The sequence below is a fragment of the Perna viridis genome, chromosome 6 (genome assembly GCF_037379345.1).
Source record: "Perna viridis isolate PV_CMFRI_1.1 ecotype Kerala chromosome 6, ASM3737934v1, whole genome shotgun sequence".
Taxonomy (NCBI): domain Eukaryota; kingdom Metazoa; phylum Mollusca; class Bivalvia; order Mytilida; family Mytilidae; genus Perna; species Perna viridis.
Window position 1 is genome coordinate 10,566,347 of NC_142450.1, and position 72,089 is coordinate 10,638,435.

General features: G+C 31.8%; 1 protein-coding gene across 2 annotated transcripts; it reads left to right on the forward strand.

The window, feature by feature from the left end:
- Positions 1 to 16,416: 16,416 nt before the first annotated feature.
- On the forward strand, positions 16,417 to 49,741 carry LOC148613611 (synaptotagmin-9-like). 2 transcript variants are annotated; one of them, XM_088587056.1, is made up of 6 exons: positions 16,417 to 16,556; positions 31,021 to 31,076; positions 35,707 to 36,533; positions 45,212 to 45,332; positions 46,599 to 46,770; positions 47,496 to 49,741. In XM_088587056.1, exons 2-6 carry the CDS (start codon positions 31,040 to 31,042, stop codon positions 47,725 to 47,727), a joined length of 1,389 nt encoding a protein of 462 aa, XP_088443182.1. In that variant the 5' UTR covers positions 16,417 to 16,556; positions 31,021 to 31,039; the 3' UTR covers positions 47,728 to 49,741. The 2 variants fall into 2 exon arrangements, with proteins under 2 accessions (XP_088443182.1, XP_088443183.1); XM_088587057.1 differs by lacking the exon at positions 16,417 to 16,556 and adding an exon at positions 30,065 to 30,188.
- The last annotated feature ends 22,348 nt before the right edge of the window (positions 49,742 to 72,089 follow it).

Consider the following 72,089-nt stretch of genomic DNA (forward strand, 5'->3'; position numbering starts at 1 on the left):
GAAAATTTGGATATCGGAAAACATCAACGTCATTGATTTAATGCCATTATCATAACAAATGAGCATCAGGGTTTTTTGTAAGTTTATATTGCGCGATATTCACTTTTCATGATTAAAAAAAATCTTTTTTTTTCTATGATTCATCCGGAATAACTGAATTATTAATATTCGGCATACGCAATGGTAGAAATTCTAGCGATCGTTCGTCTATGATTGCTAAGGAAATAACAAATTAAGAAACGTCGCAACGTCATATTTTATAGACAGTGCGACAAACGTACATGAAAACAAAACGACTTTTTTTTATATCACCTGTTTATTTCACATCGATTATAGTGTGAAATAAATAATCTAGCCGGCAGATCTTTAGATAGAACGACCCAATCAAAGAAAAAAAAATAAATCAAGCATAATTGTACTATCTTCAATTTCGTTAACATTTTAGATATGAATATCGAAATACAAAACTAATTTTTTATAATTGATAATTTCTTTGTCAGAAAAAAATGTTGATATAATGCTCAACCAAAACAAATGTTATGGTATAGTGGTGTTAAAAATCATGCAAGGAAGCAGTGACTGAAGTAAATGGTTGCTGCATTCTATTTACCAGAGGTCACATGTTTAATCATTTACAATTTTACAATCATAAATGTTGATGGACAATGCATCATGAACATATCTGTAAAGTTGGAGGATTTAGCATGTTTTAAATTTTTATTCTCTACGAGATTCTGAAGAAATTCAGTCTCGTATTAATATATATATATTTATATTTTATATTTATATTTTCAATAAAGCCTAGTTGGCCGAGTGGTCTAGGGCGCTGGACTTTGTGAGAGCGGTGTTGCTATATATTTCACAGCGGTGCGAGTTCGAGTCCCGCGTTGGGAACGATTAAAAATTTGCTCGGACCCTTCTATAAGTTTACATTATCTTCCCTGTATCTATTAAATCCGATGGAGCATTGAAGCGAATAAAGTCGTCACATCCTGAGACGTTTGTATAATATTGATTTGGTGTGACATTGATTTTTTTACATCTATCCTACATCACTACACCTAGATGAACTGTCCCGTACTATCATACATCGTGTACTAGTGTACTAAGTTATAGCTCTGGAATAATCCTATGAGAAGGAATGACCCGGCCAGCGAAAGATATATTTTTATATAGCCTAGCTGGCAGAGTGGTCTAGGCCGTTGCACTTTGTGCAGGCGGTGTTGCCATAGATATCAAGGCGGTACGAGTTCGAGTCCCGTGGAGGGAACGACCAAATATTTGCATCACAAATTTAACATTTCTAACATCGTTGGAAATTGTCAGACCTTTCTATAAGTTTACATTTTCTTCCCTGTATCAATTTGATCCGATGGAGCAATGTAGCGAATAGAGTAGTCACATTCTGAGACGTATATATATAAATCGTAAAAATAAAAACAAATCGGCTAGTTAGTGCCCAATTCATAAGCTTATATAAAATTTATAAATGTGTATTCAATTTTTATAATATTATGTGAAATAAAATATAAAATTATAATAGATCAGTACATATCTTAGTCTGCAACAACTGCCCAATCAAAACTGTAATATAGGCCAAGGAAATGATTCCTCGAAGGAGTATTGTTTCTGAACTGGTCTTTGAAAAAATCACGATACACGTATTGACCAATTTTTTAAATAAAATATTTGTCAACATGTACATATACCTTAACTATACAATTTCTAATATCATTTTGCAAAATCAAAATGACAAACTAATTTTTGTTTATTTGTTATCATATTAATAGGAAATAAAAAAATGAAACTGACATCCCTATACAAAACCTGTTTAAACAAATGAGATTTAACAAGGAAAATCGATTACAGGCTCATTTGTTACAGCACTGGAAGTAAAGAAATTAGATATAAATCATTCATTTATCTAATCAGTAAAAATTAAGATGTAAAGTGGAACGAGAAAACAACAATGGTTTTTTGAAACACTTAAATTCGCGACCAGAATTAACACACAAGACCTCCTTTAGAGAACATAATGCAAAACACACACACATAATGCCATTACTAAACAAAACACGCACACATAATGCCATTACTAAACAAAACACGCACACATAATGCCATTACTAAACTAAACACACACACATAATGCCATTACTAAACAAAACACACATACATAATGCCATTACTAAACTTTTAAAAGACAAATTCATTGACTTCAGTTGCTCTTGAAAATGATATGGTATAAAATTATAATTTTAAATATAATGCCTTTTTAAATTTGTACTTCCTTTCAATCAGCCAAATAGTTGTTGTTATTATTCGATCCATAACCAACAAAAAGCTCATAAAATAATACGCATGACATTTCCTTCAAAAGACATGGATTTGACAAAAATAATTAAGTCTGTGATATTCAAGGAAGATGAAATCACTATTTTACAAATCTGATCTACGTTATTTCTGGCTATATATCAGAAGATCAAAATTCTGAACATCCGAATCCGAAATATATATGCAGTGTAAATATGAAGCTGTCCATCAACATAAAAAAAATTACGGTTAAAGGCAATGCAAATAGGAATCATGTATATACATTTTAAGTGAACTTTTATGCATTAAAAATTCAAAACCAATAAAGCTAGTCATTAGTTGCATCACTAAACATGTGATGAATTATATTAGAAATAACCTACGAATCCCAAACGTGAGTAATATAAACCCTTAAAGTATTTTTTATATTTGTTTGTCAAAGTTAAGATACGTCTTTGCTGTATGTTTGAAATATAAATACCAAATTTGTTTTAGTGTGGAGAAGATAATATAAATGATCCTGTTGTTTTAATCCTGTAAATAATGTTACGTGTCACATTTAAAACACGTGACATGTCTGTCTGGACGAAGATAACTTTTTCCTAGAGAAATTGGTCTCTTAAGACTAAATGTCTTATACAATTGTGTCACCAAGATCTGTTTTAATTGCATTAGAATCCGACCTTTTTCGATACGAAACGATATATTTAAACGTTGTTTAAAAAGGTTGGCACTAAAGATTGATTGGTTAAAATTACTACACAATAAAGATTGACTGCTTAGAAACCCAATATTCTAATTCATCAAGTAGAGGGAATTTGAGTACAAGAAAAGTGGTTCAGTTCTCTTATTTGCGCTCTAGTATATACATTACCTAGATTGCATGACTCTCTTTTTACGCTTTAAGGTAACACCGAAAAGATGTAAATAGTAATGTACAAGTAAAACTACAGAAAAGCTATTTGTTAACATTTTAAAATCCATCATTTATAATCTATTTGTCATATATTTTTGTATTGAGAAGACTACTGTCGTGAAATTCGAGGTAATGTCTTAAGATGATGCAGAGGGTGTGTCAGTAATCTCTTTAATTTGTACCTCTAGTGGATAAATAAACGGTAGCCATTTTCATCATATCGTCAATATATCGATATGTGAAATTAAAATATAGCTACTTTAACTTCTCGTCTTTAAAAATATTAAGTAGGAACTCCAATACATATGAATAAAAAATAACAGCCCGATATGAGAAGGGATCAGTTTGTGCCTATTGGAATACCGATAATTTGGTGAAAAAAAAATGCCTCTCAAAAATGACAAATATGTTGAGAAAAACTCTACCATACTTATCACATAATGCTCGGTGAAGCAACTTTGTCTTATAGTTCTGTTGTGGTAATATATGAAGATTCGTAGCCTTGAACCCCGAATTTGTTAGAATTACTATTGTTGTAGTAAAATGCTTTGTAGATGATGTATAAGAAAGGGTTTCAATTCATGTTAAGATAAGGTAGTATATAATGTTTAAAGTCAAAAGTTTAAACACAGTTAGTTTTAGCCGAGGAGTCAAGGAGTCAGATTTAAAGTGATCTACAGGATTTTAAGATTTTTGAGTATTTAAATATGATTAATGATAACACACTTAGTAAACAGTAAACAAGTAAACAGATATAGTATTTTTATTGTCCCTTCTTCACTGCGGACACAATCTGCTCCTTTGTTGAACAAGTAAATATACTAACCACTTTTACCCAATCTGACAGTGAATTACGTTCTGCTTCACTCCCTTCATCTACGCTCTAGCATAATCTCCAACTGCGACCATATGACTTGTCGCGGTTCTCTGAATTTAAAGTCGTGAAATAGCACTTTTTGGAGATTCTCATTTCGGATACTATTCAGATCACCAGTGATGACATGCAAGAGGGATTCTAAAAGAAGAAGATTTGAAACGATAACAAGTCAGAGGGTTATCGAGGTACGTTTCAACGATTAGGTCTTGCAATGCATGTTTAAAGCTTACATTTTCACTGGCAATGGTGTTAGTGTAACTGTAGGACACATTAGCGACAGACAGACGGTATTTCTTTCCTAACTCGTTTTGGTTGATAATGTTGCATCAATCACATTATTTGCAAATGGAAATGTGCTGAAATCTTCCAGGATCCTTTTGTTTGAAAATGTATATTTTCATTTGACAGAATATATAAGAAAAAAAACCAATTTCAAAATAATAGGCAAAACAAAAACTGAAGTACAATTTGAAATTAAAAAAGATACGGACTTTTCAATCCCATTATTATCGAAGTAATCGGATCTACGAATTCAGCTTAGATAATTCAAATGTCAGCAAGCAGTCTTACCGTGTTTCAATCTTTCATTAAACATAACACGATCAAAAGCTGAATTTCGACCAACTGAAAAATTAAATGTAATCATAAACTAAAACAAGAAATTGATATCAACAAGGACAATCGCTTTGATAGATAATAAAAGAATTTAAAAGAGAAAAATACGGAATATTTGGATATTTTTTTCAGTATTACACCAACAAATCAATGCAAAATAATTGTTGTTTAAAACTCGATATAGAAAATATTACCAGTATCATAGTGAGCCTGTAGTCGGTTTTTACGCTATTAAGTCCTTTGAAAAGACAATCAAATCTAATAGAAAAAATGTTTCTAATTCTGGTGGTAATCAAAACAATACAATTCAGTAATAAAGTCTACACAGTGAAAACTGTCTCTGCCAACAAGAAAACACGAAATAACAAAATTAATACGTATAAAAAACCAAAGTGTATTATTAAGTCAACTAAAAACTGGTAGAAAGGATCATGTACTCTAATAAAGTAAGCATCCTGGACTTTCCAAGGAACAGCCACAGAGTTGCTCATAAAGTCCGGGGAAGACGAAAGAGGAAAAGAAAAACTGTGAAAAGGTAAACACATCGGTTCTCATGGTGCAGATGAGAAAACAGTAAAGATAAGTTCATGATGACAATAAAACTGCATTAAGTCTTTTAGCAACATAACCCTATTCCAGAAGCCTAATTGTAAGGAGTCGAGGGCGGTACGAAAGTCCTCATATTTACATCAAGCTCTGACATAACGTATGAACTCCATACGCAGGTGAGGAAGGGATGTTGTCATAGATTAAAATGACGTCTTAATATCAAATGAATATAGTTTCTGTTTCAACAACAGCTAATATGATAAAAACATATAGTAAGAACATCAGAAAGTCAAAGTTATCGATACCAACAAGCATGAATACATTGACTCATGAATATCCTGAAACATGGAAAGGTGCAAATATATTATTTCGGGCATCTAATTATGGAATATCTATAAATCAATTCATCAAATGAATAACACCACTATTATGAGACAAAAGCAAACTTCAATAGCAAAGGCTGTGAACTAGACTATGATGAATGTGAATATTTGGATTCATATGTAAAACAGAAATGATTTGTGAACGAACTAATGACAAATAAAAGTGAATGGGACCTTTACATGACATATTATTTGGTTTTGCAGAAAATAAAGTATATGTCAAAACCTCTCACAGGCTTAATTCATCACTCAATATAATGAGGATATAATCAATGCAGACATCAGCAGGGCAATGATTTTCTAAATGTCCAAAGTTTAAACAATCTTTGAGGTTCCCATGAGATAGCCAGTATTACTTTTTGTTGATTTCTATTGCAGTAAAAAATGATTTTTGTCAATTTAAAAAAAGATGACACGTCGAAATGATCTCTTGAAGTATGTGATTTTTTTTAAAATTTGAGTTATATATGTTTTTGTAGCATTAATGCTAAATTTAAACATCAAACTAATATAAAGTCCGTTCTTAACCTGAAGAATATTCAACATTCCCAAAAACACAACATTTTATATTTGTAATTATGCATGCGAAATATACGTATATATATATATATATTGCTGAACAAAAGCAAACATTGTTATAGCAATATTATCAATTATAGAAATAAAACCTTAGTACTTTGTTGTTCTTTTGTTATTGCTCAACATTGTTTTAATCATGATAGATTCATGTAAATAATACATATATGTATCTTTTGACTATATAATTCCTTGTTTACATCATTTCTAGAATATCATGTTATCTTTCACAGCTGATCTGCTCCGAGAACGCCACGGTGTTCCACAACGTTATTTTCTCTAAAACAATACTTTTACAAATAACCGCCACGAATCAAAGTAAATTATATTATTATCTTGTTGAACCTCACAGATGAAACAGATACAAGACCCTTGAACACAAAAACGAAGTTCTTAAATCAAATTGTGTATTTTCTTTTTGCGTTGAAAAATAGAGAAGCATATCAAGAGTTTTTTGTTTAGTTTTTAATGCTTTGAGATTTACACAAGACATTATTTTGGTCATTGTTATTAGAAAACACATAAGAGTGCAAAATCTCTTTTACGTTTTCTTTTGTTTCAACACATCAAAAGTTTTGTTTGAAATTTAAGGAGGTACTACTTTACCTATTATTTGGGATGGTGATAATGCAAACCAAATGTACGGTAAGATTTATTAATGTGGCACAAACCATGAAATCCCAATGAAATGTGAAAGTTCATTTGAAAGAGTAATCAAGGGAACCAAGATTCAAGTGGAAACCAAAATGATGAAATCCAGGGAAAACAGACACACACAGCAAAGAACATAAAATAACGAAAATCATACATACAAAGTAACAAAAGCAAATGAGCAACTCGGACTCCACTAAAAACTGGGAGCATGGACCAGGTGCACAGGTAGGTTAAGCGTCCTCTGCTTCTATAGAAGCGCTCGTGTAGGTGCTCATTAAAAGTAAAGTCCAGGGAAGACGAAAGAGAAAAGGAAAACTATGACTCATTATAAAAATCAGTTTTCATGATGACTCCAACTAAATAACAAGCGATCTGACGGAATGTGGACTAACTAAGAGGATATAGGGTGAAACATGTCTAAACCAACCACTTTAGCACTGAAAAATGTTCAATTTAGACAGGTGTTCGGTTAACTATAGTTCAAAATACATTTAAATAAAAATAAAGGAATCTTAAAGCAGCAGTCTATCTAAAAATCAGACAGGAGATGATTCATTCATGTAGAAAACCTTCCCGTCAAGTTCAGTTTTATTTCTTGTTCAGAAACAGCTATTGATCACTAACCAGTCTTAGTTTTTCATTATGTTGTTGGGCTTTTGAAATGAAAAATGGCTTCATTTCGTTGAATTTAGCGGGCGTTGAATGCATAATTTCATACAAAGTGCAGACCTGAATGCAAAAAAGATTGTTGTTATGGGAAAGTATAGCATATGTAGACAGAAAAAGCATCATTTATTTGGTAGGTTCTTCTTCACCATGAATCCCTTTACCATTGGCAGTGTCTGATTTTTATGTGGACTGGTACTTAACTGTCTTATTTAGGCAGGTCATAGATTGTTAAGGGTACTGTTTAAACAGTACTTGTATTGTGCAATTGTATGTATTGTTAGCATTATGCAATATTTCGGTTGGTTTGTATTTTTTTCCATGCATTTCATCAAGCTGATACGATTATGTAACTTTTCTTTACATTAATTTCATTGATATGCACAACTTGATATTAAGGCAATATTGAGTCATGAATATTTCAAAGGTCTAACTGTTCGAAAGCGTCAACAAATTCAAATTCAAGTTTGGATTTTTGCGTATGAATAACAAATATTCCAAAAATATAGGTCACTTTTCTTTCGAAACTATTCATTTCATAAGCAACATTAATTCGTTTTAAAGTTTTACCTCGATTATGAAGTGTTTCTGTAATTTCATGTTCTTAAATATACATATTCTTCTTCCGTTCCCAAATGCCAATAATTAAGAGAGAATATTGATTTAAATAAGCATTTAAGTGCAGATTTGCCCTGAAACCAGAGAGAAGCTTATGATTTTCTGAATCTCACATATTTTCCTTATAAGAAACTATTTAGTAGGCCCCGTAGAAACTGTTTTCGAAAATAGAAGTGCAAATAAAAGATGCCAATTGGATATTAAAACTTATAATTTGAGTAAATTCTACTACAGAAAAAAAAAAATTGAAAAATTTTCCACAAGAAATTCAAAATAGTAACAATAGTATGACTGTTATGTGTTTTTTTTATGAAATGGAAAGGAATGAAATAGCTGTAGTGTTCGAAACAGTTTATTGGTTTCACTATTTTTAATCCTCTTGTTAAACCATTCCAGTACAGAGTTTGGTTAGTAAATTGTTAAGAGAACAATTTGCAATCGGCATGTCATACTCAAATACTTAATTGAAAACTCTAACACCCTTAAATTTAAATGTCGTACAATGCATTGGACGTTAACTACGAAATTTTCGCAGGTTTTCTGATGATCTATTTTCTTGCGATTGTTGTTCAAATTACATCTTAGCTGTCTTTGATAGACATAACAATATAACTGCTTTAAAGGCCTAACTGCGAAAAAGGCGGAAGTTAAAAATTCCTGTAATGTTTTACGCTTCCAGTATATAAATAACGGACCAAGTGTACTATTTGAAAATGAGTTGTGATTGTCTTAATTTTACACAAATTAAACAATTAAAATCTTGCAGAATGGTTTTTAATTCCACTCTACATGATAATAATTCAAAATGCGATTCATGATGGGAAAGCTTACATATTTTTATTTTTGAAATTTGGTTTAAAATATCATAGTAAACAGAAAATGACATGTGGCTTTTTGTATATCATTTGTTCATAGGAGATTAAAACTATATAGAACGTACTGAGAAATTCAAAATTAAGGGAGATAACTCTGTGAAACCCAGTGTAATACATTAGTAGAAACTATTAGAATCTCCGCACGGATTATCTCCTAAGAGCAGACAGATTGGAATGAAGTATTACACACGACATCATATAGACCTGTAAAGCAACCTAATAACAAAATAAAAAAATATGTAGCCTTTTTAGGTGTATCATATTTTACCGAATTTGCATGAATATTACAAAGACACTACTTAATACAGCGCTCAATACCAATCGACAATGACACAGATCAATATAGCCTTGGGATATCAATATCATTTCGGTACACTATGTCCTGAACTTAGTGATCTGTTTGATCGTAAATTTTTAGTCTTGCATGTATTGGGTTTCATTTGTTTTTTCCCTTGGTATAACATGACAAGGACCTAGTGCTCTAGTGAAAAGTCAATATTGTCTATGTCATAAATTGATTAATTTTGACAATGTTGATGAATAAACTGAAATACACTAAACATGGTATATCGTATTATACTGAATATCGATCATAAAGCTGTTGTGAATCTCTATTCATACAACAAAGTTTACAGAACAGACAACAAAATAAATGTTTTTTTTTGTTATTGATTAATATTAAGAAAGATTTCATCATTTTTTAATTTGCGTTTTTCCTTTGGATATTAAAAAAAATCAGACTTCCAGTTCAAATGAAAGAAGGATAATGCTTCATATAATTATGTAAGGGATTTATAACATATACAATATTGGTTTTCAGGTGATGTTACGCCCGTAAACTTAAATTGTATGTACATTTTGATAAAAAGTTGAGGAAGCAGAAAATATACTGTGTACGCCGTTAAATTCTTAAACATGAAATAACTGAGATCTACATTACATTTATACATTTCACTTAATATAAAATGCATTATTATGATGAAAGATTAATATAGTATATAACAAAATACAAAATACATATCTTATGCATTGCATCGATATGCTGTACACGTTAAGTGGAATTATCTAAAGACGGTTTTGAGATTATTATCAGAAAACCCGCATTAAAACCTATGATTTTTCAACCCTTTATACTTTTCCCTATACTCCGTTAAAATCCTGTATATCATAATCATTTACATTATGCATTATATATCGTTGTTACACCCTAGATACAGATACATGGTAGAAATTCCTCATACATTGTAAAAAGGGTTCCAAATCATATTCCAGATATACCGAAGAATATGTTTTCAAAATGCTGAAATCTTTCATCAACAATATTTTTGTCCAGTGTAGTGGACTTGTTTTTTTTTCGGTCGACAGGCATTCCAATGGAAACAAACTGTGCTCCTGTACTTGCTGACCTATTCCTTACTATCTGGTCTTTCTCCCTGGATTGCACTCTTTTGCTTTCTGCTAAATTCTTTGATTCGTTGATTACTCTTTCAATCATTTACTTTTATTTTAAAATCATAAAAATAAATACTCTGTACTGATTTTTGAAAGGTTTCTGTATAAAAACGTTAATTCATTTTAAGGTATGATCTTTTGATAATCTTTACTTAAAACGAGATAGGTAATAAAAAAGGTTATAATTGATAGTATAGTTTAACTAAAGACTTGTCCGAGGGAGAGTCGGTAATTCATTAGATTGATTTAAAACATAAAAATAATAAAACGTCGAATTACAATTCCAAAATATGCACTCTTGGCAATTGCTAAAACATCTTATGAACAAATAAACACTTGCACAAAGAGAACACATGTCATTACTTTGGAGTTTCTGTTACTCGGTGTCTTGAAAGAGTCGTGCTGTTCATGTGTCTCTGTGTACGTTTGAGTTGTGTAAGTTGTTTTGTTTACATTATCATTTTTGTATTTTCGATGTTGTTTTATGGGATCGTCTCCCTAAGTACTTCTTGCTATAATTTGCACTGAGAGAGTGTAAACAACATAACAAACTTGTTTTTATCATATATATCACAAAAAATTGCGATTATTTATAATGTTAAATAGATTCAGTGATTTCACTCTCATTCTCTTCCCGTCAAACTATCACAACACGAACACAAATATCAATCCGCCGACCACAAAAAAATAAAATAAATAAATAAATAAATAAATAAATAAATAAATAAATAAATAAATAAAAATAAAATAAATAAAATAAAATAAAATAAAATAAAATATAATAAATTCAGAATGAAAATAACACAAAATTATGATGCAAATATATATAATGAATAGGACAATCATTTGTATAACGTGAATAACCAATATATAATTGCTCTTGTCAAGAATTTTTTCCGCCTTTCGACACATGAAGATATTGTAGCTAGTCATTCTTTCCTATCATTATTCAACTCTTGTGAAAGACAGTGCACCAATTACTACCACATTCAAAAGTGTTAAATTTGTTTTATACAATCGTGGCCTAATCGACGCGACAAGTGATCGTAAGGAAATAGTTTCACTAAAACATATGTAGTATTTACTTAGTTAAAACGAGTAAATAAGTTATTCGATAGTTCCCTAAATGTCATTTCCTATCCAGCTTTTCAAATGTTTGTATATCAATATATCCCGTATGTAAATGCTGCTGTTATATTGATTCTACCAATTAAGATTTCATTTATCACGCTATCCAAATCCTTATAACTATGACCCCAAAAAATAGTAGCCATATATCAGTAATAAGTTCTCGCCTTAGTGATACCTATCAATAAATAATGAATTAATTACAGTAAGTCAATAACTGACTATGTAATAAGTTTTGTTTACATTCCACTTCTTACAGATAAACAACTTTGGTTGTTAACCGTTAAAAAGATGTCGGATATACGAAAAAATACATTCGATTAAACAAATTCGCTTACAAAACAAATAGCTGAGTATAAAGCCATGAAATACTGAAGCAAATGAAATACTTTTCATCTGCAAAAAAAGGGAAATTAGTCAAGCGTATCTAAATGTTTTAGCCAACTGCATTTTAAGAAAAGCCCAAAAAGTAAGTCATATCATACTCATAACATGATAACGATGTCATTTTGCAATGACTTGAACCGATGCATAACGCATTTCTTGACAAAGAAGGCTAGCTAAAACCTTGAAAACTGAGGGACTTTAAAGATTTGTTTCATTACCATTTGCTTTTTATTCTGCTTTGAATCAATTCTGTGTTTAACTCAACATCGCAGTTGTGGTTTGGTTGTTTGTTTTTTTAGGCTTAAACAAATATTACATGCATAAGCAGTGAAAGGACTTAGCAACGAACGATTGCAATGCATTAAATTGTAAATTATCGTTAAATCGGACATGGTGTTAACGATATACGACGATAACATTTGGTGAATATAAAATATTACTGGAATTTGTCAGGGTTTATATAACCAATTAAGTTTCAGTTATATTTCACGTTTAACCGGAATTACAATTCACCAAATTTGACATATGTTGGATTTTACTTACTTGCAATACTGCTGATGCTTCAGTCCGTTCTTGTTCATAGCAATTGTTTTGGTTGGTTTCCGGTTGTTCTCCAGCAGCTCAGCTAGCAACTACATAATGTTGCAATTGTATAGTATGAATTTATGTTTAAGTTTTAAAGGGTTGCTTGAACTTATAAGGGATTTACCAAATGAAAGTCACGTGTATTTACAGAGAGAAAGTTTTGCGACCATCCTATCTGACCAGAATCAAAAGCGCATCTGAAGAATTTCATGTACTTCTATTTCTTCTTCTTCAGCTTATACACTAAGTTTCATTATGAAGGGATTAAATTGGAAAACAATTTTGACATTACCATGATGGACAAAAAATATTATATTTATTTTAATTGTTCTGTCTAAGTCGTTGTCCTATCCCAATCAAGTATTAAATACCATTCTTCACTTTAATATCGCTCTGTTGAAAAAGTAATTCATTATTACTGCGAAATCACTCTCTTGAGCACGCATGTCGGCAAAATCTAAAACAAATCTTGTACGTATTTCAATTCCAATTATCCTTCATATTCAACACCGAACCAGTGAAAGCTCTGATGGTTATTCTCACTGGAAGTAATTATTCGGTCCAGTGTTCCGGAATTAGCACCAATAGATTAATCATCCAAAAAAAAGATATCATGTCGGATATAATAGTATTAGCCCAACGATAAATTTCATTTAGATCAAAAAATGATCTACACCATTGATCAAATTTTATGTTTTGTAGTTAATTGTTCTGACTAGAAACATTTTATTGTGATACATTTGAATATTTGGAGCTGCTGTATAATATCACGATGTATTCGGGCCAACGTCTGAAGCTTTGCTATTTTCGACGAATGATATTTGAATAGGCAATCGTTATAAAAAAATAGACAGGAGCTGATAAATATATGTAAAAAAAAACACCTAACTGACTTGTAGAAACAGTTACATACCACATAACTTATTCATTCGGTTGTTGCACTTTCGAGATAAAAAAAAATTAATTATAGATTGTGTATGAAGTCGGAAATTTGCAATAGTTGTCGTTCTTTTTTGGTTTAATTTATGTGAAATTAGTCGGAGCTGAGTGTAGTTTTCACTAAAATAAAGATCTGAATGCATAAAGTACTATCGTTACATACATATAACACACGAAGACGAAAAAGGAATCGTTTATTCAGTGTTCCTTTTCTACACCATAAATCAACTCTTTCCAACTTTGAATTTTTTTATAGACTGGTACTTAAATATTGCTGAATACATTGGGTCTTTTTTAAAACAAATATTTGACAACTGCTTAAAACTGTTAATTAAAATTGTATATCAGCAAAGGCTATACATATACTAAGAAGTTTATTCGAGTGATTCCTCGCTCTGTTGGAAAAAAAAAATCGCATGCATGCCAATAACGGATCGACTGTGATATACATAAAATGCATAACCACAGGCAAGATACATTGCAGCTAAGAATACGGAATTGTACAAATGAAAATTCAAAAACAATTCAAGTGACATGCATCTTTATGTAAAGGTTCGGATCGAGGAATGAAGCAGTTGAAGATATACTTGTTTCTTTATTTCAGTTTCATTGACTTTAGATGTGTAAGTTACCTTGTAATTATTAAGGATATTCAGAGATAATACACCATCTAAAAATAATATATCATCTATATAAAAGAAACTGAAATTGAAAAAAAATGACTAGTTACTTTTCCTTTTTCTTCGGGAGTACTTGTAATTACATAGTCTCATAGGAGCAAAGAAAAAGATTGACCAAGAGTAGCATTTGGTTTGTCCACCCCTAAACAAAATGCAATTATCTATTAGGCTACCAATTCTCCAAAACTAGACAAAGTTATTGTCGCTTCGCTTTAAAATCCCAAAACTTAGTTGATATTAGAAGCATTGTACTTCTTGTTAGAATCGGACAAAAAAGTAAATCATTAAATCCCCGACTTTGTTTAGAAACACAGGTGAATAAATAACACACCTGCTTTAAGGTTGTCATATGGAAGTGTACTGTGCAATGATGAAAAAAAAATATATATATGGTTTTAAAAAAGGATTAATATTCATATAAAAGGTACATTGTCCACAAATGAGTCCATTTTTCCAAGTAATAAATAAAAATCTTTATAAATCATTAAGTAGGGAAGACATGACGTCGCAAAATGTTTTAAAAAAGACTGTCACAGCAGCTGTATCACCAACCAAATTAATTTCGTCGGGAATACAAGGAACTTATACTTATTACTTAGTCAATTTACCAGACACTCATTAATATTTGTATGGCGTACGGTACAGTAATGATCACTCGATCAACACAACAGATATGTTGGTGTCAATTGCAGACAAAATTGTGTTAAAAAACTTTGTTGTATCATGCAGTGTAAACTTAAACTGTTCGTCACCTTCTAGATAAAAAACAATTGTAATGTGATAAAATATCGGTCTATTACCCGATGAATTATGAAGTTATGGGTTAACAAACTAGATGGTGCATTATAACAACTAAAAATAGAATTGAACGTGCAAATGGTGTTACTTATTTCTAGAACTATAACGTATTTGTTATCACCGCTTCCGTGATGAAGTTGTTGCTCAAAGACTTTGAAATTCGAAAACTAGTTATGTGTCGCTGTACCTCTGATTAATCAACCCATTAGAAATCGCAATTATAAAATCATTAATTTTTTTTTATGAGCAACTTAATCATAACAGTGTGTAGCTCGCTTCTCACATCTTGTATACTCAATGCCTCGTTTACGGCTCCACATTTTTTTTGGAGATGGTGGAGAATGGTTTTTAAGAGAAGCCATCAGAGATTGTTATATCTGAATGAATTTGGAGTGTCCATTTGATTTATATGAAATTTGTCATTTAACTCAAATAAACTGTATGGGGTAAATGATGTACCTGGAAATTAACAAACACATCCATTGTTGAATTCAATATCGTTAAATTTGTTCAAAACCTCTGAAAGAATAATCAAAGAAACCAAGGTTCTAGCGGTAACCAAAAGAATGTAATCCAGGGACAAGGACCAGACATGGAAAACAGACATACACAGCAAATATAAAGTAACTAAAATATTACATAAAAAGTAACAAAAGCAAATGAGCAACTGGGACTCAATTAAAAACTCGGAGCATGGACCATGTGCACCGGTAGGGTAAGTGTCCTCAGTTAATAAGCAGATATACATTGCAGTGGCGTTTGAGTATAAACATGAAATTCCGATACGAATAAAACTGCGAATCGCCATGGGAAAATTTATAGTGATTTGATGAACAGAAATTTGATTGTTGACAACAAAGCACCTGCTAGAGCAACTACCACTATAGAAGCAGACAAATGCTTAAGGCATATCTTTTTCATCATCTGAACGGAAAATCCACTTTTATTTAGGGCAAAATATATTTACACAAGCTTTCCTTAATTAAATCTTATTTTGAGATTTTACTGAAAATATATTACTGATTTCATTATTAAATTTCAAGATGTGTTCAATTTTGATAAAATCATGTTACATTTTTTATATACATTTATAACATATATTCTTGGGGTTCATCGCTAGGATTCAGACTGACAAAATACACTTTCACAGTTTATGGTTATCCACCATTCTTCATAATGTGCTGAATAAGCACCTATATCTTAATCAAGATCAGATGTCCACAGTAAAGTGAAAGTCATCGATGGCGACATTTCTAACATATTGCAATGCAGTGTAAGTAATCTTTAGAATACAGTCCCATAAAATAATATAGTAAATCCATTAGCAGGATAATTCCTCACGAAAATCGATAATCAACCTGGTAGTATTATACTGCTGTTGAATGACAAAACAATTGTCGTTCTTTCTAGCTTTCAGTTCATTGTTCACCAACAAAAACTGTCAGTTAAGATGAAGAGACATCCATTTTATTCCTAGTGTTTTGCCAAAGAGTCTTTATTTATATATTATGGACTGTATGTAGTGATAATTTCCATAAAGCACAGGTAAGATATTAATTGTTAAAATATATGAGTTTGCTGCATCAAATTGTTCAAAGAGTATCATTAACTTTTTTAAACTTTAAGACGATCTTTCCTTTACTCCCATTTGTTTAGGTGTTACTTAGTTTGATGACAATTTATGTTGAGAAATAATTGTCCTATAAAGCAACACTAAAATGTTATAGATGAAAATAAATTATATACTGTAGAATTTCAATGAATTTGAAAAAAAGGATGGACAATTAAGAAGCAGTGTGCATTATTATCATGCATTGTCGATCATAGATGTGTTTTACACTTAAGTTGGGGGTAAAGTTGTTATCGAAATTGACATTATTCTATTTATCGGTAATTCAAAAAAGAAATATTACATTTTCGTCGTTAAGTGTTCATTTCTTTCTTCAAAAAGCTGGATTCAATAGGTTTTTCTTCTGATACATGTTTTAAGTAGCACTCCAGCTAAGAATCATGTAAAATGTGATTCATGGGTAAAAAGCCTACATATTTTTATTTTTGATATTTTGTTTAAATTCCCGCGGTAAACAGGAATTCACATTCCGTTTTTCATATATCCCATGTTCTTAGGAAATAAAAATTATATAGAATGCACTGTAGATTTCTAAAATAGGGGAGATAACTCTGTAAATGCCACTCAAATACAATGTAATCTATTGTATTTTCAATGTTGATTCTCTCCTAAGAGCAGGTTGAAAGCCGAAAGCGCATCAAGTAAAAATGCCGTATGAATTATCAACGCTTGAAAACGTAATAAATTATTTAGAAAATCAATTCAACGTTTTAGCGATTATAGGTGACAAATCACTGAACAGTCTCTTTACAAGCTGAACGAACATTAGAGGTTCATGTGTCCTTTCTGTGTAATAAAAGACGGATAACTTGATTTGAAGCATACAAAATAAAGTTATGATATCACCTTACGTTATTTTATGTTGCCAAACTGGGTTATCGGATTTCAAACAATTATCTCCGAAGTTCTCAAATAATTATTGAATTGTAAAATAGTTCTATCTAATTTATTACATGCTTGTACGTTTTTTTCGTTTGTATACCAGTCTGTTGTTTACTAATGTTACATGTTTAAATTGAATTGTTCCAATACAACAGGGCGGCTTGTTAAGTTAAAAGCAATCGACATATAGTCATTGGTGACTGCAAAGGAAATAATTATAAACAATATTTCTTAGACTTCAAGAGGTAGACCTAGGGAAAGGGACATAACTCATGAAATCAGTGACATGTTTGTACTATATTCAATTTCACCAAAGTCTCTTAAGCTTTTGTTTGAAGTATATAAAACGAATCCAATTTAATTAGATGCTTACATAGGATTGATGTAAAATGCTGAATACAAACGTTTGATTGATTTTAAGAGTTGTGTCCCTTACCCTAGGTCTACCTCCTTAATACAAAAGGTTGACCTATATGTACGTACTTGTCAGGGTATTCGATTGGATATTTTAATAGATTTGAGTTACATATTAATCCGAAAAATCAGCATGACAAATGATCTTCCAATGTAAAGATATGTTAGCGTTTCGATGATCTTGACAATATAACAATTTAAGTCAAACACTATTAATCTGTTTCGATAAATGCTTGGAATGAAAAACGAGCAGTTCAATTTCTTACTAATATTATATATACTGAAGAATAATCAAGGTAACCAAGGTTATAACGATATAATCAAAAGAACACCAAGTACCTAATAAATACTTAAAAATCATATTATCCTTTAACTAGACCTTCTAATATACAAATAAATGGTATCAAATAACGTAATGCTTTATTCCTCCACTGAAGTAAATCGTCCCATGGTTACCTTTTCAATTATGGGCTACGTTTAAAATAGAAAATATGTAACAAGTTTAAACGTGGCCCTGTTCACTGCCGCACTCCAAAGATAATTAACAAAAACTATTTTATTTAGATAATGTGGTGGCAGGATGAAAACAATACATGACTATCGACGAAAATGTCAATATGTTCAATTATACTAGCTTTGAAACAGTCAGATTAGCTCTTTGAAACCTTGCGATCTGAATGTTTCTGCGTATGGAGTATTCACATCACAACTCATACATTATGCCAGAGCTTGCTGAAACTACGCAGACTTTTTGTATCGCGCTAGAACTCTAACAAATAGGCTTCTGGAACAAGGTTATGTTGCTACAAGATTGAAGTCATCACTACAGAAGTTTTATGGTCGTTATCATGAACTCGTGGATCGTTATGGTGTATCCATCAGGACCATGAGAACTGATTTATTCAACGGGTCATAGTTTTCCTTCCCTCGTTTGTCTACCCTGGACTTGACTTTTTATGAGCAACTCGGCGGGTGTTTCTAGAAAAGCAGAAGACGCTTACCCTACCGGTGCACCTGGTCCATGCTCCCAGTTTTTAGTGGAGTCCGAGTTGCTCATTTACTTTTGTTACTTTGTATGTATGATTTTAGTTACTTTATGTTCTTTGTTGTGTATGTCTGTTTTCCATGTCTGGTCTTTGTCCCTGGATTACATTCTTTTGATTACCGCTATAACCTTGGTTCCCTTGATTATTCTTTCTAGAACTCGTCAAATGAATCACATATTTTCCAACAATAAACATGTATTGTAAATTTAGTTTAATTGTACAGCAATCAGCTGATAATGCTCAACTGGTAATAACTAATTAAGAAAAAGGGTATAGAGTAATGTTGAATATCATAATAAAATTGACTCTGCAAGAAATATTATCATACTTTGTTCTTCGTAGTTGGAAGCACACTGATGCTATCATGGGTTTAGGGACCAAAAATTTTAAAGAGCTTCGGACAATGTAAGAATTTAGTAAACTAGTTAGTTATGATTCAATCCTTAATCTGGTTCTTATTTCATACATTGCACTATTCTTGAAAATTGTAAATAATGTCAAAAGCTTAGGGATATTGAAGAAGGTGACAGTTTCATTTACTGTGTATGTTTTAAACCCTAGCTAAGTATTCCTCCTATTTCTCATTATAACCATAATACAGTTCTACACATCACAACTTTATTCTGCAACCCTACCTTACTCAACTGATTAAGTACCAGTCCATATAAAATTCAGACACTTGTTAAGTGATTCATGGTGTAGAAAAAAAACCAAAAAACAATGGATCAGACGATGCTTTTTTTTGGTCTACATATGTGTATTTTTATGTGACAATAGTCTTTTCTGTATTAAGATCTGTACTTTCTGTACTTTCGAAAAAACAATAAAGTCAATCCAATCAAACAAAATGAAAAACGATGAATCGTGCAAAGAGCGAACTTCATGTACAATCTATATGAATTTTATCTCAAAAGCGCATCCCTCAAATGAAACAAAAGTAAGACTAACGTGATCTATAACCGGTTCCTGAACAGGAAAAAAACTGAGTGGGTTATTGACATACGTAAATCACCTGTCTGATTTTTTTTTTAGAAAGACTGATACTTAAGTTCTCATTGACATATATAGTATAATAATAAACAGTCGTTAGACACTTTGAACAGTCGTAAAGCTAACACTAATAAATAGCAATGTATCCTTCACTGATATTCCATTGAAGAATAAAATAAATAATGTCACAAAACAAGACATTACAGTGCACATCAATTATTAAAGCTTTACTTGGTAACAATCGATAGTAAAGTCAAATAATGGTGATGCAATAAGCAACAATTTTGTTACCAACCAGCAGGAAATTTAGATTCCAGGCTTTCCGGATTCGTTTTGATTTTTCTCGATTAGCTTGATTTGTTCAAATATTCGCTAAATACAGAACCATTTTTTTTTATTGTAAGAAGATATAGCCTTCCAATATATTAATTTTTCTACACATTTTTCTGTACATCTATGCTGGTGATTTTAACAAAACATTCCAAACGAAGAATTTTGGCTCAATTAACTATTTGTTCAAGGCTTATGAAATTTCCATTGCTACAAGTAAAAAACTGATGTATTTAATTCTATTACATATCTTTCCCTATTGTTTCTAATAAATTGACTGTTGTTTTGTTCCATGAAAGTAAACCTCACTATAATAGAACATTGTATTTCAAGTTATTGATTTAATTTTAATTACTTATTTTTTTTGTAGTTCTGCAATGTTAAATTTCTGTTTTAAATTTTAAAAGATAGAAAATGGTCAAAGTATTTAGCTTTTTGACAAAACATCTACTGTAAAAATGCATTACCATGATGGTTTTGTACTGTTGTAACTGTCATAAAAATACCTATCTACTGCATTTATTATGTCATTTGTTCGGAAAATTGACCAACCTTGTTACATATAACAAAAAAGATGCATTGATATTTATAGTAAAATCATATTTCATTATGTGAAATCACTAAACTGTAAACCATGTTAATCAAATAGAAAGAAATAATGGAACAAATCACACTGCTTTTTTGCTATGTGTTATATTAAGATGTCAAAGGCATCGAACATAGATGAGAGCGATATACATATACATTTGTATATATGACGTGGCCATAAGAAACATCTTCAAGCCATGTTTCTTTCTAAGCATACTTCACAAATTCCGGTTAAACTACAGATTGTATAAATAAAGATAACAACTAAATTTCCGAACACTAATCCGATCCATGATCAAGTCTAGTCCAATCAGGCAAAATAGATATTAAATCACCGGGGTTGTTGGTACCGCAATGGTTCCGGCTTAGTGCAGTCACTTCGTGGGCTGAATTTAGGTTATACAGCGCGCCAAACCTGCGGTGGTGATTTAATAGTATTTGTATGCTCGATAATAAGTGTATAATCGGTAAATCAGTGGTCATATCAATTCAAAGAATAATCTTTACAAAAACAATCATTACTCATTTATTTAGAACAGTATTTTTCATTTAAGGACTGGAATCTGAAAAAAAAGTTTTTGGTAAGAGATTTTGTTAGGCGCATTTCCTTATACACGTACCCCTGATTACCGCTATGAAGTTCAAAGATTGAGATCGACTATTGTTCAAATCTTTCAATTTACGATGAAGTAGTTTTTTTCGTAGTAGCCATCTATTAAGAAAAATTCGAGTTTTTATGTGTTCAAGGTTAAATAACCTCTTTTTAGTCCTAATAATTCAATCAAACATATGTTGTTCCCTTTGAAAAATTGGATTGATGTCACTGGTTGTAAAATTAAAGTCCGTTGACCCCTAGATTTAAGATTAATATCAGAGATTTACGTACATGATAAAAACATAATAAATAATCAATCAGTTCCCATGGAAATCAATGTCATTTCATCATAGAATACGTCAAATAAATATACAGAATAACGGCTGTTTTGAAGTCGAGACAGTAAACATTATAATAAACCTCATATGGCAAGATGTAACGTTCTCTTTGGGAAAATTAAAACTGACGTTATTCTCTTTATCGGCGTCGTGAAGGTCAGTTAGACGTATCATCTCTGGTTGGTGAAATAAATGGATTCAGTTAGGAGCAGATCACAATAAATTCTCATTAAAAAATGTCACTAATCCATTAATTTTAGTAAAACCACAATAGTTTAATATATATGAATTTTATGATAAAGATAATTAACCGAAATTTGCAGTACCACAAATTTTGACTCCTTACAACCTGTAGTGTTTGAAAACACTAAACATACGTTATACCCAATACTTTGTACAAATTGAAAATATCACTTCCTGCTAAAATAAATTAGTTCTACGTCAGTGGAAATAATGACACGCTCTTTCGTAGTACAAAAAAAATATTTAGATGCGATTACAGTTTTTGCACGCGCGGACATTCTATGACGCTTACAACCTTAAGAACTGATACAACCACGCATTGAATATAAAGTTACAAAAAACTCCCACTCAATGAAACTGTCATTATATTACCGGTTTGGTAATGCCACGAACTTTACATAAACATTATAGAAAAAGGTATAAGGCTTAGTTCGTGTCTATATTAGATATTGTGTCAAACAAAAAGTAGGCATATGATAATAGATAAAAATGTTACTGTGAACGTGGTAAAATGCACAGTTAGAATGAATTCTAGTACAAGCTATATCATTTCCTTGCTTCGTGCCTGAAGTACCAGTCGATGCCATAAAAAGTGGCAACAAGCTTTAAAGGTTAGTTTGCTGTGTTGTTCATGGACGTAAAGTAGAACAATTACTTGTAAATGTTTCCTTCAACCATACTTTGTTTAACTGTTAAGAACGGATGTGAGTAACTGCTAAATCATAATGCTTGTTGTAACTCATGTTCGTTGTTCTTAATTATATTGAAAAGAGCTTTAGTAAAATAGATTATACAAAGAAGTATGGGGTGACGAAGTTATTATAATTTTTAAAGCAATTTTTCCACAGACAGAGAGTACACGTCTGATGAGGATGAAAAAACGGTTTTGATAAAACCTATGTTTTTGTCCCATAACATGTATGTTTTATTAGGGTTAATTTCTTTTTTTGATAAAATATATGTATACATGTATTACATACTTAAACATGGAGGCATATTCAATTCTACTTTCTTTGTTTCATATATTACGATATAAGTAAATCATTACAATGAATGAGGGTCTCCAAAAGAGTGACTTTTTTTCGTACTTTTCTGGCGGCCTTTTGTCCCCTCAAAGCTATTATACGTTCTGTTCTGATGCAGCGTCATATGACCTAAACTCATTACATGACCGTTGTTGTCATTATTTAAAACTTGTATTTTCTTATTTTCTTCACGCGCTTATTCTCTTAATATAAAAAATTGTCTTAATTTCCGGTCTAAAATATGAATTGTATTTCCACGTACTAATGCCTTGCCTACTTCAAATAGTTTAAATAAATCAGTTTCGGTTAATTCTACAACACATGATTCATCTATAATTAAGTCATCTATAACATGGCATATCATTGAATGCATGTGTTACTGGTGATATTTATAGGACTTGGTTACAATTTGCATATAGTCAGTTTGTGTAAATAGTATCCTCCCATCATTGAAAACGGGAAAGTACTTTTCATAGATCTATTAAAGAGGTGGACCTTGAACTAGGGGTACAAATCTTGAAATTAGTGATATGTTTGTGTCATGTCTAATTCCATCAAAGCCCTCCAAGCATTTATTTGAACCAGATTGAAGTCAATCTAAGTTACTTTGTTGTTAAAATGAGTTTTATTTGAAGTGGTATATTCAAGCGTACCAATGATTGTTAGAATTATGTCCTTGAACCTATGTATAACTTCCGAAGCTGATCGACCTTAATTACAGAAGATAAGTTGTGCCTTATAGGGTAAAATATTTCAACCAGTAGGTGAACACGCACATTCATATAAATAGCAGTGATTTACCGCATGTTCGCTGTGTAAATGTTTTTGATAATTTACACTGAAATGAATTCGTTTAGTTCACTCATGGACTTTCTCCCGCCTAAACGTCACTAGACATCGCAACACAAATCTGCAGTTCACAAAATTTGAACTTTTATGTTGCAAAAAGCAACAGAAAGGGAGAAAGTCTATAAAATAAATAAGATTATCAATTGGTTATCGAGAATAACCAAATATAATCACTCGTGCCAAGGACGCATAAAGATTTAACTCTTACGCGGAACAAATTCCGCACATTCTTTACATCTAGGGTTTTTTGGCACTCTGATTATATTCGGGTCATTCACTCTTTCTAATTAACCAATATATTATACTGAGTTTGACTAACGTGAATAATAAGTGTAACAAAGTTACTCTTGCCCTATATCTGTGGTGTGAAAGTTGATTGTATTATACGGCGACTTTGTTAAACATATTTCTCAATATAATTATGTGATTTTAATAAACTATTTCAGAGATAGCATATTTTTGTTTTATAACTTTGGTCAAAAAGCCCGTATATCAGCAACGATGGCACATTAAAAGGCAAAACTAGTGGCCACATCTACTATCTCTTGGATATAACTGAACAGCTGATGAATGTTAACACCCAATTGCGGGAAAGCTGGTATATTATTATCATCATACTAGGTTTCAAACATGATTGTTACATAGAAAGCAGTGTTTTATCGAATGTTCCCAGTGTATTAAATTTCGATAACTCACACTGTGAAATAAATTTGGTAATTTCACTCTCACGGTTTCTCCAGCCAAAATTTCACAACTTTGATATCAATCCGCCGATCACAGACTTTAAAATTCAAATTGAAAATATCGATAAATTATGTAGAAAATCTATGTAATAAATAGAATAATCAATTTGTTATCGTGAATAACCAAAATATTATCACTCGTGCCGAGAACGATTGAAGATTTAACTCGTGCGCGGAACAAGCTCCACACACTCGTTAAGTCTAGGCGTTCTTCGGCACTTCGGATATTTTTTTGTTATTCACCCTTTCCAATTAATTATCCTATTATTATTACATGTGTCACGTTTGGCTGTGTACACTATTGTAAAATTACATTGGTTATATATAGATATTAAGGCTAGCACATTTAAAATTTCCAAGAATCTTTTTGATTTGAAACTGCAAAACAATGGTATCTGTTTTTTTTTTGCTGATACCAACACTTACAATATTTTATGCTATTTGCAACGGAATTCAAATAATTAATACAAAATTCTATTTTTAGTTATATAAGATAAAGTGAAATTTATTATTCATCAATTTGTCACGATTAATGATTTTTTCCGTGAATAATGAATACTTTTGCTATAGTTCTATTTAATGAGATGATTCCATCCTTTTTACAATTTCATCATATGAAAAAAATGACAATTCCGTGGCAAATACTATCTTGCAATAAAATATGATATGAAGTGTTTTTTTTTCTATTTCTTTGACAATTCCCAATATATAACTGGACATAGTTTGAACATTAACTTTGAAAAAGTACAATCATACAAATCTTTGGTGTAATTTTGAACAGATATTAAGTTACATTTGGTCAAGTATATTTTATCAAGAAATAAAACCCGGTTATCATACTTCTTCCCAGTTTGATTTTCATTCTTTTTTATATTGATGTACTATTGATCAGGAATCATTATATTATAGCCGCCAGAAGATCACCCATTGACAGGCAGGTCAATTGAGCTTTTCTATTTCACAGTGAACTTACTCAACTTAACTTTAAATTGCGTCTTACAAGTACTGTTTCTTTGTTTGTTTAGTCGCAGTGTATGCCTTTGCTTAATAGATAAGGAAATTCAAGGATTACATCCAGTGTATGACAAGGTTATGCCATATATAACCAAACATGGGGCAGGTTACGTTTCGTGCACAGCCTTGTCAATAAGTTGTCGCAAAAAAAGCAAAGCAGTCTTAATACTGTATTTTCTGAACAATACTAGTCGAATAAGTATTTAGTCTTAAAACAAAATGGTGTATATTTCGGGATTATATGAAAAAATTGGACTGCGCTCCAATCAACGTATCTAATGGTAAAAAAGTTAAGGTTATATGTTGAGAATCATTAGAACAAAAGACTTATTACAAAACAAATTAAGACGTACCTTTTATTTAACATCGCGACGTTACCATTTTGCTTTTCAAGTACTGAAAAGTTACAAGAAAAAATGTTTTGTTTGTTTGTTGGGGTTAACGTCCGAGCAGCAATATTTCAGCTATATTCAGACGATGAACATGAAATTGATGATAAAATGAATATGAAATGATGATGAAATGAAAAAGGGATGGGACACAAGGATAATGGGGTCGACAAATTTTGATTGCCACTGGAAATAGGGAGAGGTGAGTAAGGTCGGACAATTTAGCCTCCTGTGGCGGAGCCCTATGGTTCCTAATCCTATCGAATACCACAGTAGTGTTCTTTAACGGGCGATGAACATTGCATTTTTCCCAACACGATGCACAGCTATGGTTTGTGGTCAGGTTTTCCGTATTACTGCCTGACAACCCCAGCATGTAACACGCCAGGGGTACCCCATTCAACCTCCTGGGGCACACATCCCAGTTGCTATGTGGGCAGAGCGCGCTAGCCCCCGGCTAGGGTTCTGAGCACTATTTAGCCGCCTTTTATGACAAGCTTAGCGCTGCTGCAGGCATATTATTTTAACACCCGGACCTGCACGGGGCAGGAAAAAATGGGAAAAAGTAATAATGAATAATAAAAAAATCAATGATGTGCTCTAATTTTGAAGTACAAGTAACGTTGTTTTCTTATTGATTTGTAGGCAGTATCATATTCATGCTCCGAACTGCGTCTGACGTCAGAAATTCACTCTAAACGCCATCGCCAGGCTTCTCAGAAAATGCAAGAATCTTGCAAAGTCATGAAAAAGTGAATGATTTTATGTGACGTTATCCGACCGTAAAACGACGCTAGGTTTCATTTATTTGTATCTTAAAGCTTTGGCTTTTGATAATATGAAAGGCATTAATAGGTAATGAAGAAATATTATCTCGAAATAAAGATGAAGTTTGCCTAAAGTATAATACGTAACTTTAATCATAAATTGTAATCTAAGCCAATACTCCCCCACCCCATGCATGCTTTTTTAATTTTTTAATAGTTTTTTTAAAAGTGGAAACAGTTGTCCCGGTCAGTGTAACACTTGTAATCTTATAATGATTTAATCTTTTTAAGACAAAATTATATCTTGGTTATCATGATGGCTTAGGAACAAATGCATGCAGAAACGTTCGATAGAGCATATTGCATTAAGACAATTGAGCGCATGTCTTCTACTCTGGTCAAAATCATCTTGCTAAAAGAAAGTAAGTTCCCTTTATACTTTAACTTTAAAAGAATGATTTGTTTAGCCAACCAATAAATTTAAGAAGTTACACGACGTTTCATTAACAAATTACACGTGCAAATTGAAGTGTCTCTAGATCTTTGAATGTGCTTTCAAATATTGTGTCTCAATTTTCTGAAGTCAATGTCTCATATGCAGTAACAAATTGGAAATAAAATCATAAAGCGTGACAAGACTCATCACTGTGCCATCAAAGTAAATCCAATTCAAATATTATTAAGCTTTCATCATTATAATCAATACCATAACCATTAGTCTGCTAAGTTGATGACAGACCAGAGATAAGAATGAAAGGGCATAAATGCAGCTACCATCAAATCAAATTATTAACCTGTAGGACTTAATTATCTTTGGTTTAGTTCTTATGCAGGAGCACTCAGATGTTTTAATTGCAAGGTACCGAGTAAAACATAGCATAGTTTTTTCATAATTATATCATTAAAAGACCATTTAGAAACCAGACATAATCTTTTACATGGGCGTAACTGAGTAAAATTGTCCTCCCTTTATTTTTCCATGGAATGTAACACTCATGATTTCTGAAAGAGAAGGAATATTTCTGTATCGAAAATGGATGTTACAAGTTCACAAACAAATTAACACATCAATCTAATTTTGAACAGATGAAGAGTTATGTTCCATAATTTATCGAATTTATGGGGATTTCTATTGAAAAGATTTCATTCTTACCATATACGTAAATTACTAATAACATTCATTTCTCAAAAAGCTTGATTTTGTGATAAAAAATCACCAAAAAACTGCTTGTGCCACACACTGCTTTGGTCATTCCTGGAACCCTCTTGACACTATAGAAAAAATCGTATTAAACAGAAGGAAACAATTTGAATAGAGTTGAACACGAAACTATCTGAACATAAATATAATGACAATATGATATTTCTCTTAGTGATTAATAAATTTTTAATAACAACATCATGGTAACCAATTTAGGAGTTTTCTGCTCATTTATAAAGTTTGTTTTACACTTTCATTGGTAAACTGATATTCTCTCGATAGTAAATTTAAGACTGCAGTATGCTCATTATATCTAAAATATACATATCTTGTATATCTAAATTTATAACATTACTCGATTTAAAAAATAATTTTAACCACTTCTACCGGAAAAAAAAAATTCTTAACGAATAAACGAGAGACCGTTCGGAAAATAGGTCGAAGTAGTTTTGTCAAATTACAGTGAAATCTGTCTAATTGATTTATACATAACAATTTGTTCTGTTAAGACAAGTGTTCGGTTTACCAGGATTTAAATGTCATTTTAAGTGATAAAAGTGTCTTGTTTAGACAGGTTTTTGGATTATTCAAATTTCGATTAAAAGCCTTTTCACTGTACAAACACGTGTTTTTAACGCTAACAAATCCCTTTGCACTGGATTTTTAGTGTCATTTTAATTGACAAATATGTCTGGTTTAGGCAGGTTTTTGGATTATTCAAATTTCGATTAAGACACTTTTCACTGTACAAACACGTTTTATTAACGCTAACAAATTCCGTTGCACTAGATTAATTGATAAAAGTGTCTGATTTAGACAGGTTTTTGGATTATTCAAATTTCGATTAAGACACTTTTCACTGTACAAACACGTTTTGTTAACGCTAACAAATCCATTTGCACTAGATTAATTGAAAAAGTGTCAGGTTTAGACAGGTTTTTGGATCATTCAGATTTCGATTAAGAAAATGTTCACTGTACAAACACGTTTCGCTAACAAATCCCTTTGCACTAGATTGATTATAGACTACACCTCTGTTATTCCTATTGTTCGATGATCGCTTGGTGATCAATTATGTCTGTGACAAAAAAGCTATCTTTTTAGCTAATTACAAAATCGATATATCTACAATAGTAGTCAAGGAAAATATTAAAGCAACTTGATATCAATGGACAACAGCAAGTAATTCAGAAGAATAAGATAACTAAGAAAAAGTAACAAAAGAAAATAAGAAGCCAAACGTTAATGGTAATAAGTTGGACCTTGTATATAGAAGGGCAACGGTATGATACGAGTCCTTTGAAAAAATGCGAACAGAATTTTATTGAAAAAATGAAAAAAATCACAAAGTATGATAGTAGGTGATGCGCCTATCGTCACGATGATATACTTTCAGGATAGAAGACATTTGAATATTTTAGTAGCATCTTGTTGCAAAAGTACATTAGGATTGTCAAAGGTGTTGTTTTAACCTTGTTGTATTATTGAGAATTTATATTGAGAATTTGCTAAATGTATGGCACGACAATCAGAATAAAAGCAAGTGCTACTTGCTATTACTTTAGAGAAACTTTCAAAAATCAGAAATATCAAATATTTATTGTATCTTTTTTCAACGGTTGCTACTGCTTTTGATATTTATAGGTTCATTTATAAAAAAACCACATCATTCGATTTCGGACTTCATTAAATTTTATTAAGAAACAATCCTTGTTATTTTTATACCATTGCATGCTAGGATAACCCAAGTGTATCAATAAATTTAGCTAAAAGAAAAATGAAAAGATTATCAATTTGTAAGGAATAATAAATAAAGAACTAAAATTCAAAGTAATACATTTACAATAATAATAAAAGTTGCTACCGTACTTTTCGTACAAACCATAATTCCAATACTTCTTTCAATCAATACGACTGATATAATTTCTACAATATGATGCCGGTGCTGTCAACGTTATAATGTCAATGAAAGTGTATGTTACTACAATCATTAATAAACTTTTGTTTGGTGTTAACATTACTTTGGATAAACGAATATCGCACTTCTATGGCATCATTATGTTATAAAAACAGGAATAACAATTTACATTGTTGATTTGAATTGGATTTGTATTTCTATATTTTATTGCCAAGGTAAGGTTAGCTTATAAATGTTTTTATATCGAAAGTTTTTTATGATTGCCATTGATCATCAATAATTACGATAAATAAACACTATGTACTAAACTGTTCATTCGAACTTATCATCTTGTTGATTTGAAGGTAAAATTACAAATAAAAGCAGAGGTCGGTATAAAGTTTATTATACCCAACTATTAAGTACCAGTCCATAAATAATTCATACACTGCCCATATCAAAGTGATTCATGGTGAAGATAAATCCACCGAACAAACATGGCTTTTTCAATCCATAAATGCTATATTTTTACATAACAGTTTTCTTTCCATATTGAGATCTGTAATTTTGAGAAAATCATACATTTATCTCCCACTAAAATCAACCAAATCGATCAAAATCAAGAACGATAACTCTCGCAAAGTGCTTATTTCATGTACAATGTATATACATTTGATTTCAAAAGAGCAACACCCAAATGAAAAACTATGAATGGTTATGTGGTCTGTAACTGACTCTGAATAAGAAATAAAACTGAATTCGCTGTGTTTTTGACATCCATGAATCACCTGCTGTCTGATTTTTACAAAGACTGCTACTTAATTTACACAACTTTAAACTCAACGATTGCGTCATCATTATCTTACAATTAGTATGTTTTTTGAGTTAAAAATCATGATGGCATCACATCAATGCAGATTGGAAATAAAATGCAATATTATTAACCTGGTTGTATAAAGTCATCCATTCCTTGTCCGAGAATCTCATGTTGCAATGATTTCGACGAGAGATTTGCCAATGTATAATCACGATCTGATTTGTTTTTAGTAAGTATCTTGTCTTTTGCAGGTAAAATTTTCTTGTAAAGATGAAATCAGTTGATGACGATTTCAAGAAAGAATCGGGTAAGAGTAATTCAATATGGACAAAGCGTCAGCGATGTCCTTTATATGTAAAACGTTAGACCAGAACTATGAATGGTTAAACAATATTCTGATGGAAGTAGACGATAGTGGCGGCGCTGTTTTGTCTTTTAAGTACCAGAAAATATAAATTCAAACACTACCTATTGGAAGGTAATTCAAGGTGTAGAAAATTAAAACTCATGGAACAGATAACGCCTTTTGGTGTACATATGCTATATGCAAGTGTGAAAATAGTCCTTTCTGTATTCAGTTTTGTCTCAAAAGCGCTTCCCCAAATGAAAAACCAAGTCCCATAACCCATGCAGATTTAAAAATTGTATATGTTTTGTTCAGGTAGAAGCAAGGAGACCATGATTAAAATGTTAAACATGATTAAAGGTGCAAAGAGTAGACAAAGAGACAGCCAAAATAATATCAACACAGAAAAATTAACACAACTTTTACATTACTGAAAAATGAACGAGCACCGATAATTTGTATAATGGAAAACGAATGCGTCCTCTGCTTTTCTTACATAATGTATAATCCGGTAAAAGTCAGAAGCATTTTGCAAATATGTCCTCTAAACTTTGGCGCCTAAAGGATAATTTAAACAATACGCTTTAGTAACCCGTTCGATATTTCATCCCTTAGTAGAGTTGTACTAAGCAAAAATATTAAGTAGTACTCCAGCTAAGAATAATGCAAAATGTGATTCATGGTTGGAAAGCCTACATATTTATTTTTTTGATATTTTGTTTGAATTGTTACAGTTAACAGAAATTAACATGCGGTTGTTCATGTAATCCATATTATCTGTGCTTTTAGGAAATAAAAATTGTATCTAATGTACTGTACAATTCAAATTATGGGACAGAACTCAGTAAATGACACTAAAATGCAATAGGTTGTTTTGGATTTTCAATGTGAATTATCTCCTAAAAGCAGACAAATTACAATGAAAGATTACATATTCCATTAAATAGACCCATCAAGCAACTCAATGACAAAAATAAAAAAAATGTAGCCTTTTTGAGGTGTATCACATATTACAGATTTTGCATGATTCTTACAAATACTGCTACTTAAGTTCTCGAGTTGACGTAGTGATATATCACAAGAAAGTTAATATCAAGCTCCCATATTGTTCGTTTCGTCTTTTCTTAATTAGTCTTAAAATCGATTTGAACGAAGAAGACAAATATCAGTAAAGTTTGAAAGGATCGCGATCTTCATTTAAGAAATAGTTGATAATGAAATCCATGTATATTGTCAGTCATTCATTTGACATGCTACTCAGTAAAACACATATTTAAATTTATTACAAATTGATTAGAAAGAAAAACGAAAGTAACCAGGTTTCGGATTGTAGTTTAAAACATATCTTTTATCAGTAGCTTTACAAATGCGAAATAAAAATGCGAAATTAAAATAAAATGTCAAATTGAACTTATTTTTACTTATGAAAGTGAAAAAAAGAATCATTTTGTCAGTCAACAAAACATTGGTCTCAAACGGAATATGATAAAAGCATTTCATAGGGGGCAGATCACAAAAAGGAGATTCATTTCACTCCCTAGTACATACAATACCTTGGAATACTGACCACAAAAGATGGAAGCAGACGACTTAATTCATATAAAACAATATTCTACTGATATCTTCATTTATAAAATGACTGTATCAGAATAGTAAACATGGTTTGGGGAAGGGTTTAAAATACCCAACCCCTTAAAAATGAGTATTAAATGCTCAATAAAAAACACGTATTTCTGGTCGTCAAGCATTTTACATATAAATATATAAAAGGTGCACCTTGACTTACTTCAAAAGCTTGGTGTTTAGTTCTGGAACAACCATAAACCAGTTGTATATTTAATTTCATAAGAAAATACATTCCAGACGATATAGATACATATCTTGTGGTGATAAATAAAGGGATACTGAGCTTGTCATTTATATGAGCCAGGGACTTTATATTGCCGTACCTGTGTACTCCTAACAATATCTATATAACGCACAACAATAACGATTTATCAACAGTCTATTTACTTAGTAAAATTAAAACAAAGAATATTATGCAATAGAATTCAAATCAAATATTTTAACAAAATCGTGAAGGAAAAAGCGATAAAAAATAGCTATGGACGGATAAACGAAACTACAGAATATGTTTCTCAGAAAATTAGAAAATCAAAATTTCCCGATAATTTGCAAAACAACATATGGTATTCTTGCTACATAGTAAGTTTTATGATATTATGTTTGGTAGTTTTAGAGGAGTTGTGTTGACCAGCAGATTTGCTCAATTACTCTTAATTGTTTGTACGTGTTACATTTTTTTTGTAGTTGGGTTAATTCTTGTTCTTTGTTGTGTATGTATATTTTCTTTTGGTTATCCGTTAGTTAACTTGATATATTTTAAATGTTTAAAACACTTGCACAAATTTATCTGTCCATTTAGGTTTTCTTTATTTTATCATCACTTAAAGCATTAATCTGAGTTTTTTTTAAGTTTAAATGAAAACTTGAAATATGTAATCTGAACAGTAACACAAAATTTCGTTAGTTGCAACTTTTTTTTAAAAAAAAAGAAGAAAACAGAAAGAAAAGATAAGAAAATGATTATAACTTCATGGTGAACAGTGTGATGCAGGTTTACAACTTCCTCCCAACATTATTAGAGAAGTTTTTCTAAACTCAAACTAATTTACGAATGATTTTGTTTGTTTTTTAATACACTAATAGACCATTTCAGATGTAGCGTTTTATTATCATTTGTAATATGTCCGTTGTTGTTGCGACCTTATTAATGTTCGATGAGCTGAATATGATATAGTAATTGTGATACCTATATTCAAAACTAAATGTTTTTCACATTTTGTCTATATGAATGCATATGAAATAACCAAGGAAAATATCTAGGAATTAGTTATTTTAAAACAAACAATATTCCTTGAAACTTAAAAATGAAAAAAAAAAATAAATAAAAACTTAAAATAAAATAAAAATGTTTAGACCATCAAACATATGGCGGAATCAAAATGACTAATAAAACAACAAGAAATCTAAATAAGTCTAAGAGCCCTGACCAATAGAAACAACCTTAAAGACTTGCACTTGTTTTAGTGTTAATTTACTCTTTGCCTTGAGGAAGAACAGCACGACACTAAGTTAAATTGTAACTAATTGTATTGTACATTCGTCCCTTGATGTAGCTGTCCAGTTTGATTGACTTTGTGCCTTGTTGTGTGTATATGAACGATATAAAGTCAATATAAGGAATTCCCTCACACTTCCTGGTCTCCAAATCAAGTATTCATTAAGCAATTTTTTTGTCGCCGTCTGAACAATACTTACAAGTGTAGCCTGTGACCTTGGCAAATTTTTGAAAAAAAGTAATAGTCTCCTGGAGAAAGAGTTGCTTAACTAGGAGGATATTGAACTAAACAAAACTATAAATGAATTTCGTTACATGTGCAGAAATCTATCAAACTAAACAATTTATTTCGTGAAATTTAAGGATATAAACCAATGGGTAAGGGACATAACTCTTACACATCATTGGAACATTTGTGTAAAGCATTTTACATCAATCTCACCTAAGCATTAATGTGACTTGAATCTATTTCATTTTTTTTCAAATGAAAGCTTGAAAGGCTTTGATGAAATAAAATATGATACAAAAATATCACTGTTTTCAAGAGTTACGTTACCCCAGGTCGAACTCCTTAAAAGAAACAATTTAATTCAGAATTACAAATTATACGTCTCAAAATCTCGTCCACTATTTGGACCTAATTTCATATAGCCGAGTTACATTAAATTTAAACCAACCATTAGCCTTTTTGAAATGAAATCTTTTTAGTCAGGTTGTAATTGTTATTAATAGGATAATTATTTGGAAGGAGTAAATAACCACAAAATGATCACGAGTGCAGAAGAAAGCCTAGATTTAACGAGTATGCGGAAATTGCTCCGGGCACGAGTTAAGTCTTCCTGCTTTCTTGGCATGATTGATCATATTTTGGTTATTCACGATAACCAATTGATTATCCTATTTATCATATAGCTTTTCTCCATTAATCGTTTTCTCAACATAAATTTTAAATTTTGTGAACGGCGGATGGATACCAAAGTTGTGACGTTTTGACAGGAGATTAATGAATTTATTTCACTTTGTGAACTATCGAAATTTATTACACTGGGAACATTCGAGAAAACAATGCTGTCTATATAATAACTGTATTTTGTAAACTCTATTAGTTGATAATTCAGTTAAAATGATAAAAACAGCGATACTTCTTAGCAAGCTATTCTTCATTACTTATGAACTAACCCAAAGGACAAAAACACTATGATAAAGAGTGTTACAGTACCATAAAGATTGTTACAGTACCATAAAGAGTGTTACAGGACCTTTTTTCAAAAAGAATTCAAACAAAATCAAACCAGATAAGTTTGTTTTAATTGAAATAATAATTTTATAGTATTTATGGTATAAAGATTATATGAAGTTACAGTTAATTGTTGCAGAATTTATATGTTTGTAAATGATAACCTTCGGTTTGATCATAGGCGATATATTATTTAATGGTTTTAACATAAATCAAACTATTGTCAATTTCAGGTTTATCAGTCGGGTATCTTTTTACTGTTCTAGCTGGCGTAATTGCACTACTGCTGGTAGTTATTATTTATATATCATGGATGTACTGTCGGAAAAAGAAACGTTTTATTTCATCAGAATTATCGTTAGATACAGATGACTCGCCAAACTCACTTCAGGGTAGTAACTTAAAGATAAGCCAGAGTACACCAGACTTAGCGAAACAGTCTTCATCACAATCAAAGCTTGATTTCTTCAGAAAAAGAGGTATTCTTAAAACAGCGCAGAGACAGTCTACGTTGCCGATATATTCACAGCGCCACCAATCATTTCAACGTCAATTATCAAATATAGAATTTCAGATTCAAAGTGTCAAACAAAAAGAGCAACCCAAGTTAGGTAAGATCAAACCGGAATTATACAAACAGTCATCAGTGGATAGCATAAGAAGTGAGCACCGACTTTGTGGAAAGCTGTACTTTAGTTTGACATATTTCCATGAACATGAAGAACTCCGAGTAAATGTTCAAAATGCCGAAGAACTGCCGGCACGTGATTTTTCCGGAACATCTGACCCATACGTCAAAATATATTTACTGCCAGATAGAAAAAACAAATGTCAAACAAAAGTGCACAGAAAAACATTAAACCCAGAATTTAACGAATCTTTTACATTTTCCGTGCTGTATAGTGAACTGCATGACAGAACGCTTCAGTTGAATGTGTATGATTTTGATCGATTTTCCAGGCATGATTTAATTGGTGCTGTAGTTTTAAAAGATATTTTGTCTGAAGGAAATTTAGCCAAGGAAACGTTTTTCGTACGAGATATCCTTAGTACCATGCAGGTAATCAAATTTGAGATTTCCATTTTAAATTTCCAAGCATCTGTTATAATTTTAGTGTTTTGATCATACACGTAATCCTTTAAGGATTTCTTTTGGTTAAGTAAAGTGTATTGATTAAAAATCTACAAATGTAGAATTGTAATGAACACCATTGTTCAGGAAAAGTTCCCAGTTTATTTAGATTACTTTAAAGTAAGTTTCAATTTAGTGAAAACTGAATTGTTCAACGTTTCTTAGTTTTCCTTTCCTCTTTCGTCTACCTCGGACTTGACTTTTTATGAACAACTCGGCGGGTGTTACTAGACAAGTAGAGGACGCTTAACCCTGCCGCTGCACCTGGTCTATGTTCCTAATTTTTAGTGGAGTCCGAGTTGCTCATTTACTTTTGTCACTTTGTATATATTATTTGGTTATTTTATGCTCTTCGTTGTGTTTGTCTGTTTTCATGTCTGGTCTTTGTCCCTGAATTACATTCTTTTGATTTTTGCTAGAATCTTGGTTCCCTTGATTACTCTTATATGTACCATATTATCAATGGAAGATAACATTCTTCCCACTTGTGTAATCTCCTTATCACGTTTTCACAGTTCCATAGAAAAGTTATTCATGCATGCTAGTTTACTCAACATGCAATAATTTCGGTAAACAAAATCAATAGAAACATTGAATGCGTGATGAGCATAGACATTTATGTTTTCAGGAATTAAGTAAAAGTTTTATTAATCAAAATGCATTTATAAAATGCGGACCGAACCCAAAAAGACATCAGTGAAGTAAAATTATTAAATACAATGTTTCAACGATCCTGCTGAAGATGATGAATTGCCATACTTCACACTATGTTAAATGCTTATTTTACATGGTTATACTCGCGAAACCAAACATTCTTTTATGGCACTAATGTCTCTACGCTCCTTTCCATTGCGCGACCAGTTATCCGTCCTAAATAAACTGATTCATTAACGTAGTGTTCAAGCGATATTTAGAATAATGGCTATGCATTGTAGGTTAAAAACATAGCTCTTGTAGATTGTTAATGTACAAAGTGTTTGAAAGTTTACTTTAGTTACACGCTTATATTTGAATAATGAAATTAAGTATAACAAAACTAAACTTTTTAGCATGATGGGACAACCCTTCTGCCAGAGAACCGTTTGAATCCGCCGATGAAAGTGCTGAAAAATTATTCGTACATATGCATACGACGGGAATGATGCATACACTCGCTTCTTCTGAATGTTCAATCTGTCATCAGCAAATTCTAAAATACATTGTTGCACATTATAATGACAATCAATGTATGAAATTGACATATTATCCCTGCAGCGTAAACAAATGGCTCGTGTATTGCTAAATCGAACAATAACATGTACCTGTAAAATGAGCTGATTGAATTCCTTAGGGATTGTTATTGCTAATAAATGATGGTTGAAATTATATCATGTTCAGCAATAAATTATATAAAACACAGTAATCAGCATGGTACTATTATACTGTTTTAGAGACGAAAACAATGATAGCAGAACAACGTATCTTTTAATTGATAGTTTAACATTCCTTGAATGTTTGTTTTTATATGTTTTTTTTCCCTACTTATATGAACATGATCGATAGGATTTTCATAATTTAATTTTAAATGGATCTCATATTGGTAATTTTTAAAGTTTCACTCTAAAAGATCAATGATGATCTGTTTCAAAAAATAGACTAGTCGCCTCAAAAAGCCTTTTTTGTAATCCCGTGACGAGGGATTGATATTATGCAAACTATTCCGATTGTCAAACGTCATTGGACTTTTTATGTTCAGGAGTTTTAAAGGCTTGTCTATATCACTTAATAAAACCAATAGTGAAAATCTGTCAATGCGTGGAGAAAATACAGCTGAGATTACCCTTGTTGAAAATGAAATAGAATTTAAATTAAATATTATGTATGAATTAGTTGATTTCTTTTGGGCTTGATGGCTTGTTTGAACTGCTAATTGTAGTTTCAATTGCACTTATAAGAAAAAGTGTGATTGATAAAAAATTTTGAAAAAATATGGTATTTCTCTAGTATGTCCAGTTATTATTTTTATCGAAAATCCTGTACCATTGTTCTTTTAGTATCGAATGGCTTATAATTCAATTTAAGAAGTAACAAAAGTCTTATTGAATTTCAAATAATCTGAATGTCCGTGGTGACACTAGGAAATAATCTGCTGAGCAGACCGGTCATAGACAGAAAAAAAATATAACAGTCATTCTTGAAACATTTAATTTCCTCTTTTTAAGTTTGCCTTCTTGTTTGTTTCGTCTGTATTTACAGCAATATTGTTTAAAAAGCTTTAAGGTACTATATACTACGGCAAAATACAAAAACTGATGAAAAAAAAAAAAAAAAAAAAACAATAATAAAAATATTAAAATAATCCAATGAAACAATAAACTTAAACATTCTAGAAAAAAAACGGACCTGACCACACGAACCTTATTTTGAATTTCCATTTTTACTGTTAATGGATTCAAAATTGTTCATTGTACTATTCGTTAAAAAATTCGATAAGTAATACATATCGATATGTAAGTCCAGTTCAATTTGTCCTGATCTTATCCCTATTAAAATTCATAGATTAGTTGCTGAAACATGACGGAGTTCAAATCCGCTAAATACACTCGGAATATACCGTATTTCAGCACAGTATATGAGATTATTACACTGAGAGTCTGCAATGATTATTATAGAAAATCTGCCAAAGTGACATTTATATTCTATTGGAAATATCCCAGATAGTTTTCTCTGATTGTACTCGACATATAATGTAAAGTGACAATTAAATATTCATAAAATGATGGTATTTCTGGCAAATTGACGTACATTCAATAATAATACTAACCATAAAAGCAATAAAGCCGTAGCTTCAGTATTGTTACACAGTAAACAATTGTCTGTATGAAAGTATCGATAGACGTTTAAAGTGAAAATAAATTGCAGGTTACTCAATCCATAATAACTGATTAATGTTTGTCGGAAAGCATACTTTGTTATTCTGATAATACATAATATAACTCCCCAATCCGACAGACTAGTTTACTGTCAGATTGCAGCAATGGACAGCAGTACACTTCAATTCAAATATGTTATTTATTGGAAAGTACTTGGATACATTTCAAACCATTTAGCTACTTACTTAAGTGACAATTATTTACAGTTGAAAGAGAAATGTATACTGTTCTACCTTTTTTCCAATGAGACCGCCCACAAGGTTGTTGTATGCTGGTAAGTTACGTTCCTTTGAAAAAAAACCCGCTTAAATTGCTTGCATTCCCTAAATATGAAAAAAAAGACTATTAATCCACTTCATTGACAGCTGTTTGTAGGATAAGAAGTGTTTACAAGTACATTTTGTACAATACCTAAATACACTGAGGCTTCATTCCTTGTTTTGCATTTGGTAGAACCTCTCGATTTATTCAGGTTCCTATTTCGATAGTTTTCGTTTTTAGTGATTCTTATATACAACAATGTATTCTAGAATGAAGATCTTCCTGTATAATTTATTCTTATACAGCTGATAAGAGGTCACTCTTTCACGTGTATAGCATATCGATATTATATTAATAATCTACCAGCGAATGTTAATCTGGAGAAAAAAAATGTTGTTTTACCTATTTTAATAAACTGATAAAAACGGTTCGTATAAACCTCTGATGAATATTAAGTTGACAAATAAGGTTCTGGAACAGGGTTATGTTTATACAAGATTGGAGTCATCACTACAGAAGTTTTATGGTCGTCATCATGAACTCGTGGATCGTTATGGTGTATCCATCTGCACCATGGAAACTTATTTGTTCAACGTGTCATAGTTTTCTTTTCCTCTTTTTTCTACCCCGGACCTGACTTTTAATGAGCAACTCGGAAAAGCAGAGGACGCTTACCCTACCGGTGTACCTGGTCCATGCTTCAAGTTTTTAGTGGAGTCCGAGTTGCTCATTTACTTTTGTTTCTTTGTATGTATGATTTTATTTACTTTATGTTCTTTGTTGTGTATGACTGTTTCCCATGTCTTATTTTTGTCCCTGGATTGCATTCTTTTGATAGCCGCTATAACATTGGTTCCCTTGATTACTCGTTGACCTTTATACCTAATAACTATAGGTTTTTAATATCCATGACGACATTTTGGTACTAGCACGGTCGCTTACTATGGCACGTTCTTTAAAGAACCATGCAATCGTTTGCAGGATGTGATTTAATTATATATGTAAGGTTTTGCTATATTTTTAAAGGCAAAATTATAAAGCAGAAGTTATCAAATAAATGCATAAATGTATTTTTCATGCAGATCGTATTATATAGGTGCACATATCTCCCTTCTTAAAAGTAACACAAAGTCATATGAATACTTTTTTCATGAATGCTGATTATTATAGCCTTTTCCCATGAAAGAAAGAGATATTTGTACCTAAATAACGTCTTTTGGTAATGAAACACCGCGATTTTGTGATGGATGAAATCTCGACCAACGGAAAAACGCTAGACTTCTTAGAATAACCGACCTGCGGCTGCGTTATCTGTTTAAACAATCATAATTGTATCATTACCGATTGACCAATAGAATGATTTTGAGAATTCCCGACACTCCCTTCATTTAAACGAAATCAGTTTATCTTAAATATTGTGGAAAATAATGATAGAATAGTAATAGCATTGAACAGCTAACAACTTTAAAACTGTCATTTGTAGTTCTTGTTCAGGCTCTCAGTTTATGCCTGAACGATTTTGACGATATTCCACGTAAATAACTCTGAAAACTAGAATACGCAAGAACACTTAAAGATTATTCTACGAGGTGGAATGGACATTTATACACAAGAATAGTTTCTATCATTCCAAATTGATTTGACAACTGCATTTCCGGTTATGTACAGTGTAGTATTATTCAGAAAAAAATAACGACCATACAGATTTATTCAGATATGTCGATTTTGCACTATCGACTATTAGTTACTTGGTTGACTCTCCAGATATCAACTCCCCTTCCAATTCAGTCAAGATATTAAAAAGTCTGATCGTAAGTATTATCGGTTAACCATTAACTAATAAACGGCTATGTTTTCTTTTTCCAGTAGAAGGAGTCTTCCATCTGCGAATCTTTTTACGTACTGCTCATTCATTTTCAGTATAAACAAAATTCAAAATGTGAGGAGGTTCTTTGAATATATCCTTTCCAAGAAAGTAATGAAATATAAATCGAAACAAAGATGAACATGTCAATTAAGTTATATTAGTCGATTGTTTTTTTTCGGGTTAGACGTGCATGAATAGGTTCATTTTTCTCTGTTTTTAGTTGTCTTGTTATATAATTGCTTTATCTTGTTTGTAGTTTCAAATAATTTCAAATAATTCCAACTCATCTTCCAAATATACAGAGGAAGATGTTTACAAAATGCTGGAATTTTTAATCGACAACATATTTGTCCAGTGTGGTGGACGTGTTTTTCAACAAACGGTCGGCATTCCAATGGGAACAAATTGTGCCCCTTTACTAGCTGACCCATTCCTTCACTCATATGAGTCTGACTTTATAGCTGATCTGATCAGTAAAAAATAATATTGTTTAGCTAGATCTTTCAATCTCAGTTTTCGCTATATAGATGACGTGTTATCTTTAAACAATCCTAATTTCGGGATTTGATACATCGCATCTACCCAAAAGAACTTGAGATAAAGGATACTACAGACACTGTGAAGTCAGCCTCATATTTTGACCTACACTTAGACATCGATGGTAAAGTTAAACTATTGACCAAACTTTACGACAAACGTGATGACTTTTCATTCAGAATTGTCAACTTTTCTTTCATCTGTGACAACATCCCTTCGGTTCCTGCGTATGAAGTGTTCATATCACACCTCATACATTATGCCAGAGCTTGCCGAAACTACGCAGACTTTTTGTATCGCGCTAGAACTCTAACAAATAGGCTTCTGGAACAGGGTTATGTTGCTACAAGATTGAAGTCATCACTACAGAAGTTTTATGGTCGTTATCATGAACTCGTGGATCGTTATGGTGTATCCATCATCATCATGAAAACTGATTTATTCAACGGGTCATAGTTTTCCTTTCCTCGTTTGTCTACCCCGGACTTGACTTTTTATGAGCAACTCGGCGGGTGTTTCTAGAAAAGCAGAGGACGCTTACCCTACCGGTGCACCTGGTCCATGCTCCCAGTTTTTAGTGGAGTCCGAGTTGCTCATTTACTTTTGTTACTTTGTATGTATGATTTTAGTTGCTTTATGTTCTTTGTTGTGTATGTCTGTTTTCCATGTCTGGTCTTTGTCCCTGGATTGCATTCTTTTGATTGCCGCTGTAGCCTTGGTTCCCTTGATTACTCTTTCTGTATGTAAAATGACTACATATTAAATCAATGTTACCTTTATATATATTATTGTTTTATAATCGTTTAGTTTTCGAGCCTGTCTAAGATCTATTTTGTTGTAGTAGAGCCTAACTGGATATTCCCCAATTGCAATATGACATAAGCAGTGGCGGAAGACTAATTAGTTTCTGTTTGTCGGGAGCGAGACTTAGTAATATAAAATAAAAAAAAATAGATATAAACTAATTAAAAAAATCATTTTCCGTTTCTCACGAAGACATTCAGTAAGTTATAAATCTTTATGGCTTAATGTGTCTGGAACTATTCCATGCTGTAAGTAAATAATTTGTTAAAGAGTTTTGTCTAACAACAGGTTTACGGAATTGTTATTCTTATAGAGACTTCATGATTTTTCATAGTGCAAGCTACTTTATCAGGACTGTCTGTCTGTATTTCACTTGGTTTAAATAATGCCAATCACAACATAAAACATTACAGGACAATTTACTTGAAAATTCAGGAATGATAGAATGTGTCTTTAAATTTAAATAAAAAGTGTGTGTCGTCCAACAAGCGATTCCTTACTCGGTGTTTTCGCAAACTGTTTGTGTTGATAAAATAGTTGAATAATATAAAGAGTTTCCCGTAATATTTTCGCTAAGTAAAAGTTATAAAAACCAGAATCTACACCAAGATACACATTTCAACTAAGTAATGTAGGTAGATCAGATCTGGTAGGAATGTAAGTATATTTTTTCTGTGTCAACTTTTGCCTTGTCATCATATCGTGCTTGTAGTGTACAACTCTTAAAAATCACATAAAACAGACATACACAACGAAAAACATACAATATACATACAGAGAAACAAAACTAAATGAGCAAGTCGTATTCCACTAACAACTGAGAGCATGAACCAGGTGCACCGGTAGGGTAAGTGGTTAACTTTATTACTCTATACATTTGGGTGACAGAAAAGAGGAAAGAATATTCCTCTTATCGACTGAATGTCGCTTATTGCATCTTACTCTATATACTGAAATATTCCTTACATTGTTCATTGTATCAGTAATTTTTTTGCTCTTTATTACATAAAAACGAGTTCGTGCGAACGCATCTATGATCTTAAATGATTAAAGGCCGTTAACTGCCTTTTTTATGTCCTATAATTTACACAAAAGAAGCAAAACTTTATCTTTGTGTACAATGTGTGATAAATCTGACACCGCTGATAATGTTAGACACAGAAATCTCAGAGACTAAATGGTAAGATTGCAGATTTTGTTATGAAGCTCAAAGAATTCCTTTTCTTACATATTCTAGCGGTATTTTATTCTTTTTTTACCTTTGTGATTAGCACATCTATTAAGAAAACTCTGCTGGTCGAGATTTCTTATTATTCATAGGACTTCATAAAACGTCTAGTGTCGACGTTACAAACGTCGAATGTATATCTCGCCCGTGGGTAAACTAAGAATATTCCATATGGCTAGATATAGGAACTTGATTGTCTCTTTAGTTGTGGTCTCTGTTTTTCGGGACGTAAGATTTCATACTATAAAACGAAAGATAGATATAAGAAAAACAAACACATCATTTTTTTTCGAAATTTTTCTCAGACTTTCAATTAATCTGAATTTCATATTGTGTCTTGAATCATTCCCTGCTGTAAGCAAGTGATTGGTGTCAAAATTTTGTCGAAGAAGAGCTTTATGACAATGTAATTTTAAGGAGATGTTTTGTTTGACCTAAGTACGTGTTTTTTTTTTAATTTCCTTTTTTTCCAAAAGCTGAAGATATATGATGATTTTTTTTGTGTGCTATAGGAATGTTTATTTATAATGGTTTGAGTTATATTTTTTTTGTAAAGAAATTAGCATTTGACATATTTATTTCATAAGGGTCTTAGTTTGTTCTAGTCTGTGCTTCACTATAAATTACTCTGATATTAACCATGGTTAATCCTATATTTAATTAAAATGAGAGTAAAGCACATATAAATATAGAAAGAATTTTTACCAGATATCGTATTGTATTAATGTAATGACCAATATCGTGTTACTATTAATAGATTATCGGTTTTGGTTTGTTTGAAGAACACATTAATAAAATAAATAACTATAGCACGTAATTTCATGGTAAAGTTGAATATTTCTCTCAAAGCTTACTTTTTGATTATAAAAACATTATCTCGGTAAATCAATTTACATAACGTTTTATTTTAATCACATTTAACTCATTTGAGACCTTATCATGTCTGCGCCGCAATAAATGTCACATATATTTGCGAAATCTACTTTGGTTATTCCAGGAAAAGTTCGACTTGGGAGAACTAATGGTATCGTTGTGTTACTTGCCAACAGCAGGAAGACTCACCTTAACCATTATAAAAGCCAGAAACCTTAAAGCAATGGACATCACGGGTTCATCAGGTCAGTAAGTTAAATTATAATTCTCAGTCATGCATTTAAGTACTGTACTTCAAACTTTGAACTGTTTGTTATTTTGGAAGTTTTTCATTCTTACATAAAATGTTGAGACAAAATATCATGTGCTAGTGTAAACAGCTTCTAATGCAATATCGAGGCAAAACAATAAACTTCTTCTCATTTCTACACCCCCATTTTTCAATTTACTCTTTGATTAAACATGCATACTTAAAACCCAAATTGTGCATTTGTTAATTACTACAATAGTTATCATAATGTTTTTGAATCTTTTTGTTCAAATCAAATGTAATTCTTGTCCCTTTCAATAATTATAAAAGCACTGACAGAATTTAGTAAAGCATTTTCATTTTTTTCGTCTAAACTATTGTGGTAGCAGTCAGCATTGTTATAGTTCATATAGCTTTAGTACAACCCTGTGATAAAGTAAGATCTCTTTCCGTTTAGTAAATTATTTGTACTCCCCTGTAGATATCTGATACCTGAGATGTTTTTTCTCTTCAACCGGTTCACAACAGTTTCATATTTTTTCTCCTTCATACCTATACCTTAACTTGATACCAACGATGATTTTAACGTTCAAGTTGTAAACCGTAAAATGTTGTGTCTTGACCTATGTATCAGTTTTGATTTTCTCATCTAATGTTCGAATTTTTGATATTTTACAACTTCAATACTATTTAAATCAAGAAAACGTTGTTTAATATCTGATATCGCACCTATGATTTCTTTGTTGTAATAGATAGGACCGCTTTCTAACTCTACATTAATACAACGGATTGCCATCGGGGGCTACATCATTGTAGCTAACTCCTTTTCTGATTTTATTCATTTGCAATGTAACTAATGTCGTTTATGGGGCAGGACATGCTTATTCTTCCAGTTCACCTGATCTCACTCATGTTTTTATTTGAGTTCAAAGTGAAAGTGCGTTAGTTTTTCTGTGGCTTCTGTGGCTTCTTTGTTTCCTTTTTTAGTTTTTATATTTAATGTTAATTGTTATGACCCTGAAATGTCTTTCTATTTCCGACACTTATGTATTTTCTTGCCAATATCCCCGAGAAAAAGTATTGAAGGATGAGGGAAATCATTTTTAGTAAAATCTACAAATGTATACTGTTCGTATTCAGTTTCATTTATAATTGTAGTGAAGGACTTTGACATTATTTAACAAGTTAGGTAATTACCTATACATCTGAACAAGTCAACTTATTTTGTACTAAACAGCTTGTACGTTTGAATATTTTCTAGATCCGTATGTGAAGGTTTCATTGATGTGTGAAGGTAAAAGAATAAAAAAAAGGAAAACATCTGTAAAGAAAACGACACTTAGTCCTGTGTATAATGAAGCAATGGTCTTTGATGTTCCAAGAGAAAATGTGGATGATATATATATGGTAATTAAAGTGATCGATTATGATAGGTATGTAATACATGTATATCTAATTTACATTTCCAAATATATTTTATTAAGTAGCTTTAAGTACCATTTTGTGTTAGAATCTGGCAATGGGTTGCACATCATAATTCTCGATACATATAGAAAACAAGCAAAAAGCTATTTAAATTTACCCTTAAGCATATGTGATGAAGATATCTGAAGATATTTTTTGACTGACTTTGGGCGGGAATGACTTTAAATTAGAGAAGCGTAAATAAGGATAACAACAAAATTACCGAACACTAATCCGATCCATAATCTAGTCGAGTTACAAAAAAAAAGAGATAAATAAATCCGGCAAAATAAATATTACACCAACAGAGCAGCTGGTACCGCAAAGGTACTGACTGGGTACAGGCATTTCAAACGAAATAGTGGGTTAAATCTAGGTCTAAATAATAATAAATAATAACTAGGCTTATATTTTTGTGTAAGTTCTAGAACAGGTAATGAAGCTCTGCAAATAAAACATTATGAAAGAATTATATGCTATTTTATTGATTGTATGGAATATAAATTGAAAAAAAAGGTCGTTTAAAAATGTTTGACTCATATAATTCAAAGAACACTTAACTAATAATAATACGTCATGAACGTATATTATATACTCAAACACATTTTTGATAGTAATATACCTTTGCATATTCAATAAGATATATCTAGCTGTGAAAATATTCACTTCTAGCAATTTAACTGCTATCTTTCAGGATAGGTTGTAATGAAGTCATGGGCTGCACAGCCCTTGGTCCAATGTTTGTTGGTATTGCCAGAGACCATTGGTTTGAGATGCTAGAAAGTCCTAGAAAACCAGTAGCTCAATGGTATCCCTTACAAGAACATGTACCTATGTGTTCAACAAACAGTATACCAGTGAACAAATGCAAGACCTGTCATTCAAGGCAGACTACTGTGGACTCAAGTGATGGTAGCACGTTGTGAGTTTGATTATTACGTTAAAAGACGGATTATATTCAAACATATCATGCCATTGTGAATATTTTGGATACACATAAAAATGTGTGAATGCGACTGTTTTGGTGGATTACAATGCAATATTTTGAATGTTAGCAATTGTATATCCATAAATGTCTTGTTACGAATGCCGTGAATTCTTAAATGTGTTTTGTTATATAGGTCATAATCGCCACTTCCCAACTAGCTTCATTAAATGCTATATAGATACAAAAACATACAATACTACTTATAGCATGCCATGCATTGATTTAAATATATTTGGTGATGCAGACAAAACCTGCTCAATCGACTTGGAAACCATATGATTTGTTTTGTTTACTAGAAACTGTAACAGAATGATTATTTTTCTAAATGAATTCAATATGAATTAAATACAAACAAAATTATCGATATGGATATTGTCCACATGTGAAAAGAAAGAGTAAAATAGTTTCAGGGGTTCAATTTGATCTTCCCTAGATAATATGATGATCACCCGATGGACTTCTCTTGGTAATTAAAATGACAAGTGAAAATGAGATTTAAACTTTATCAAAAAAGGATTAAAATGCAAATAAAAAACGTCAATTGAAACATTCTTGAGAATTAGCCAGTTTACTACCTAGGATCAGGAAAAGACAACCTCTACCCTGAGAAGTTAACTATTTTACTAGCTGTAAAAATACGAAAATATTTTCAAAAAGAAAACCGTTTTGTAACAATTGTAACCTAAAGAAACACGTGATTATGAAAAACAATCTGATGAAAACTCTGATACAATTCATCTACAAATTTTAATCAATATTAATCCAGTCAGTACATTTAGACTTTCATATTCTCAACGTCTTATATTTTGTCCTTAATGTATCTTTAGTGGAATCTGACTACTTCGACGCAAATCTTTTCAGTAGTAATCAAAGGTCCTCATAAATGAGGTTGCACGTTAACAAATTAAAAAAAAAATATATATATGCAATTATAATGGAGAATTACAATATAAATAGGAGATTCTGAAAACCGATGAATTGGACTAGAAGATACCTAGATACTATGATGATGGGTTAGACGGTGCAAGGGATATTGACGTGTTGGCAAGATAAATGCTAAGATAAATGCCCCGAATACTGAAGTATTGAATTTAAACAAGGTCAGGGTAGGATTTATCTTGGTGTTGTTTATGAAGGTGGTCCAGAATACCAAGGTATTTGGCTAAACAGTTTTCTGATAACTCTATATTATGGATATGAAAGAGCCATTGATTCTGAAATCAAGTTCTAGATTTTGATATGTTTTAGATTAATAGGGTTCCTAATAAAAAAGGTGTTGGATGAAAATAGTCCCTGAAATATGAGATGTTTAAATAGTAGATGGTGTTGCATACTTAAGAAAGTGTCCCAAAGATGTTGACAAGTGTGATGAAAAAAGGATCCGGTATACTATTTTAAGTACCATTCTGTGTAAGAGTTATGTAATGGGTGGCACATCATATTTCTCAATTTGATCTTATTTTGCCACAAATATATTCAATACATCTAGAAAACAACTGAAAAGCTATTTAAATTTATCCTGAAGCATCAGTGACGTAGATATTTTTGACTGCTTATGTAAGGAAAAAGTGCGCGAAAATTTTCTCGCCATTTTTCCAGAGTTCATTTGAACTAAATTTGACCTATCAATATCTAAAAAAGGCAAATTTTGCAAACACTTTGATGATTATTTCTGGAGGTTTTCGGGTATAAATACTTGGTTAATGCAATAAAATCTTTGTGTTTCATGTGCTACACTTTATACACATTTTGCATGATTCTTAGACGGAGAAGTACTTAAACACTGTGGTGTTGGATTAAACAGGTTTCACTATTCATGTGTATTGTTATAACTTTTTTTTCTGTGATATAAATCTCCAATGTATCTTACCTAACTGTTGTCATTTGCCATATTTTTGTTACCTTTATTGTTATATATTTCAAAATATTTTAATAAAACACGTATACAAATATTTTTGCTATGTTTCGTTGACCTGCCTTAGACAATGCATGAATGTGTTATTGAAAAAAAATATTTAAGAATATTGCAACTATCATAAATGAACGAAAATGCAATGCATTTACCAATCACATTCAGATGAATCTGTTCATCTTCTTTTCAAGATATGTGTATCTATCCTTGATTTGTTTTATACTTTACAGTAAGTTAATAATAATAACCTTATATAAGCTATATATTCATAAAATCGTAAATCTAGTCGTAAATTACGACGTCACAACAGATCTAAGTATTTTGACGTCATAACTAAGACTAGTTCTTCTCTTACAAATTTATGTGAAAAGGGCTGCTGAACACTTAATCTAGTTTACTAGAAGATTTGTCTATGGATCCATTTGTTAAGTAGCTGCAGTCAACTTTGAAATAATATTATGTAGACAAATGAAATGGAACAATATACGTCTAAACGATTTGATTTTTAACACATTAAAAAACTGACACTAATTTTTATGAAACTAAATAGTTCACTAAAACGAAAATAAAACCCAAAACTAACAACGGGTGGGCAAGGATACATACATATACTGTTTATGCTTCACTTCAAAACAGCTGTGCAGATTTATGTGTGAAATGATACGAGATGGGTAGCCTCGTGCCTGGATATAACACTTGAATTCAACTTTTGAGATAATATATATGTAGATGTTCTCTCACTTAACTACATACTATTCATTTCGTTTCCAATAAAAATAAATCTTGATCCATACTATTCTATTAATCATTTTGCTATTCTACAGTCCAAGCGTCCTAAAGCGCACACTGAGTACTGAACGGTCGATTGATCCAATTACTTCAAGTATAACTTTGCATTTTGTTTTGAGCTGTATGACAACATTTGTATTTGACCCATGCATATTTCAGAATATTTTCCAGTTTTTTCATTAACCGTTAATTAGGATTCATTTTGATAACATTTTACAGACTGAAGAAAATTATAACATATTTTATGTTACTGAACTTTAAATCGGGTTAATTATTTACAGATACATATCAAACATTTATATGAGCCGTTTAGGTCATGGACACTAAGTGGACTTGAAATAATAGAAAGGATTCATCATGGGACCAATCACAATTACATTGCAAGTTCAAGTAAATAAAACAAAACCGTAGTATCCAACGATTTATTTGACAATCATCTATTTGTTAAAAAACTATGTTTGCATTAGGAACTACTCCATATAAAATTCAGACACTGTCTATGGCAGAGATGATTATTGGTGTAAAAAAGCCACGGAACAAACAATGCCTTTGTCGGCATATGCTATCCTGTAACGTAACAATAGTCCTTCTTGTATTCACATTTGTATTTTTTGAGAAAATCATACATTCATCTCTCTCTCAAATCAACTGAATTACACAAAATCAACTTTGATAGCTCATGGAAAGTGATAATTTCAATCACAATCTATATAAATTTTAACTTAAAAGTGCAAGAACTAAATAAAAAACTATGACTATTTATGTGGTCTGTAACTGTTTCTGAATAATGATAAAAGTGACTTTGGTGAGAATTTGACATACATCAATCACCACATGTCTGCTATTCATAAAAACTGCTATTTCAATATTTGCATTTATCGTTATGTAAAACCATATTATGAATAGTATTGTTAATATAGAACTTTCATAAGGATACGAAAATTTACGACAGACAGGGGAGAGTGTTTAGTGCAAATTGGAAGTGTCTGGGCTTATTCTTATAATGGTTAATCCCATCTGACTTTGTAGATTTATTATGCCTTACCACTATTTTTATGTTCTGTTAAATGATTAACAAGCAATACATTGTCTTGTGGCAACAAATCAATAGGAAAAAAAACAATACATTCACATAGCAGAACTATAGAATAGCAATCATTTTTATAACTAAACATTGAAAAAAAAATCAACATTAATTTCGATTAATTGTATAAATACTATTACTGATAACCTGTCCACCAAAACGCTCAAACAAACAGAAAAGAAAGCCCAACTAAAACAACTAAACACTCAAAAAAGTAGCAAAAAGATAAATAAACAAGCATAAAACCCACAAAGGAAAACGAAAAAACAAAAGCAAACCAAAACAACAACAAATATAACAAAATAAGAAACGAACATATTAAAATTGAAATTGTATCAAAACTATGTTTCATTTAATTTTGGGATAAGAAAAAAAGCCAAAGATGACAAAAATTCTTTTTGTCCTTGCAATCTGTTGAATGACATTTATCAATATTGTTTTAAAAGAGCGTCACCATTTTTGTTATATCAAATTACACATCAAAATCAACACATCCATGATCTTTGTTGTACATTATTCTGACAGATAATAATATTGCCATGCATATTATTAAAAGTATTAGATCCGTGCAATTTTGTAACAGACAAATAACTACTTATCATCATCAACCAAAAGCATTCTTAAGGAGGTAGACCTAGGGTAAGGGCGCCTTAGAAATCATTGGAACGTTTGTATTCATCATTTTACATCAATCTCATGTAAGCATCAAAGTAACTTAGATTGATTTCATTCTGTTTCAAATGAGAGCTTGAGAGGCTTTACTCAAATATGATAAGGTCATCATCTTCACATAATAACTGAATATAGAATTAAAATTATTATGGCTTATCATGTTTTATATGGTGTCGGAAATGTTTGATTTCTTATCCTATTGTAATCGTCATTCTAGTATATGTCTTCTGTTTAAAATACAAAAAGTGTTCGTGGAACCTAATCACTATTCAAAGCTTTCTAAAACAATGCTAAAAAACTAATAAAGTCAATGTTCTTTGCTCTTTCAATTTCTTCTTGTTAAAAAACATGCCACAAAGTGTAAAAATCGGTAAATAGTTAGCACATTATCGCAAAAAATGCCTTATTCTGTAATCATTTATTTAACGTTTTAGAGCAGATAACCATGCTTTGAGATAACTGTATGTGTTAAACTGACTAAAATACCATCAAAATATTTAATCGTTATTTCGTTTAATTTTTCTTTTTTTTCTTCGTTTAAGAATTTTGTTATATCCTAATGTATTCCTCTTGTCTTCATTTTCTCAAAGCAAATAGACGTATATGTATATAATATGCCTGAGATACTTTTGTTGGGTTCTAAAAACAACTCCTCCTACGTCCATGTCCTTGGATCTGCTACATATCGTGAAATATTTTTGACTGGTTACAGTGTAAATAGTCTGGCGGGAGGTTCTCCTGTACTTTTCCAGTAGTACAAGAATAAACAAAAATCTAAGTGTTAATATCTCCAGTCAGCAACTTTCAATTGCACTTTTATTTTTGGATACAATTCCTATGACATATTTGGGATCTCCTATATATCTGGAAATATTGTTAACTGGTTATGGTGTAAAAATTCTTGCTGAATTTTTTCTCGTACTTCTGTAGTATAACATAACAAAATTTTGTGTTTTAATATTTCCGCGTACTACTTTTATTTGCATTTATATTTCCTAATACAGTTTGTTTGGGGCGTACAAAAGAATTTGCAATAAAAACTATTTGGGATTAAAGAATGCATGAAAAACCCATTATCAACCTCTGTCTGGTTTTTAGGCAGAGCTGTGCGTAATTACAAGAGCGGAGGGGGATTTGTAATTTATAGTGATGTTTAAATGCTCTAAATTACAAGGTGTGCTCGGTTGAAATCCTTTACAAACATCTTTGATAGCATTGTTTACCCATTTACAGTGCCACATGTAAATGTACTGGATTCAAACGTCAATTCAAAGAAAAGAAGTTCCAGTCGTTGTTGCACTAATTACCACTCAGTAAGTCAGGATAAACCAATTAAATAAACAATGTCCAATACAGGAAAAGTGTACGAATCAGACTGAATGATCAAAATTGGCATATGAAAAAATAATTCAACACTACCTATACACTCACAGCGGTCTGTTCTCTGAACTCTCGACAGTTCGTCCTTTAGAACTTTCTTATGGAATATACGAAAGAGTAATCAAGGGAACGAAGGTTATAGCGGTAATCAAAAGAATGTAATACAGGGACAAAGACCAGACATGGAAAACAAACATACAAACAAAGAACATAAAGTAACTAAAATCTTACATACAAAGTAACAAGAGCAAATGAGCAACTCGGACTCCACTAACAACTGGGAGCATGTACCAGGTGCACCGGTAGGGTATTTTTTTTTTCTGCTTTTCTAGAAACACCCACCGAGTTGCTCATAAAAAGTCAAGTCCGGGGAAGTCGAAAGAGGAAAGGAAAACTATGACACGTTGAACAAACAAGTTTTAATAGCGCAGATGAATACACCGTAACGATCCACGAGTTTATGATGACGACCATAAAACTTCAATCTTGTAGTAACATCACTCTGTTCCGAAAGCCTATTGTTAGAATTCTAGCGCGATACAAAAAGTCATAACGAAGTTATGACATTTCTCAGGGTGATCTTTTCTTGGTAAGCCAAATGTCAACATACAGCTGATATTCTATTCGGCAAAGTATAACGAATGTTTAATAGACTGTATACATTGTTCATTACTGATACATGATTTACAGACAAAACAAAGTTTGGACATATTGTTTTGAAGACATAAAATATGTATTTTTAAAATTCGAGACAATTAATTAGTTATCGACAGGAAATATGTACAAAAAGGACAAAATAAGTAAATGAAAACCCAAGACATGTACACATGGACTTTATTTTTTTACACCGATCTGTTAGCCTGCCTTGTGAACCGTAAGTCCCTCTGTTCTTTTCCAGCAATGGCAAACATACCGTAAGTCCGGTTTGTTTATTATGATAAACTTTGACAAAATAATAAACTTAGTCATTGTTATGTCATTAAACGTAGGAATCTATAAAGAGTACTAAGATAGAACAATACTACATTCTCATTTTTCTGCTTAAACTGTCTTCCTTGTTCCTATACGTTGGCAACGTATCAAGTAAAAAATGTCTGTTAGTGTTTCTACAAATTGGTTACTCCAGTCATAATCTCTCGTTTGCGTGTTGACATTTATTTTATGATATGCTACCAATTTTAAAATGGTTAAATCTTTTTGAAAAAAGTAAATAAATGGTATTGTATCATTAAACGAAATGAAAGTTAGTCACGATATTAAATGATTTCAATGTCATTTAAATCCTCAAGGTTATTTTGTATATGTTAAGTTATTTTCTACTTCAATTTTTTGTCTCTGAGATGTGTTGGACCACAGTAGGTTTACCTGAAAATCAGTGTGAAGAAAAATACAAATAAAAAATTAGTGAGTTAAACACATAAACGTAATCAAATACTAGGATTTAGTTTCCTTGTATTTTGATGACCCATACTTTATTGGGACATACTATTGAGTCTAATTGGTTATACACAATTTTGACATTATGATATATTGGTGATCATCAGTCAACAACAACTACCTGCATTATGTATGACAACTTTGATATTAATGCCAACGTGCTTTTCAAGAAAAAAATATCAGACTTTCCTTGAAAAGAAGATTAAATTTATGATTGATTATACATTAGCAGTCACCAACAAGTAGATCATAAAACAGAGAAGCAAAACAGTAATTAGAAAATTACTCAACTCCTTTTTGAATCAAATAAATTAATTAATTACGCATCATCAGTCTTCAACAAATAAATCGATATAACACATAAATCGATATAACACAAACGGCCTTAAACGTTAATGAGAAAAGTTAACTATGCTTTGAAGCACAACCCAAATAATACCCGTAATTATACTAAATATCAAACACCACCTTCGATTATCTTGAAGGTAAGTAACACCCTAAAGAAATCTAGGTTCTTGTAAATGAATTTATACGAAGCTAACCCATGGCCTTCGAATTACTGAGTGTACTCTGATCTCTGTCTAAGAGAAACTTATATGTTATGCGAATTCGAAATATGGGACAATTTGTCCAACAGGCAAGTCGTAAAAAGTCTCTATGGACCTTAAATGACATATAATTCAAAATAATTGATATATCTACCGATAAAACCTCTCTCAAGCTAATAATTTTTCCTCTTATAAATTAGTTTATGAAGCGGTAAACTTATTGACACTTGCAAACCTGGTTCTATAGTTTAAACATATTTTATGTGCTAAAAAAATGGATTGGACAAAAATAAATCATACTTATCCAGTATTTTCCTAAATACATATATAATAAGAGGGCATGGTTTAACAAAAACAAAATAGAAACTATTGTAATACATACTTGTAATGAGTCAACTGGAGAGGAAAAACAGTTTGGGGAAAGGGGATGTAGTGGTGATGTTCTATAACACACACACACACACACACACACACACACACACACACACACACACACACACACACACACACACACACACACACACACACACACACACACACACACACACACACACACACGAAATCAGCTTGATAAACAAACCATACAAAAAGAAATATTTTTATACATTTCACACTGAAAAACCTGCTGAAGAACACAAATGTTTTCTTCATATGTTAATTCAGGGGTTCCAGATAGTGAATGTTTGCATTAAGTGGATAAGTATCACAAAGCCAGCTTTAATTATTAAACAAAGTTTGTCTTTTGTTAAATATATTAAGGACAATGGAAGAGGTAGTGGTCAACATGTTTCATGTTAATAACCACAACTACATTGCGGATCTATGATATTTACTAGGTGCAAGTCATAATTCGGAAAAGATGCAGAATATCTTAGTAAGGCTATCTGTATATTTAGCTTTCTTGGACCGATTGTACCTTAGGTGGAATAAGATTACACAAATATTCAGGGACATGTTTTTGTTCGATATTATAGAGCATTTGTAATTTTCTGTGTTTCACGTTCTTCTAGTATCTCCCAAATTACTTCTATATATACATGTATATGTTTTCAATTTTTAGAAGTCTTGTCGCCTGTGTTTGGATTTGCTATAATTTTCCAGTGAGTGAATCATTACAGTTGTTCCATACTTTAGGGGCATATTATTATTATTAATTATATATATTATAATTTATTTCAAATTTTAATTTTCGTAATACATGTACATTGAGATGCCTTTTTCCTCTAGTTATTATATTTTCAAAATGCATGGACAATTTTGCATCAACGTAAAGGTCATACCTAGGTATTTATGATGATTGTTTGATTGGAATTCCATCTCAATTTAGAGAAAAATTAAGCATACGTTTTTCAATATTTGAGAAAAAACATAATCTCTGTTGTTTCCACATTGAAAGTAATGAGCCAAGTTTTTGCCCATTCATCAAACACATTTAAATCAAGACTAATGACATTGTTATTTGCTCACTATCGCGATTAGATTAGTAAAATGATGTATCACTTTCGAAAAGTCTTCATAGCGAGGTAAGTTTTTAGCTATTTCGTTAATGAAGACATCAAATAAGAGATGTAAAAGTGCGAACCTTGAGGCACACATGATGAGAGTTTGCTTTCTGACTAGGAAGTTGAATTTAGAACGACCTTTTGTGGCTAACGATATCGAGACCCCATGCTTTATTCGGTTTTAGAATTTGAATAATATCAATAATTTCTTGATCTTCAATTCTGATATAAAAATTGGGATTATTTGTTCTACTGAAAAAAATGTGGCAACAGACTGATTCTATGAATGTGGTCTATAATTTAATATTTTGAAGTCAATACACATTTTAACTGTCAAATGGGCTAAGATCGATCAATCGATCAAATCCTTATGTAAAACAAATTTCTTCGAAATATTGACGTTAATAAAAACATAATCCCACAGTACATCTTTAATTTATTTTTTGTGCAACTTAGAATAAAATATTCGATGGAGCATCGATCAAGGTGACATTGTTGTAGTGCGTGTCATTTCATTATGCAGCAGTCTCAGGTATTAAACATCTACGTTTTATTATGCAAGTATTTTTGTACAAGATAATTACACGATACCAAGTCATGTATCTACATAAACATGCACCTGAAAGAACTTGAGAATATTTCAACCTTCGTTGTATTACACTCCTTACATTCCGACACTGCGGTCAATATTTAAAAGTTCAACCCTTATTTTTAAAAAAATTTGACACAACACACTCTTGAGAGTTTTCGTATAAATGTTAAATGAGCAAATTCATCCCATTGTTCGTATTAGTGCGGATATATGTACTTCAATGTTTTGTATGAAATTCAAGATTATCGGGATACTTGCTGCATAAAATAGTACTTATATGGACAATATCTAATGTGATAGCGTTATTCATTTTTAAATTTGTCTTGATATTTATGAATAACTATGTACGTGTGTTGAAAAAAAACTATATATATAATAGTCTGAATAGTCTGAGGGTCTGAAAAATTCTTAATGATGTTAGAACTGTCAAATTTGCTAAGCAAATTTTTGGTCGTTTCCTCCGCGGGACTCGAACTCGTACCTCTGTGACATCTATGACAACACCGCCTGCACAAAGTCCAGCGCCATAGACCACTCGGCCAGTTAGGCTATATAAAAGTATAGCTTTCGCTGGCCGGGTCATTCCTCCTCGTAGGATTAATCTAGGGCTGTAACTTAGTACGGGACAGTTCATCTAGGTGTTATTATGTAGGATAGAGTTCGAGTCCTGCGGAGGGAACGACCAATATATAATGAGGCACTGTACCTCACCTTTACTTAGAACAAAACCAACGTATTGAGTGATAAAAGGCAGTCTACCTCACCTTTACTTAGAACAAAAACAACGTATTGAGTGTTAAATGGCTGTGTACCTCATCTTTACTTAGAACAAAAACAATGTAATGAGTGATCAAAGGCATTCTACCTCACCTCTACTTAAAACAAAAACAACGTATTGAGTGTTAAAAGGCCGTCTACCTCACCTTTACTTAGAACAAAAACAACGTATTGAGTGATAAAATGCAGTCTATCTCACCTTTACTTAGAACAAAAACAACGTATTGAGTGATAAAAGGCAGTCTACCTCATCTTTACTTAAAACAAAAAACAACGTATTGAATGATAAAAAGCAGTCTACCTCACCTTTACTTAGAACAAAAAAATCATATTGAGTGATAAAGGAGTCAACCTCTCCTTTACTTAGAACAAAAACAACGTATTGAGTGATAAAAGGCAGTCTACCTCGCCTTTACTTAGAATAAAAACAACATATTGAGTACTGGTATCTGTAAGAATCAGGAAAAATTGAAATTAAATGAATCATGCTAAGAAAAGATAAATTAAATGAATCATCCTCAGAAAGGATAATCAAATTTGAAAATGTGGGCACTAAGTATATTGCCTGTGGAAGTTGATTTGACAGTTTGTGTTTTTTTTTCTTAGAGGTGTCAGGGATTGCAGAAAACGTGAGTCTAAACTTACAATACAATGATAAGGAAAAGTACGTTATCGTCCTCTGTTGATGAAATTGCAGTACATTTTATTTTACATTCTTTCCTGAACTTCACACAACATTTTAAATACGACTTTATGAAAAGACTTGTGTGATTTTGTCCACCATTATTCACCAACAGCTTGATTCTTACAGAGAATTCGACTTAATGAAACATAAGTAAGCAAGTACATTTTGTACCAAAGCAAATCAATCATAACAAAACTTGAAACAAATGAATTGATAATAAAAATAACTGATTTAGAAATTGCTAAATCGTTATCACTAATAACAGTTAAGATTTATCAAGACAATTATGCTGTCAATCAATATTAAATGTTGTGTTGTGGCTAACCATGTATTTCATAGACTAACCGCATCAAAAAATGAAAAAAAAAATATTCGTGAAGTCAATGAATGATATTCCACTTTATGTAAGTTATCGACTACGTAGCATCCACCAAGAACTATATAACGGTTTTCCTATTAACATATGATGTTTCATTTCATGCATCATCATAATATAGGTCTTGATTGAGCCCATTTTGACTAAAACATTTATTTGATTGAGGCAGATGTTTTGCTCACACTAGAAAACAATTGATATGACGGGACTTTGTTGTTTGGTCTTAATAGGTAACATGCTTATCCAGAGTTCTGTTTAGACAGGTTCCACATTATGGTTAAGAAAGGATCGCCATAGAACTCAACAAACAAGTACGATTTTTAAACTTGAGTATTTCGATATGAACCATTAGATATATAATATTTCGTTTGACAAACATCAAAACAATTCAAGCATCGTAATCAATGTTATTTGTTGACAAATCATTCATAAAAGATTACACTTTTTGTGTACATGTAAGGTTGGAAGACAGACGGTCAGATGGAAGGACAGACACTTTTATTTCAGTATGACCAGATCTATTTATTGCATTGGGGATTTAAATAATGATACACCTCAAGTTATTCATAAAAAGAAGTAAAAATGGGTAAGGAGTGGAGAAAGATGGGAATTTGTTTTCTGGAATATTCAGTCTAAATATTAATTTCGTCAGCTGATCGATACAGATACTACACAAGACATTGTCTCATATTTATAACTGTTTTTACAGGTTAGAAAATAATACCTCGTAATGTTTAAAGCGTTTTATATATATGACATGAAAATCAACTCAACAATACATTAAGAGTAAAGGTTTATGTATATTTCATGATCATTTGAGTAACTGAAAGTTAGAGAATTAGATTTAAAGAGAAAAATAAGATAAATAGCGGAAAGAATCTGACTCTGTCATTGACATCAATTAAGTCATAAATCCGGTTTTGTCCTTTTGCGTCTCCACGTACACAATTATGCCGTCTGTGTAATGTATATTGATTTGTCGTTAACATATCTTGACTTCTTTTTGTACTTTTCCCTCTTTTCTGCCTAGACATTATTTTTATGCACGTTGCTTACGACTTCATTATCATCGATTGTTCTTAAATCGTTCCCTAGTGACTTTCCGAAAAAAAAATGACACAAAAATTAATAGACAAGCTGGCAAACATATTCAATTGAACGGTCTCACCTGTTGTATAGCATAGCTAAGCTTGTTGCTTGCTAATACATACATTGATCGTCCACCTTTTATATTGTTTTGCTTGATTTTCTTTTCGTTGTTTTTGTGATTGTTTGTTTACCTTTGTTTTGTGGTGTGCCACCTGTTGCTTCAAAATAGCGAGTTAAAAACAGCCTTTCGTGGCAAAAAAAACAAAACAAAACAAAACAAAAAAAAAAAAAAAGACAAAAAAAAAAATAAAAAAAAAAATACCCCCCCCCCAAAAAAAAAAAAAAATCAAAACAAAAAAAAAAAAATGAACAAACAAACCCACCCAAAAAACAAACAAACAAACAAACAAAGACAAAATAATAAACCGAACAAAATTGGTAAAACACATTGTCCCAAGGAGACACAATTAAGCTTAAAATCTCAATGATTATGATACTTTGCATGGTGTTCCACACTTCGAAGTACCTTACCACATCAAAATTTATTAGTAGAATAATTACATATACATAGCTACCTTCGTTGTTCTCTTGAGACATGACCTCGTCTGACCAACAATAAAGCTCGATGTAATCTGAAGATGAGACTAAGTCGGCAAGGGAAAAATATTAATATTTTTGAAAGATACATAAACATGAGGAAGTCAAACATTGAATAAGAGACTCTAAATACTTATTTCAAAGGTAAAAAAACAAACCTGTGTACCCTACTTTTCCCACGATAACTCATGTTTATCAAAACCGTAACATGAATCAAGACGTCCATCTCCGGTCAATCATATTAATTCTATATTATTTCCTTGAGGTAAGGATACTTTCTTTTGTAAGAAAGCAGCCCTTTTGGTTTCAGGGTAGCGTGTTTGCCGCGAGTTCGAAAAGACGAAACTTTAATCCTAGGCCAAGTCACTCTAAAGACTATACATTGACAGAAACAGATTTTAATACAAAGCAGGGACTGTTCAATTGGTAAATCGATCTTTAACCGAAATGCCTGAAATATCCTCCAAAAGACTTTACACCATGATCATATTTCTTAGACATTCATTTTGATTAAAGAGTAATCAAGGGAACCAAGGTTAAAGCTGTAATCAAAAGAATGTAATCCAGGGACAAAGACCAGATATGGAAAACAGACATACACAACAAAGAACATAAAGTAACTAAAATCATACATACACAATAAAAGAAGCAAATAAGCAACTCGGACTCCACTAAAAAATAGATGAAAATAAGGTAATTTATGTAACTGTCCTTTCGGATACATGTTTAGGCTAATGCCAACGACAGTTCCTACAAATCATCACCTTTTTGGGACTGCCCTCCCCTTTGGAATAAATGTCAAAACCCGCATTATTTAGTCACCATAACGGCGTTTTCAATTACATTCCGTTAGCTCACTCGTACTTTTATATTTTTTCTTGTAGAACTTGATGCTTCTTCGCAATGGTCAACATAAATTTTGGAGGGCACCTTCAGTTGTCTTTGGTGTGGATCAGCAGTTGTCAGTTTTCTTCTCAACACTTTTTGCAAATTACAAAGGTCGTAAGGCGAAAAAAAAATGACCAATATTCTTTAAAAACTTTTTAACGTTTTATTTATATTTTATTTGTATGTAGGTCCTTCTTACCTTTTAAACTTGGCTGTTGTGAACTTATTCACTATACTTATTTATATAATCCCGATTTTATGAAGTCAGATGCATTTATATGTACTACTCTGTCATTGCAATAAGCGTGATAAACATAAAATATTGGTATTTACATTATCTTTTCAAAGTAAAATACCAACTTGGGGTAAACTTCCCATTTAAAAAGGGTTAGTGATATAGGGCTGTGGTTATGGAAAAACGGGAATCAGTTTGATAAGGCACACATTGATGTTAAACCAACTTTTACATGAATTATGATAAAACAATTGTTTGCATAAAATATACAATATTAACACATTTTTGCAGAATATTTCGAAGGCACAAACTTTGATTTTTGCAATTGATGAAAAAAATGTGCTTTCCAAATATTTCGCAAATTTAAGTTAATATTGCGTTCGTTTTCCTCTCCATAGGATGAATGTTAAGAATAGAGAATACGTATTGCAAAGCCGTTTCATTAAGAATACATTTATGCCACCAGAAAGGCAAAATGAAGAACAGATCAGAACATATAAGTACAAAAAATTTAAACCGTCTTTTTTGACACAAGGCGTAAACATTTTGTTCATGAATAACATACTCGGTGGTATGAATACGGCCATTGATTTTTTTTTTATATTTGCATGGAAAGCCAAAATTACTGATATGAAAGAGTAATAAAGGGAACCAAGGTTTTAGCGGTTATCAAAAGAATGTAATCCAGGGACAAAGACCAGACATGGAAAAAATACATACACAACAAAGAACATAAAGTAATTAAAATACATACAAAGTACCAAAAGTAAATAAGCAACTCGGACTCCACTAAAACCTGGGAGCATGGACCAGGTGATCCGGTATGATAAACGTCCTCTGCTTTTCTAGAAACACCCGCCGAGTTGATGAAAGTATATATGAAAGTATATAAGTACATTGCATGTGTAGTGCAATATAATAAAGACACCATTAAATAACTTTTAAACTAGACTGAACCGTATTGATCTTTGTAAACCTTAATTTGCGTGACACTAAATTGAAAATTGAGGTAACAGTTTGGCATTTTTGATACGATTTCATACAAAAACTTGAGTGATTTTGCCCATCATAATTCAATAATAATTTTTGTAGAGAATAACACCTAATGAAATATAAATGAGAAAGTACCAAAGCAAATCTATAATAACAAAACCTGAAACAAATGAATTGATAATAAAAATAACTGATTTACAAATTGCTAAATCGCTATCACTTATAATAATTAATATTTATTAGAACAATTTTACTGTCAATCAATATTAGGTGCTTTGTTATGTCTAACCATGCATTTCATAAAATGACTTCATAAAAAAAAAATGAAGCAGAGTTCGATTAGACAGATTTCACAGTATGATTTAGTAGGGGTCGCCATTGCAATCACCAAACAAGTTAGATCTTTATAAATTTGAGTTTTTCGATATAAATGCATTAGGTATATACTATTTCGTCTGACAAACATCAAAACAATCCAAGCATCGTAATCACTTTTGGTTGATGACAAACCATTCTAAAAGGAATAAACTTATTTGGTACATGTAAGGTTGGAAGAGAGACGGTCAGACGGAAGGACGGACACTTTCATTTCTGTATAACCCAATCTGTTCATCGTGGTATTAAATGATGATCCACTTAGAGTACTCATGATAAAAAAGAAGTAAAAATAGGCAACAAATACTGAAAAATGGGAATTTGAAATAAGAAACTGTTTCCTTTTGCAGTACGCATGGCCGGCTACGACACATGATCATCATATGGGTTCCTATTTGTTACCTTGTAAAACTAACGGAGTTACCATAAAACACACGTACAACAGCTGTTTTAAATCTTGTTTTCTGAAATTTACAGACTAAATATTTGTCTTGTCAGCTGATTGATACAGATATTACATTAGACATTGTTTCATATTTATGGCTGTTTTTACAGTTTAGAAAATATAATACCTCGTAATGTTTGAAGCGTTTTATAAATGTAACATGAAAATCAACTCAACAATACATTAAGAGTAAAGGTTTATGTATATTTCATGATCATTTGAGTAAATGAAAGATACAGAATTAGATTTAAAGAGAAAAATAAGATAAATAGCGGAAAGAATCTGACTCTGTCATTGACATCAATTATGTCATATATCCGGTATTGTTCTTTTGCGTCTCCATGTCCACAATCATACCGTCTGTGTTATAAAGAACTGTATTGATTTGTCGTTAACGTGTCAAGACTTCTTTTTGTACTATTTTCCCTTTTCCCGCTTAGCCATTTTTTACATGATGTATACAACCTCGTTTCATCGATCGATTCATCTTTAATCCTTCCCTAGTGGCTTTCTCCGGAAAAAAAAAGAATTTCACACAAAAAGGAATAGACATTGGTGAGTATATTCAATAAAACGTTCTGACCTGTTGTAGAGCATAATACATGTATTGAACGACCAGTCTTGATACTGTTTTGTTTTCATTTTTTGCTCTTCGTTTTTTTATTAGTTTGCTTCAGATATGCCACCTGTTGCTTCAGATTGGATTGACAAAAACGTCCCAATTAAAAAAAATCATGCCACGTGGCCTACAAAAATGGACAAAATAGGTAATACACTGAACAAATAAAGGATACACAATTTAGCGTAAAATCTTATTCAGAATGATATTTGTTCTTCACTTTTAAGTACCTTACCCCATTAAAACGTATTAAGAGAATAATTACAATTACATATAAATCTTTTCATTGGTCTGTTGAGACATGACCTCGTCTGACTTACATTAAAGCTTAATGTATTCTTAAGATAAGTCCATACTTGCTCGACAAATTGTGAGTAATTGTGTATTATATATCGATATAAGTAAGTCAAACGTTTACTTGGAGACATTAAAAATACTTTTCAAAGGTCAAAAGTCAAAAACCTGTTTACACCACGTTTTCGTGATTACTCGTGTTAGTTAAAGCTCTAATTTGTTCAGCCTCATTTCTAATTCAGATCAATCATTGTGATTTTATTTTTTTTTCTAATTTTCTAGAAATAATGTTACTTCCTTTTGTAAGAAAATCACCTCGGTGCTTGTCTCCCATGCGAGAGGTTGTAAGTCCAATTGCCGGCCGAATCACTACTAAAAACTTTAAATTGATAATAATTCTCCTGCTTCAAGAATTATTTAAGGGGTGGGGTGGTGACTGGTTTGGCTCGGAATCAGAATAATGGGTACAAGTGGAGTGACATGCCTACCTGCAGGCTGTTGGTTCTGTGAGCTACCTTAATAGATATCTGACTCAGCATGTTGGACTGGTAGAAAGCAGGCCTGTTCAGTTGGCCAGCTGTTCTCTACCGGAAATACATGAAATATACGCCAAAGGATATCATAGACGTTACACCATAATCAATCAAACAATCAGACTTTCTTTTGTAGCCACATGTTGTCATTGGTAAGAATGCCATTTAAAAGTAACATGTTTATGATAAACTAAATCATACACTGGAATTGTGATAGTTAAAACATTACATTGAAAATAAAAAAAAAATATCAACACAAACTTTGATTTTCAACAGATGAAAAAGGTTATGCCTTCGAATTTTTAGGCAAATGTACGTTAATACTGATTTTCCCCTCTCCATGAGATGAGTGTGAAGAACAAATATAAAGTTTGTAAAAGCATGTTTTCCACCTGAAATGAATGTATTTCACTAGAATGGCGAAAGAATTGGTGAAGAACAGGTCAGAATCACACAGCGCTTGTTGGTACATAATAATTAAATTCATTGTTTTTGAGACGAGAATATTTTGTGCATTTGTTGAATGCTTATAGTCGTACAGCCATTGACGTTCTATATATTTGAATAAAAAGATATGCTTACTTTTAAATTAAATGAAGTAAAGAATAAAAGGATAGCGGTAAGATAAGTATTTCGCGTACGAAAGAAATAAGACCGACTTCTCCTGAAATCTGATGAAAGAGAATGAAGCCGTATAATAGGAGTGACAATGATTTAAAGTAAGTGAGGTGGAAGAAAACGTCATACAAATCTGGCTAATAAGGAGAGGGCTGGGGACAAACCAAAGAAATAATGGAAGAATTGAATAGAATTATGTTCACCGTGAGAAATAATAAATGTTTAGGTCTCTGATATCGTCTTTGGGGACTAAATAAAAAAGTTAGCATGAAACTTTCATTAAAAATCAATATTAGTGCATAATGGAGTCTTCACATTTAAAATCAAACAAAACCGACAATTTAAACGTTGAAAGGAATTAAGTAATCCTAATATTCTTTCCCACTTAAGCGTCTTTCGTGTACAATATCAAAGAAACAAAACTATTAAACTGTGTGTACTTTAAAAATTACCTTATCATTCCTATTTACATGACTCGAGACATTTTGTCGAAACATTTATAACATTCTTAAGTCATATTGATGAAACCTAAAAATAAAAAGGTAGTCAAGAGATCCCTTGCTCTGTATGCCCTCGTCGTCTGCACAAGGAATGAAAACATCGAATCTACATTGAACTTGTAATATACATACTCCATTTTCCAAGAAGGGAATAGATGATATTAACATCAACATTAATATTCATCGTAACGATGTAGTTTTCGTAAAAAAAATCATAAATTCAAAACTCAATCTGGTCCTGTGCCTTTCAATTACACTCAGACAACAAGTAGTCAAATTTTCAACCATAAAACGACATTAAAGAATCTAAACCGTGATGAATACTTATTTCCCCCTGAAATGTGGTTGTGGTTCTTCTTCTTCATTACAGTCTTCCTGGTTATTTGAATAGCACTGAGAATGAACTCCTAAGTAAGGTGATTTGCATGGTCCAAAATTTAGAGAAACACAATGCCTCAATTGGAAACTAAATTTCAAAGCCATAATAAATGCTGTTGAAGATTATATCAATATATAATATATTATATTATATAAAGTGAGAAAGGACAAAGAAACAGAAATCGATTCCTTGTAAGATTCGATAATGACCATCCCACCGTTAATACCGAAACGTATTGACAATCTCAAAAAATGTGCCAATAAAAGACCAAAGTCCGTATTAACGCTTATGAGGCATTTAAATGCTTTTCCTCACTACACGATAAACATGTGATCGAGCCTGCGGACAAATCCGCAAACATCATTGTATTTGTTTGTATATCCCATCATGCCATACCAATTATTTCATATTGCTATACTTTACCCATTGCATCCAAAATTTTCAATTATAAAAGGCTATTGCAGAACCTCGAGATTGAGGACTTCAAGGCTAAAACACCTGACTGTTCTTGCAAAAAGTCTCCATTCAAATATGGTCCTTCCGGTCACGTTGTTACCGGAGATTTAACCATCACCGAAAACGAATCTCTGCGTAATATCCTTTCTATAGGTCCCAAGTACCATGAACCATGCTCCATAAATTGGAATAATAACTTTAAAGTTCTTTTGGATGTCGTGGAGGACTAGGCAAGAGAAAAGATAAAACGAGAACAAGAAGACATTGATTTTCTGTCAGAGTGCTCAGGCGATGATGTCTTTAATTTTGAAACGAATGAAATTTTTATGTAGGTCAATGAGTGCCAATGCTACATCAGTTTCAAAGACCACGATGTAGCAAAAACATTGTTTACTATACATGACAAGTATGTTGTTGTACCAGCAGACAAAACCCGAAACAACATTGTTTTTGTTTTCATCCAATGTTTATTATCAGAGGTATGCGTAGAAAATAAAAGCAATGTTAAAACCTATACTGCAACCACACTCTCCAAAGAAGAGATTGTGAAAAACCATAAATCTGTGCTATCCTGCTTTGGTCTCTCTACAAAAAACGATGATTGTGATTTACCGTCTATGTACTGGATTCCTAAACAAGAATCCATACAAATAACTTGCATAACTGGATCTGTAAATGTACCACCAGACCTCTTTCAAACCTTTTAACTTCAATTCTCACAGTTGTCAAAGAGGGTCTGCAGTCCTACCCCAACACTTGTTACTCTCGAAGTGGTATTAATTCAATGCAGATCCTACAAAATTCGAAAGATCTTTTGGAGACAATCAGTTCAAGACTATTATCAGAATGTAATAGCCTAAAAACCTATGATTTTTCAACACTGTACACTTGTTTTTTTTTTCCCAAAAAAGATGGTACACCTAGATAAAAATATATCGTTCTTTGTAGAGATTCAATGTACTTTCTGAGAAATAATTACAAATCATCTTCCAAATATACAGAAGAAGATGTTTACACAATGCTGGAATTTTTAATCGACAACATATTTGTCCAGTGTCGTGGACGCGTTTTTCATTAACCGTCGGCATTCAAATGTGAACAAATTGTGCTCCTCTACATGCTGACCTTTTCTTTCACTCTTATGAGGCTGACTTTATAGATGATCTGATCCGAAAGAAAGAATATCGTTTAGCTTGATCCTATAATCTCAGTTTCCGCTATATAGATGACGTATTATCTTTGAACAATCCTAATTTTGGGGATACATCGCATTTACCCCAAATAACTTGAGATGAAGGATATTACAGACCCTGTGAAGTCAGCTTCATATCTTTACATGCACTTAGAAATCGATGGTAAAGGAAAACTATTTACCAAACTTTACTACAAACGTGATGAGGTATCATTCAGAATTGTCAACTTTCATCTGTGGCAACATCCCTTCAGCGCCTGCGTATGGAGTATTCATATCACAACTCATACGTTATGCCAGAGCTTCCCGTAACTACGCAGACTTTTTGTATCGCTTTAGAATTCTAACAAACAGGCTTCTGGAACAGCCTTATGTTGCGTCAAGATTGAAGTCAACACTTCAGAAGTTTTATGGTCGTCATCATGAACTCGTGGATCGTTACGGTGTATCCATATGCACCATGGACACTTATTTGTTCAACGTGTCATAGTTTTCTTTTCCTCTTTTTCTACCCCGGACTTGACTTTTAATGAGCAACTCGGCGGGTGTTTCTAGAAAAGCAGAGGACGCTTACCCTACCGGTGTACCTGGTCCATGCTCCTAGTTTTTAGTGGAGTCCGAGTTGCTTATTTGCTTTTGTTGCTGTGTGTGTATGGTTTTAGTTACTTTATGTTCTTTGTTGTGTATGTCTGTTTTCCATATCTGGTCTTTGTCCCTGGATTACATTCGTTTGATCACCGCTATAACTTGGTTCCCTTGAGTACTCGATTGCAGTATTATGGAATTGGGCATTGTTACTAACATCAAAGGTAATGCCACATGCAAACGTATTACCTTTGACAATAAAGAAATCCTAAACAACCACAAGTTCTTCATGTCTTCTCTCAACATCGAAACAAAATGTTACGACCTACCTTACTTGTATTGAATTAATAAACTTTATAAGAATCTATACAAAGAAAGCTATATAGCTGGATCTTCATTTGCTCCACGGAGATATCAATTCACCTTACATATATATTGTCCGCAGTTAAAGATGGACATCAAGCTAGTTGCAATTACAAAGATATTTTAGTCGTGACTTTACTCTACATTGCCACATGATAAATTGAAATCTCGTTTGAAATGACTTATTCATAAATCTTCCGCTGATTTGAAAAATTCTTGGGCACAAAACAACATATCTACAACATCAAAGAAAGGTAATGTGTGCTACACAAAAAAGCATTCCTTATTCCCTCATTGGTAAAATGGTTGTCATATTTAGAGGAGCCATTTTTCAACAACAAGTTGGCAGTACTAGTCCAATGGGCACTTACTGTGCTACTCTCTTAACCGATTTTTATTCATATTCATACGAATCTGAATTAATCAGAATCTCGTAAAGAATGAAAATATAAGACATGCTAAATCTTTTACCTCAACATGTATATAGATGATATTTTGTCTATTAACAACCCTTCTTTTGGTAAATAGTTACCTTCAATTCATTCACCTGAGCTCGAGATAATACAGAAACAGCTTGTTCGGTGTCTCTTTTGGACTAAATCCCCAATTTAACAACAGCACTTTGTCATCTCATCACTAAGACTTATGATAATAAAGGCAAATTAAATTTTGATGTTATATATTGTCCTTACCTGTGCAACAATATACCTTCATCCTTTGCTTATGGTATCTATTTTACAATTGATTCGTTACGCAAACTAGTACAAACTACTTTGATTTCCTGGAACGCTATGAATATCTGCGTAACAAACTCCTAAATCAGAGGTATGCAGAAATCCGTCTTAAAAAGTCTCTTGTCAAATTATGTTTTAGATATTAATCCTAGGTTAAACGATACAGTGTTTTTTTTAAATAATGAGTAATAACTGTTTTTGTTTTGGTATATTGTTCTTTGTGCTGATGGGACCGATAATTTACCGATTATGACCGCTATAGTATGTAACATTCATAGTACATACATAGTACATTCATACCGCAATGAAAGAGGAAGGTTTAATGCGCTGCAAAACCTGAATTTAACCAACCATTTCGTGTTAAATGCCTTTAGTCAGAACCATTGCGGTACCAGATGCTCCGGTGGTGTATATATTTTGCCAGACTCGTTTTGGACTTGACTTGATTATGGATCGGATTAGTGGTCGGTACTTTTGCTGTTACCCTTATTCATTACTTAAGGTTAAACAAACTGTCTAATGTATTCAATCTTTTAAGTTCATGATTTGGTTACTAAATTCTATTTCATGTGTAAAGTCAAAAACAATTTGATAAATAAAGTATGCATGTTATTCAAAAAATCAAATGCATTTTCTTTTGTATTTGAAAATATGTTTTAATGAATTTCTGCAAGTTGTTTCGTGTAAATTATGCGTATTCTTTTGACATATGTTGTGAACACGATTGTCGCTGAAAAAAAGAAAAAAAAAAGAAAAAAAAAAAAAAAAAAGAACGCCAGACATCTTATAGGACAAACTTTGTAGTTATACATTGTACCATATTTGTTCTGATACAAAAAAAAAAAAAAAAAGAACAGTTTGTCTTTACACATCCGAATGCTTTCTTGCCATGACAAAATCAAAACCGCTTGATAAGAATGTTATAAAATAAATGTACATTGAAGGCGAAACAGTTGAACTTCTGATATTTTGACAAGGTAAAAAAATGTCATCCCACCTCAACTGTAAATGAATGGTATAAACGTGTTGCCTGTTCTTGCATGTATCGACCAACAACATCTTACATCATCAAAACATTTATTCCTTGTATAACGCATGATAAAAATGCTGATTTTAGCATCCTATTTCGACATGCTTGGCTTTGAATACATTGTACTTATTTAGATATGTCGATGCGTATGAGCCTAATGTTGATGACGAAAAAATTACTCTGTTACTTATAAGTGTTTGAAATATTATTCTGATACATACGGAACGTGATATATACAGAATGATCATTAGCAAATCACTAGATCTGAAACAAGTTGTGTTAGTACTGAACTCAACTCAAAGGAAACCTTACATTGTATTACTTGATTTGAATAACTTTATGACTTTAATGAAATGGCGCTGTTTTTACCTTTTACTTTTATTTTCGCATGTCGAGACACTTCCTTTATCGGGAAGTATGTAAGAACTAAACTATCTTCTTTCTGTCTCTTTACAAAACTATGTCAAGGTGATTTCCTACAGGAGTTCTTATTTTCAATAGATTTTTAGGAACTTTAATCAAGCAATTTCACAAATAATGCTTTGATGATTATTATTGCCGTTTTCTACTTCCTATTTATCGACAACAGTTTTATTCAGTGAATCCGAGGATAAACGAATA

Excerpts from the sequence above, each read along its gene's own strand:
- LOC148613611 (XM_088587056.1), top strand. The coding sequence starts at position 31,040 with ATGAAATCAGTTGATGACGATTTCAAGAAAGAATCGG. Across the intron at positions 31,077-35,706 it reads CGATTTCAAGAAAGAATCGG|GTTTATCAGTCGGGTATCTT; the intron begins GTAAGAGTAATT and ends TGTCAATTTCAG. Across the intron at positions 45,333-46,598 it reads GGACATCACGGGTTCATCAG|ATCCGTATGTGAAGGTTTCA; the intron begins GTCAGTAAGTTA and ends AATATTTTCTAG.